We start from the raw sequence: 54,688 nt of genomic DNA, 5'->3' as shown, positions 1-54,688 counted from the left end.
TTTGTTTGCTTTGAGGAAACTAACTAGGTTTTGGCCAGCTATGCCCCAAATCTTTGAAAAATACAGTGTGAAGTTAATGAGAGGAAAAAGAGGAGGAAAAAAAAAAGCTGTGCAAAATTTGTCATCTTGATCTGCTCACCATTTTTTTATTCTTTCAGCACTGATTTCAGAGGATGAATGAATCTAGCTAATCATAGCTAGATTATTTAAGACTTCTCTTTATGAACACAATTCATGTGGTACTAATTACAGAACAACTTTGCTGTTAAATTCTTCCTGAAATAAGAGAGATACTGGAAAAAAGCCCGAAGGAAGTAATGACAACATTGCCTGAATGACAGCATATTTATATTGTAATTTCTCTGTCACTTGAGCAATTCAAATGATCCGTCTCTATCTCTGCAATCAGAAAGCTCAGCATCTCTGAGTGAATATATGCATGCGTTACTTGCATAACCACGAATGTAATACTAGTTTCTAATAATTAGCGAAAGGGCTGGGTTTGTTCTCTTAACTGTGTACTTTAAGTGTAGGCTTCAGAGCAGCAGCACTGCTACTGTCAATCAAAGAAGCTTGTATTGCTGTTAAGCAGCAATGCACTTAATTCACTTGTTTAAAGGCCAGTTTTTCTGGCTAATTAATTTCAGCTAATTATCGAGCTGCCCTTTGATTATCATTTTTATTTATAAATGCTGTGAAATATAAAATAGTTTTTCATCACTATGATAAAAGGCTGATAAAATTCCAATTCTGAAACAAGTAAACATACCAGTGCGATGCAGATCTCGTTGTCGGCACTGGACAAAGATGGGCATTTTGCAGAATTGTAGTATTTTGCTTAAGTACTGGAGTGCCTTCTTTCTATACAGCATAATGGGGGCGGGGTGGGTGTTAATTAAAGTCTTGTCTGCAGATAGAATTTCTCACATCACCTAACTGTCCTGTCTGCCTTGCCTTAAAGAAAACCTTTTTGTTCGGTTTGGGGTTTTTTTCACTAGTGCTAAGGGTGTAGCCGCCGTAGGCAGTGAGATTCATGTGGCTAAATACCTTTTTGGTTTGTTTTTTTATCTTGGGGTTGGTTTTTCTGGTGTGTGTGCTGCTTTTTATTTTTTTTCCTGCACTGCCCGAATCCTTTGCAGTTCTAATGTAGGAAAAATAGTCCTCAAACTACGGCCCGCGGGCTGGATACGGCCCCCCAGGGTCCTCAATCCTGCCCCTGGTTATTTACAGACCCCCCCGCCGGGGGTTGGGGGGGGAACCAAGCAGCCGCCGATGGCTGCCTGCCGCTGCATCCACGCGCCGGCCCCCTGGTTAGAAAGTTTGAGGACCCGTGGTTTATAGAATACAAACAACTGCTCATCCGAGCACATTCACTGGCATTTTCACCTGCTGTTCTCACAACTTTCAGTTTGCACAAGGAGATCAAATGATACAATTTAGTTGACTGCTTCATGATTTGGAAGAACATGGGTAGTGTTTCCTATCCAGCATTAGGATACGGTCATTGATCTGAAAGGAATGCTTCTGTGTCAGGGTTCAAGGCTGTGGAAGATTATAGAGAAGAAATCCAGACCTTTCAGAGCAGCTCAATCACTAGAAAGTTTGTAGCAATGGGTTTTGTTCTAAAAAGCCTTAGTGAATCATAGAATGGTTTGTGCTGGAAAGGACCTTTAAAGGTCATTTAGTCCAACCCCCTGGCAATGAGCAGGGACCTCTTCAATGCCTGATCTGTCCTGCTGCTACAGGCCCTACTGAAAAGTCTGTCCCTGTTTTTCTTATAAGGCCCCTTTAAGTTTTGAAAGGCTGCTTTGAGGTCTCCCTGGAGCCTTCTCTTCTCCGGGCTGAGCAACCCCAACTCTCCCAGTCTTTCCTCACAGGAGAGGTGCTTCAGCCCTCTGATGATTTTCATGGCCCTCCTCTGGACTCGCTCCAATAGGTCCATGTCTTCCCCGTGCTGAGGACCCCAGAGCTGGATGCAGTACTCCAGGGGTGGGGGGGTTGTCTCATCAGAGCAGAATAGAGGGGCAGAGTCATCTCCCTCAACCTGTTGGCCACGCTTCTTTTGATGCAGCCCAGGACACGGTTGGCTTTCTGGGCTGCGAGTGCACATTGTTGGGCCACATTGAGTTTTTTCATCCTACCGTAGGTTTGCAGGCTCAGAATCATACAACTTGGAACCCAAGTGTGTCAGGTAATGTGGTACCTGAGCTGTTGCATTCTGTCATGGTAGTTAACATCTGAAGACACCTCAAGTGGGAAGGAAAACTATCTTGTCTTGATTTCTGGTTCTCATTTCTGAGATGCCTGGGAAGTTACGCTGGGACATAATGCAGAACTGAACCCAAACTCTGAACCTGAAGGTGGTGGTGGTGGTGGTGGTGAGGGAGTTGTGGGGCTTGTGTTTCTCTCGGTGTTCAGCACTGGGGAAGCTGCTGGTGAGAGTGAGGTGCTGTTGCTGCTTCCTAGTGAGATACAGCACAACTGCATCAAGGATGCAGCTGAAGAGTATAAGACAAAGGAACTGAATAAAAGAGTGGGAATCACTGATCTAACTTTTTTAGAAGACGTCACAAGTGGTGCAAACACAACACGAAGTCAATTATGGCAGGTCAACGCATGAATGGCCAACCAAGTTAAAATTATATGATTGCTTCTGGTAAAGAATTCAAACCTTCACTTTTACAGTTAATGCGCTTACAGAGGAAGTATCTTATTAGTAGTTTTGATTTTGCAGATACGTGCCCAGAGAAAATATGGAAATATCAGTAATCCCATTGAATAAGACATTATATGTCATTTTGGGCAGGTCACCACCTGTGTTTAAGCTGTATATTTGCGCTGTTGTGTGCTTTACAACTGAAATCTAATGAGAAAGACCTACAAAGATTGTATCTTTTAGTGCATCCTTCATATCAAAGTAACAAGGTTGCTAGTGATTTTGACCCAAGCTGGGATTGCTGTTGTTTAGCTTTGTTATTAGTAGCCAAGTTCTAGTAATTTTATTACTTGTCCAATATTTTATGATCAAACCATAGTCTAAATTAGCACCTTACCATGAAGAAAGATGTACATACCCTTTTAAACTGTGTTGTCTGATAACTGGTAAATCTTATGGGTGGTGAATTTGGGGTGGGATGGGGGAAGGGGGAGCAAACAAATCTGGGCTCAGTAAAAGGCAAAAAGCATTATTCCAGCTTTACATTACATGCTTTGGAACACATTAGTTTTAATTGAGCCCAGGAAGCAAAACTTTTACATTTATTCCCTTTAACATCTTGAAATCTCTCAGAACTGGAGGTAACCGTGCGTAGTACACAGCTTTGGGGCAAGGACCATGCCTTCTGCTGTCATGATCTGACTGAGCAGCAGAAACTGCAGGCTGAAAATTGGATAGGAAGGGAAGAAGGAACTCATTTTCATGTAATTACCTTAGCTTTTCTTCTGGGTGTTTCCTGCTAAGCTCAGTAAAGGAAGAATGTCTGCAAACTGAGTTGGAGCAGTTGCAGATTGGTTTAATTAAAAACCTGAAATACTTAGCCATCATCAGCAAGATTCAGCCTGAACTGACTACAGTTAGCAAAAATCAGTCTTTGATCAGAACAGTTTTTACATAGAAATGGAATGAAATAATACAGAATACCGTCAAATAATTATTTAAGGTAATATCTGACCTAAATAGATGGTCTATAGTGCCAGCTTCACTACGGTAAGGAGTTACACAGCCTAACATGTAATACCTAGTCTAGGATTATGTCGTTTGTGCGCTGGCAAGCATAAGGCAGCCTGTAGAGTGCTAAGAAAGAGTAAGGTAGGCAAGGGCTGGCTGGGAGAGTCTCTGTGCCGTTTCTCAAGCGCCTGGCGGTGGTTGGTTATCTGCCTTCATGCTGCGCGGTTCTGGAGTTTCCAATGGGACCGTGTGTGTCTCTCTTTGCTCTTCTTAATACAGTCCACAGTGGACCTTCCTCCTCGCTGCTCTCCTCGGAGCTGGAAATCCCGGTGCCTATTTCTGTGCCTGTTGAAGGTCTTTCATAAGGGTCACTGTGACATAAGACTTTCTCTTCTTGGCATTCTTGCCTGTGTGGAAACTTAAGGCTTTCATTGAAGAAGGCAGAAGCCATGCACTCAGCTGCTGTCTTAGCGCAAGCACATAGTAGTTTCTCACACATGCTCCAACCAATACCTTAAAAAGAAGTTTTAGAATTAATGTGTGAAAGCAGTTGCAATTAGTCAACGTATGATTTGCCATGGAGAGATGAGCTTTTGAAAATAAAATTTTCAAATCTGCCTTGAATTTTAGTCTCCAAATTCACCTTTAGTCATCTAAATAGAAGCCTGCCGCCAAGGGGCTGGGCAGCTGACAGTCTGACTGGCTTTAGTTGAATTTGTGAATGTAAAGACACCGACAGCTGACTTCTGTCTCCAAGCATAAAATGTATGAATGTAGTTTTCTCTAGCCTGACCTGGTCACGTGGTATAATAACCTTTATCTCAACTAGGAAAAAAGCTTGGGTTTATAGTAAACATAGCTAACATTTTGTAAGCCAGATTTTTCTTTCTATGGTCTATACTCGGCTCTAGAAGCTCACAGGCTTGGTGGCATTCAGTCTGTAATGCTTTGATACGCTGTCGCCAGGACACGAAAAATTTCCTCTAATACAAACTTACATTTTGGCTTATGATCAAAGCATACAACTTCAGATCTTGAACTGCTTTCTGCATGACATCCAAGCTTCTTAATTTGTTCCATACAACAGTGATGAGAGAAGCAGCAGCTAAAATAAATACCAGATGTAAATGAAAATTACTTACTCTTCCTGCATCACAGAGTACTTGCAATTATTTTATCTCTATTTTCAATGCCCATTAAAACTGAGAAATTTTAGTTTTCCTAAACTTTTTTTTTTTAGTTTTCCTATCATGGAAAAATCTTTTTCATAAAGAAGAAGAAAACCAACCCAAATCATTCCTACTTTCCTCCTATACCTGTTCCTACTTTCACTGCCTCCTTCCTAATTCTTTTGGTCTCCCACCCTTAACAACACTGTAGGTTTTTAGGGTTTGGGTTTGTTGTTTGTTTTTTTTTTCATCTGAAGACATATAATTACAATTGTGACTGTGACCTAATCTGCTGTGAGAAGCGTCTTCAAGTGTTTAAATATTGTTGGCTGAAAATGTGAAAATTGTGTGAGAGCCTGAGCCTTGACTAGCCTTCATCTAGTCTGTCATACTCAAGCAGTCTTACTTGTGTGCAAGTGTAGGAAAATGGTGTGTGCTGTATGTCAGTGCTGTCCTTAGACCTGATGTGGCCCCAACTACTATGAACTTCCACACAGGGAGAGATTTTTCATTGTAAATATGATGCTCTCAGAGGAGATTTCTTTGCTTTGGTTGAATTCTCTGCATTACTCCAGAATTCTTCCTCTTTGTCACCCATGCCATGCTGTGACACTCAGCCATGGCAGGGCTCTTGGCTGCAGCTTGGGCCATGCTTCACTCCAGCCCTACTTTGTTCTAAAGGACAGTGCGGCACGGGTGTATGTTAACTCTTGCTTCATAAATCACTTTCCAAACCACCTCTTAGCCAAGTTTCACGGCAACCCTTATATCCTCATGTCTTTTGACATACTCTTCCTTCCGCTCTACCTACCTCCCATCATTCTCATTTCTTATTTTGAGTTAGTAAGTCCTCTCCATATCATTGATGCAATAACAGAATGTGTCTTGGTGACAATGGAGTATTTCAAGTTTGTAAGTGGAGATTTCCCCCACCCCCACCCCCACCCCCCCCGAATGCAGTCTGCCTACTGGTACGTAGCTACATAAGGCCCAACAAAAAGTATTCTGATCCTTGTTGCTCCACAGGCACCCCAATAATACCCACAGTTAATGACAGATCATAGAAGAGCCCCCACCTGTCCAGTGCATCAGCAGGATAACCTCTTCCTTCTTGGCCACAGTAGCAACCATAAGACTCAAATTCCTCTGGGCATCGCTCAGTCAAACAGAACAGCATTTCTCCTAGCTGGGGCAGCTCCCTCTTCACTCTGCCATTTCCTCTCTCTTGCAGAAAGGTTAATCGCTCACATACTATAAAGCAAAAAATGTTATTTGACACATCATGTTTCCACTGTTTGGGAGCTCTCTTGTGATGATAGAATTATTTTCAGAGCTATCAGAAACTTTTAAAGACAACATTTTACTATTTGTAAATTATTGTTCCAGTCCATGAACTGTGGCTCTTAGAATGCTACTGAGCAAGACAGCAGAAGGGGGAAAATATTTAAAGGGGAGAGAGATCCCTATGAAGATATAAATTACAAGCCAAATTGGATTGCAATGAGAGTACTTTGCAATCCTTTCTAATCCTTCATAGTTACATTTTCCTTCTAAAATATTCAAACCTAGCTCACTATTCAGTAGCTTCTGTCCTGGAGAATTCAGAAAATAGACTCCTAACTTCTTGTGCTTGCATAGTGATAGCTGGGCTATGACTTTGTAGTGCTGGAGGAAACAATAAACTTATTTTTTTAAAAAATTGAAATATAGTTCAATTTGAGCTGTGATGCCCCCAGCCCAAATGCAGGAGTGATCTGTTGTGATGGTTGCTGTGCTTAACGAGGTTTTGACATCTCCTTGTCCCAACCCTAATGCCTCTGTGGCTTCCTTGAGAGCAAACTGTGTTCCATATTAAGAAAAAAAGAAGTCAGGGAGTCATCTTTTGGGACTTTACCAAGGAAAGGACCTGAAGGGGCTAATGATTGGATAGTAGGAGAGAGAAGGAGGGCTGCTGTTCCCTGTGCATCCTCCTTGCCCCCATAAGTAATCCATCTTCTTTTTTGCATCCCTAGACTGACTCTCCCTGTTTCTTCCAAGGACAACCCTGGATTACTTCCCTGAGTAGGAAATTCTGCCCATGTGCCTGCTTGGATCTTTGCCTACTCAGTTCACTAAGAACGAACCCCAGGTTCATGCACTGATAGGCGCTTTCCAAAAGCTGGTATTTTACGATGAGATTTTCCAGTTTGATGAAAGGCTGGGTTGATTCTTCATGTCTGCTCTTTTCCAGTTCTGGGATTGCTTCTCTCCATTGGGAAGCCTAACAAGATGGATAGGACAGTCCATGAGTGTGGATTTACAGCAGTGACAGGTCTGAAATGTCTTGGGATCCCTGTGAACTCTGAGCAGGAGTTGGAACAAAATCAGAAATGGTGAGAAAAAAGCCAACTCCAGCAAGAATTTGGCAAGAGGTCTGTGAGGAGCAGGGGAAGTTCCTGTTACTGCTTCTGCTGCTTGTAAAATAAAGTTAACTCAAATACATGATTAAATTGCTGCCTAAAAACAAAAGCAAGGGGAAACATTCACTGAGCTCATTTTAGACCCTGCACTGAATGAAAAATTTATGTACAAGCTAATCATAAATAGTTTCTGTAAGTGTTAATGATAGCACATTGGTGGAAGGTATTGAACTGTTGGAAGCTTTTGCAGGTGACTGCATCTCCTGCTGTTATTATAAATACCAATACACATGGGCTTGTCTAACTCGTTTAGAATAACTATAATCTCTATATTTAATATACACCTACATTTTAATACATAGGTAGCTGAACATTCCGTGAGATATAACTGTGAAAAAAATACTTCATTTACCTTTTCCTGCAGGTTCATCAGGTCCCCTGTCAGACAGTACCAGTTCTGGAGCTATTCCAGAAGAAGCTGTGCTCTGGCCAGCCATGGCAGGGCTTGTCTCTGGAGAGGACATATGCATAGATTAGACTTGCAAAGGTAGAATAAACTCTCATTTCACTAACGTGCCCAAAAGTGCATGTTCTGAACCATAATCAATTGGCAGTCTTCTAACATTTGTTTAATTCATAGTTGGCAGACTGTTCATTAATGGTTAAGCTTTCCTGGTCAGTGTTTGACAGTGGACTGCCATTTCCAGTGCACTCAGCGTTGTGCACCCTATATTCTATGTAATCTATCCAGATTTAGGGAGAAAATATTGTTATTCTGCATATCTATGAGAAACGCTGAGTTCTCAGATAGCTGTGAACAGGAGCAGGGGATTGCTGTAAATTAGATTCAGTCTTTACTTGCCTTTTTCTTTTGTCCCTGCAGATGTGCCTGCAGGAATCTTCTCGGTGGGGACAATTTTGACTTGCATTGGGTTAATATCTCCTGAGAATGAGGCTGGGGAGGTGGTTATCTCTTCCGCTGGGACCACAGCTTCCATAAATCCATCTTCTTCTGAATAAGCAGGAAGAGGAAAGCAGAAGAAGACATGACAAATAAACAGCAAGATTTTCATTTTAGATAGCTGGTCAGAGCAATATCCTCAGGCAGAACTTGTGTGAATTGATGGTCATAGAGAAAAAACATTCAAGATGAGAACTGGAAAAGCAAAGAGTATTCACATCTCTTGCCTTTCAGATGAAAAGACACTGGTTAAATAGGACCAGTTTAACTGCTGATTATTTTTTTCAATTTTATATGTTGCATACTGAGGTAAAGAGCTGTGCCAGTTGCTGAAAATAATATGGCCACACTGAGAGATGAAGCACAGGTGAGATGTTATGAGATGTCATTTTGTGAGTAAAGGGCTTAAAAAAGGTGTCAGTTCACATGAGAGTACCAAAACTGAGAGCAGCATTGGTGAAGGCAGAAAATGATTTGATGGATGCAGAGCTGGGCAGCTGAAGGATTTACTATCTTGTAACCACAAGGAAATATCAAGGGGAAAATAAGTTGAGGTTGAATAGAAGCATAACTTTAAGGAGACTCTTTATCCCAAAAATTAAGTGGGTATTTGTTTTTAGATTATCTGAAGCTTTATTGTTGAGCAGGAACGTTTTGTTTAATTAGGGCATTACTTAACATCATCCTTCTTTTTTAGCCTTTTTTTATATAAGCTAACTTGTAAAAGAAAACACATCAAATGGAAATCAAATGGTTTCATTTTTTTCCTAAATGTCAATATGAAGAACGTGGCATTTCACAAACAAAAAATTTTGAAAATACTAGGGAGCACGTGTTTCCACATGTTCAAAGCCTTTCCTTTTGAGTTCCTTGTCTGAATCTATTAGATGGATTAAACTCCCAATTCATTAAATTTGTCCCTCTGATGTTCTGGCTTTAGTATGTCTTGAAAATAACCTGCCATAGGATAAGAGAATAGACTAAAAAATGGAAGTACTGCTAAGAATGCAATGAAGCCCATGAAAGGCTGCAGAAAGGGATCAATAGCAACACGCTAGTTTTAATAGCTCAGCAAGGTGCGCATTTTATGCCACTTTGCTTGACAGCGATGTGTTGAAATGAAAGTGATTCCTGCTAGCTGTAGAAAATAAAACTGGAGTTTGGGAAATTCTGCGCTTAGCTGAGAACAGATATTACAAATAATCTTCCTGGAGCCATGCAGATCTGCAGCACAACACACAGATTTTCTGATCCATTCAGCTTAACAGAGGAGAACAAAAAACTTGGTAATTTTGACCAATGCTTGGTACAGCAGTGCCAAACATCTGTGTTAGGGCTGGAGACAGGGATACTGTTCAGACAGTGTGATCAGAGTCAAAAAATGACTGCTTTCTACTCTCCATATTCAGCGTTCCTTGATGTTTTTTCTGGTGTATTTCAGTCTACCTGAACAATTCTTTCTACGTAAAAGAGGCTGCTGAAAACTTCCAGGTCTACCAAGGTGCTCCACTTCTAGCTGTAGCTACTGGTATGGCTGTGCTCAAAGCACTAACAAGTGCAAAAGCTGGAATAGGTTTTAGAGTGGGAAAGAATTCTGTGAAATTCTATACAATAAAGGAGGCAGCAAAATCAAAGTGAAGCCTTCTGGCAGCAAAGGCTATGAATGTAATTTAAAGGACCAACTATTATATCAGAAAACCTTACATGAAGATATTTTCACAAATACCTGGATGCGGAGTGCAAATGAGTGGCTGGAGGCCGTGAACAGCTAATCCTTCTCAGTCTGGTTTTCTTGGTTGTGTATCTGCTCTCTGACCTGATCTAAATTTGATTCTCTGGCAGCCCTGTTGTCACCACGCATGGAATTTTAACTGTGATGCTTTTAGATGAAATATTGCTGTGTCAACACAAAAGGAAAGCTGAGAGTCACTGACCTTTTATCAAGAGGACGGAGGGAGCAGGAGCTGTACCTCTGCGGTCCCTTGTGGTAACTGTACAAAAACCAGAGGCATCATGGTAGTGACCTACCAGCTGTATTTCTGCAAGGCATTTCTGGAGTGACTTTTACTGAAGACATCACAAGGCTTAAATAAATATCATGATTTGACTTGTTTTATAAGGAGGGTAACTGGGAGAAATGGAGCAGTTTGCTGAAGGATGTGCAGGTCAGTCAGAAGAACTAGAATTAATCTCCAGAAATCCTGTGCTGCAAATTTTTGGCTGTGACACCACAGTGCTTCATAAACCAAAATCAGTTTTCATCTGGAGTTGAGAGTGCCTGATTCATCAACAAAAATATGATCAGTCTCTTACCTCTGGCTTTGGAAGCCCCCAGGACCATCTCACTGGGCTCAAAAGAAATCACTGATGAAGACAGAAAATAGAAACTCGGAAATTAAGTTGCCAGCACAGACTCTTATGAAAAGTTAAGCTGCTGAGAAGAACTTTTTCAGCAAAGCAGGAAGACCCAGGCATTTAATGTATATCTTTTTTCTCAGCAGTTCACTGATTGTTGTAGACAAAGTGATCCTGATATTCTCATTGCTGTGTTCAAATAATGCGCTTTACGCTAACAAAGCAGCAGCATAATTGTGACTGAAGTGGCAAACTCAATATTAAATCCATCTGACAGACAAATACACTGAAGAGGATTAGGTCCAGAATCCCACTATTGCCCACGGAAGGGTGCCACATTTCTCCTGAACACCTTGTGCTTGCATTGGAAGTCAAGTATGGATGAGCAGCTACAAGGCCAAATACTTCCCTAACCTCTAACATACTTCTTTGCATGACAAAATGATATTCATTTGTCAGCTACATTTTTGTAAATTATAAACAGCCATCAAATTATGAAAAAAATTGTCTCTGCATCTTTTTGGGTGTTGTTAGGATCTTGTGATGTGAAGAAGAATGTCTTTGCCTTTGAATGAGCTTCTGAGTAGCACTTAGCTTTGGTTTAATGCAGTTTCCACAGCTGTCAATGGCGAAGCTCCTTTGGGCTAAAATGGGGAAACAACTAGTTAAATGGTAAGGGTTTCTCCAAATGTCTCCTTCAAAGTCTGACTAGCTGTGTTATCTGTGGTATGTTGTCAGCTTTCTAAAATTTCTAATACAGATTTTTATCCCTTGGCAATATTTTGAGACTTATGATGAACCATACACAAGTAATCGTTTTTTCAGGAAGCAGAAGATGCTACAGATGTGCAAGTACAGGTGCACTCACTCCTTCAGGCGTTCTCAGTTTAGTGTTACCAAGCCTCCCAGAAGCAGCCAGAAAAACATGAACGAATATTGGAGCTGTTGTTAGGCAAGAACAAGAAACATCTGGTAAAAGACCTCCTTAGTAATACAGGAGAGGTATGAAGAAACAGCCAGCACTTAACTTGGCATAAAGCCTTTTCAGGTAGGTACCCTTGTGCCCATAGCACATTTTTAAATTTTTTTCAAAAAACTGTTAAAGTCTGAATCTTTGTTTCCTAAAAAAAAAAAAAAAAAAAAGAAAGAAAAACATCCATATGATTTTTCATTATTCCAGATTCCCACTTACGGCAATGGCTCAATTTGAGAAACACAGAGGAGGACACTACAGCTTGAAACCAGGTTCTTGATGTCTCAAAAAGTGCAACTTTCTACCTCTCTCCACTCCCACAAAATGACTCCCATGTTTCTCCGAGTTGGGTGGTGGCTTGGTTGCACCCATCCCATCATCCCATGCACATTGCTTGTGTGCTTGGCAGACATGGGGTCTCCGTACGTGACACAATGGCTTTGCTTGTCATGGGGCCACATTACAAGGGTGCATTGGCTGCATTGGACAACGGGTGGTCCAAGACTGGTCCCCTTCTCTATTTCACTACTGTATGACTTGGCCTTCACTTACTATGTGTGCCCTCCCAGAGCCACCCAGGGCCTTGGATGACTTTTGTCCATGGCCTCATGTCTTGTGCCCACCACGCATGTAGGAAGAGAATAGTTTTCTTATCCCACAGCAATGTGATTTTACAAGCATTCTTCCTGAACAAGATAACCATTGATTGTAGCAGGACAAAAATGAAGCTTGTCAGAAGAACCACTTGGTCTCATGGTTTAGGAACTCACTGAAGAGGCACCAGAATGAGAGGGACTTCAACCTGGACCTCTGCTTCGCAAGTGAATAAACCACCACACTGCTGGCTTTTTTTGCAATAAACCGTGCTCAATCTTTCCTTATGCTACTGCTTGATCTTGTATAATTAAACATCTCTTTAAAGACAAGAACTATGCAATTGGCTATGGGCCCAGTGGCTGGCACCCACACAGGACACCTCTGCCAAACAGCTCACCTGCTGCAACCTGTGTTCCCAGGGGAAAAAAGGCCTGGGTTTTGTTGTAGAGTGCTCTTTCTCAGCCCTTGGGAAACTTACTGGTTAAGCACATTACATGCACAAATTGAAAAATTGCACCTTCTCATTCAGTCTTGAATTTCATCACCAAACCATTCTATCTACTTTTGTATCAGCCCTTTTAGAAGGGCAGAAGGAAAGCAAACAGCTTGTTCTTCTATTTTACTCTTTCAGCTTTTGGGAACTGAAACCAGTGCTTCTTGCACTGTAAGTTGCAAACCTTCTTCCACGGATGCAGTTGCAGCTTGTGTTTCGTCAGTCCCATGATGAAGGAACTCTGCAAAAATACAAACATTCCTACTGCAGAGAGTTATGGCTTAGAATGCTCATTAGACTGGATCTTGGTGTAACATGACCAGAGTCATGAGAATGGAACTTACTTCTAAATAGGATTATTATTGTGCTTTTTATGCTGTTATTACATGACATAAATACAGAAAGAGCAAACCTAATTATTGATAATTACGGCAGCAGTATTAAAGCCTTAATATGCAAAAGGTATAAAAGCCTATAAAGCCTTAGTATATTTATTCACTACTGATACTAAATTCTGCTCAGCAACATACAGTACAATAAACCAAAAATCCCTCAGTCTCTATCACAAAGAGTTTCAACCTAAACAAGAGAAATTGGCTAGCAATCAGCATTCTTTAAATCCCCATTTCAGCAGGTACTTAAATGCATGGCCTATAGTGAAAGGATCAATATAAGAATTAAAATTTTAGCAAAAAACTTAGATGTTTAAATCCAGGTACTTGGCTAGGAATCTTGTTGAAGCACGGCCTTAAATGTGCATGCAAATAGAAAAGGATCCATCTGAAAATATTTTTAATTTGCTTTTAGTGTTATTTCTCTTTATAGTATTTCTAAATGAGATTCAATGTTCTCTTCTGAATTCCTTCTCAGACAGAGGAGTTATTTGGCTGAAATTTTCCCGTGCACCCGAGTAACTGCTTGTCACAAAAATGGTGCTTTGATTTATTAGGCTTTTTTTCTCTTCCTTTAATATTTTGACATCTTGCTAAAACATCTTTGCTTCTCAGAAAGGAATTCATAGCTTCTGAAATACTCAGGTTATTTTTCTGTGTATAAACTGGTCTCAATTTAATACACTCCAGTCAAAGAATTACAGAGATAAGGACATACCCTCCATATGAAGTGTCGTCAGCTCTCTCTTGCTGGTTGTTTCTGAAAAAAAGAAAGCTCTCTCATAGACTGAAGGGCAGGAAAGGGGTTTGTCACTCTTTAATCTGAATAGTAAAAATCAGGAGTTCATTGAATTTATTCCTATTAAAGCAAAGATTTAGGGAAATACATCTCAATTTCATTCAATCTTTTCTCTGTAATAAAGAATCTACCAAAATCTTTTTCCTAGAAATTTGTCAGAGTTATTATTTCTTTTTCAAAGTCTCAGCTGGACAGAACAGCTACACAGGAAGATAATAACATGAGTGAACACTAGATAAAAATGTTTCATTCAAAGGATTTTTTTTCCCATTAATACAATCAGGAGCCTAAAATTAGCAGAGGTATTCAGCGAGCTAAAATTGAATCTACCTTTATCAGCAGTGGTAAAACCTGCATGATTTTCCTGTTAGCACCTAACAATTTCCCCTTTCTTTGTGATGCGTTGGAACTGCCATACTTTATATTAGAGCCATCTGATCCCAGTTAGAGATTACTGGCTTACATTAAACAATTTTCTGGCTTTGGTGCAAACTTTCCCTGGCATTTTCTTCTCCCTTGACCTGTTCACAAGGGGATGCATGCATCCGGCACATGGTATAGATGTGTATATCTGTCCTTAGCACTGGGATGTGTGAATACAAGCCAAAGGATTAGAAAAACTAGCATTGCTTTTTCACGTGTCTCAGCTTGGGAGTTCAAAGGTCCTCCCGCTGCCATGCTCTGATTGCAATCCATATGAATTAAGTTTTTAATCCAGCCCTGTTCCCACAGGACAGGTATTCAGCCTTGCAAGGCTGTAATTTCAGCTACAGAGCAGAGATCAGTGTATGACAATGGAGATAAATACCCCCTTCAGCTTCAGAGAGGATTTCTCCTTCCAAGATGGAAACCGAGTAACAGAGCGGAGTAGGTCTATTTTTGCTTTTCCAGTTAGTGTTTGCATGATTGAAGTGAGGATTTGAGCTAGCAATATTTTGGCAGTTTGACATTGCTGCTAGTGACCTCCGTGGGGTCACTAATCCTCCCAAGGATCACCCATTCAGTCAGGTTGGCAGAAGCCTCACAAGGTTGGCAGCAGCTTCCCGCAATTATTATTTTTTTTTTTAATTCATATCTAACAGGAATTTCCCTGTTGCAGCCTGTGCACCTCCAGGAAGAGTCTGGCTCCATCTTCTCTACAAACCCCACTAGGTAGCGAGGACAGGAAAAACATCTCCCCTGAGCCACCTCCTCTTTCATCATGTGCTCCAGCCCCCTCACCAGCTCAGTAACCTCTCCTGGACTTGCTCCAGGACAGCAATTAGTCTACCTTCTTCTTCTCGCTTGGTATTCACTTGAGTAGCTGTAAATGGAAAGGACACATGAAACTGAGAACAGGACAGACTGCCAGATTTATTGCAGGAAAGCACCCAGCTGCTGCTTCATTCTTGTTGGGTCTAATTTGATGCCAGTGGAAAAACTGGCAGGAGGAGGCAGTCAATGTGATCCTTATTATTACCTGTAACCAGAGACGGACAGAAAGAGACGTCCAGCCCATTCAAGGAAGAGTTAATATGCGCATTCACAAAGCATTCAATGGCATCTTTGTCACAGTTGCAGAGAAACTGTTCACAGGGATCCCCAGACTCTGGAAAGAAAACAAAAATCCAAACAAGGTACTACTGAAAAATCTTTTCTGTGTCCTGCTTCTTCATCTCTGCAAGAACTGTGTCTATAATCATCAGTGCAAACCTATTGATACTGTGCTGCTTCATGTTAAACACAGTCAAGTTTCATAGTCCAATCCAGTTTCTGAAACGCCAACCTGGCATGGCTGGTGATAGACTTCTTGCTTGTGTTGTTTTTTCTACAGAGTATCGAGGACTACAGAGCAGTACTTGGCTACCTCTAGTTTTTCCATGGAAAACTTAATCTAGCTGGTACCAGCTTTGACATTTCACAGACTTCATTAAAACATGTCTAAAAAACTCCAAACCTCATGAAATCACAGTCCACTACCCAAGCCTTTCATGCAAGCTGTGATTTCCTTCTTATAAAGGATATGAAACAGTTTCCCAGGAAATACCATCTTACCATTTCAAAAGCTTCTACCTTCCAGAGTTTCAAAAAGCATTGACTTTCCATAGCTGTCATACTCATGTTTTGTATTTTTAATGGGGACTATTCTCCCCCTGCCCCCCCCTTTCTTTGCTTTGAACAAAATGTTATCTGATTATAGAAAGAGCTAAAAAAGTACTATTCACGTTTAATGCTCTTGGATCTTTATACATTGGCCTAAATAGCAAAAATGTTTTTAATTTGAAACAAGAAAGGGAAATTGTTTAAGCAACAATCTGAGTCAAACTGAAAAGGTATTAGTTTTGGGATTCTGCTCCTCTTTGCTAGTATCCCATAATCATGTTCTATCATACAGTCTGAAAGCCAATACTTGCAGAAAAATTCTATTAAAAATGATTAGGCATCAAAAAGCCCCACTCCACACTTGCCAGGACTGTACCAGTATTGCCTGGAGTAGCTCCTGTTACAACAGCATGGCCCCTGCCCTCTTTGGTTGTAGCTGAGGAGTGTACACAACACTGTGAACAAAGAATTTGATCCCTCAAAGTATACAAAAATCAGGCCTTCGAGCTTCAGAAGGGAACTTTTCGCAGTGTGTCCCCAGCATCTGCTGCATTTCTGATGCGTAGAGACACCTCAAGTGATGCTTCATGGTCCTGCAGTCAGTGAAACCTCAGCAAGAGGCTGCCTGTTACAGGAGCCCTGGTGAGTTTCTAATTATTTGAATTCAGTTTTCCTGCCTAGTTGAGTGTTGATGCCTCTGTGTATTCTTGTCACAGCACCCTCCAAACTATCAAGCTGCAACAAGGTCTTTTTACCATCTCATACCAGCACACTCCTCATAGAGTGCCTCCACCACTTTCTCCTTGTCTTACCTCACCCAGGGGGTGTGTGTTCTCTCTCTCTTCCTCGGCTGCTCTCCCTTCATTGGCTCTCAACCCCTTCACTTAACCAGCCACACCTGCACCTTATCTATATCGGCCAACCCACCGCCCCTGAAGCCAGCCCACAGTTGTATATTATCAATGCTAATTAACCCAGCTTCATTCCTCTACATATTCCTATTTCCATTCACCCCTAAGCAGAACACTTAATCCCTTAAAAATCCATAGATGGAGATAGTTTCTGCTTAATTTACATATGGCTTTTGGTAGATAGACCAGAATGAACTTCTTAGTCATGGTGAGGCTCCAATATTAAGCTCTTGTGATAGGTTAGTCTTACCACAGGTCAGGTTTTCAGTAGAGCAACTGACAGCATCTGTAGAAATCTTTGATGGGTCCCATGTGCACTCCATCTCCATTGCTTCCTCATAGCATTTGCGGTGCTGGAAGCAGCATCTTAATGAAATAACACAGAGTTCACCAATTCAGTTTCAGTTCAAGATCAGGCTGCAATGCTTTCAACTTGCTCTTACACAAGAATGCCAAAGATGCCAAAGGAGAAAAAGGGGTCCTCATTGAGGTCCCTTGACACAAAAAAGGCTGAATACTGCTTTTCCCTGAGTCAGTCTAGTGGGATAAGTACAGCTGGATGCAAAACTTGGTGGTGGGAGCAGGTCTGCGTGCTGTGGGAGACTGCACATCCATGTCTGTCCTGCGGTGGTACCTGAGTTCTAACAAGGACTCTACAGGCAGTTTAAATGAGAAATCCACTACCACTGCCCAAATATCCACCCACAGCACTGTCAGCTTGCTGCCAAAAAGTCCCCCTCAGCTCTGCTCTAGAGGCCTCAGATCTAGTCCTGCCACCAGCTTTCTCACTGCAGATTTGGGGAACTACACAGAACCTGGCAGTCATGGAGGGTTAATGTCTCTGCAATGCCTTGTGAATCCCTGTGTCTCACTGAGACCATATAAATACAGGCAGAGTTACCCTCTGTTTCTTGTACTTTCTCTTCTATGCAACAATCAGAATAAAAATGCACCATTTAGCCATGGGAAGGGGGTACAAACTATTTTTCTCTCACTGGGGTAAAGCATTTTTCTCCTACCACCACACAACAAAGTCTGTTAGAAGCCTTGCGTTTTCCTACACCCCAGCTGTCATGCAAACCTCCAATGCCTGCATGACCACTTTAGCTGTGAATAGCAATGGAAAGTCAACTGAAACAATAAGCTCTTCATCAATATTCTCTTCTCTTCAGCTCTTCTTGAACAGACAAGTCATCTGCTTCTGTATTATAGGAGCATCTCTGTGCACTGACATCAGCTATAAATGAAACGCCGGTAAAATACTCAATCATCATTTACCTCATATAAAATTGTTATATAGCTTAAGCAGGCACTTGCTGTTAGATTTAGACTGAAATATCCTCATTTCAAAGAAATGGACTCAGAACATGGGTCTGTTATTGAATTGCCATTGGTCTTGACCTTGCTGAATGCAGAGACAATGTTAACGCTCAAAGCCAGCACCTGCTGCCAGGAAGATGACGATGTAAGGAGTTAACTTTAGTTAAGTGCATGTGGCATTTTGTTAAAGACGTGGTGAATGTGTTATCACACACCACCCATGGCCCTGCATATGCTCGGAACCCACCGGCAGACAGAAGCACTCCTGCGCTGATCAGAGCAGGGAGCAAACACCTGCCCCTTGCAGGCTCCCTTCTAGGCTACACATTCACTTTTCTCACTTCCTATATTTAGGAAGCATTTAATATTTAATCACTTACTATATTAATAAGTAATTATTACACCTTTGAATTTGTCCTCACAACCAGGGAAGCAATCCAAGTCCTAACCATGATCAGACTTTTGACTTTGGTGAAAGGCATCAGCGATGAGGTTTGCTCAGGTTGCCAGCAGCGGATCAGAGCTCATGAATAGCGTCATCCCAGCCAATGAAGTTTCAGAGTCCAATTTCCTGCACGCCAGTGTCTCTGCTGCTTGTTAGCGGCTTTTCTCCCTGCTGTGACCTGGTCTAGGAGACTGCAGGAGTGCATTGAACACAAGCGAGCGTGCATGGCATTCAGCAGAGAGGCCCTGAAGGTTCCTCCCCACCACAGATGCTACTGCGCCTTGTTTCAGAGGCGAGGCTTAAGTTTGTAATCTGCATCAGGAACAGGGTTTTAAACACACAGCTGATGAAACATGTCAAGACCCATTCCTGTCTCTGCCTGAGGTCTAGTGAGGTGTCAGCACCTGAAAGCTCCTCTAACTGCATAATTGGTCTGATACAAACTCCCTGCAGTTCTTCTTTGTTTAGAGCATCACAATTGCATCAACACTTACTGCAACAGTTAACCTGAAAATTTACTTGCCTTCCCTGCGTGAGCAGGGATTGTAAGGCATAGATTGTTCTCTGGGCATGCTTCTCTTTCCCCATGGACTATGGAGGTAGACTAGGCTCCTAATGTAAATATGACACTTAGCTACTGTGGGAAAAGGTCGGGCTTATGGGCACAAACATTTTCCAGTGCCTTAAAAACCTACAGTGTGATGCTCAGCCCTTTTTTTTAATGGAAGAGACATGGCAGTGACAAAATCCAAGGTTTAAAAAACTAATTTCTAAGAAATAAAGTTCACAAAACAATTGCAATGCTGTGGGAACTGTGTCTGAGAAAGACACGTAGCAGCCACCTGTTTGGGGACTTTCTTGAACCAAGGGCATATCTGTGTCAGTGGCAAAACAATAATCAGTCTCCATTTACTCCAAACTGCAGTGAGGTTGCCATGCTGCTAAGGAAATATCACCGCAGGGCTGCTAACCAATTTGTAAACACAAACTGATTCTGTGGACGTTTCTCAGGAAAAAAACTGCTGATAGACCCTTCTGCTGTTTCTGTATTTATGCTGCTCTGCATTAAAATGAAGCTGAGTGAAGCAAAAGCCCAGGTGCTCAGCTTTTTGGGTATCAATCCATTGAACTGACTTGAGCTCTCGTTTTAGCACGTCACCAGGATTGTTCAGAAAACCTTTCATAAGAAGTCTCATGGCTTTTTTTCCGGTAGCAGGGTTAGATCTTCATTTTCCCAACCCATGCTGCAAAGTGGATGGATTAATTTCCATTTAGCTATAGGCATTAGCCCTTTTTGAGCCATTGCTGTCTTCACTCAGGGAATTGATACATTGCTGGAAAAACTTTTTTTTTTTTTCTGTTTAGACATGATGGATCTTGATTCTCTTTGAATTTCTTTTCACATCTCCTGCTGGCATAAGTGAACAACCATTTGATTGTCCTGGTCTGAGGTTACTTTTTTTCTCACTAGCCTAGTCAGGGTCTGGGGCAGTATCCCTCCAAAGCACAGAATGGAGTTTGGATGGTTTTGCTCCTGGTGCATGGTACTAGGAGAAGCCATTGAGCTACAGTGATCTCTGTGCCTGGATGCTCCAGTGTCTTACAACCTCAACGTGTACACAGGTAATCTACTGAACCTCCTAACTGCCACTTGAAGTCATACTTCGCTGTAACCTGATTATATTGATGCTTAACCTCCCTCATATGCCAACGCTTTCATTATAATCCACTATGAGCTTACATTGCTGGTGTATTACACAGGTTCCAATACCACCACTTTGATAAGACTGTAAACCCACTAAACTGCTCTCCCAGCCACCTTATTAAAAGGTCCTCCAGTTTTAGGAACCGATTTAAGTGCAAGACACAATTCCCCAGTACAACAAAATTACATTTTGTTCACAAAGGTCTGTTCCGAATTTAGAGGCCCCTGGGTAAATGTATGTCAAGGACATGGATATAGTGTTTATTTACTCTGTTGCATTAGTGGCCACTCTTTGCAACCAGTTTAAACCAGCTGCACCACCAGATTTGCACTGGTGGAATTACATGCAGGTGTGGGGTACTCTGCTTTTATCTGTAGGCTGGGAATATTTCTCTGCATCAAAGTGTGGGAAAATAAAGAGACAGTCTGAACTAGGAGAAAAAAAAGAAGCACGTGGATCATTACATGTTGTAGATTATAACCACCTCGACTTCATCTGTTTCCAAGCCATGCTGTAAGGCAACTGGTATGGGGTGTTGGCCCAGCAAAAAGATAGTGCTCACCAGCAGGTAGGAATAACACAGGGCAGGGCTGAAGTTATCTTTTGTAGGTCATATCAGCTATTGAGGTTGCAAGTGAGGGATCACTAGATTCAATAGGGCAGGACGGTGTGGGACTTACCCTCTGAATAAATCTGATTTTTTACAATTGTTGTTAAATCGTTTAGGCAAGTGTTATGCTTCAGGTATCAGAGCACGAGGGCACTGACAGTCAGGGACATCTGGATAAGACTTACTCGTCAACTTCATCCACAGGGAGCCCTTCCATCTCAAACCGGCAAGAGCAACCATAGTCTTCAAAATCCCTGGGACAAAAGCCAGTAACACACTTCATTTTGTTCACAAAGTTGAGCAGGGCAGGGAAGTTAGTGAAGATGGACTGTAACCACGTGAAGTGAGAACCCAGGCAGTCTGGAAAGAGAACAGCCATTAAAAAATTCACGGTAAATAGGGGTGAGCCAGGAGTGGGTCACACATGGGTGACACTGACGTCAACACAGAGCCTGAACAAGGCAGTAACACAGGGATGCTGAGCAATCCTTGACACTCAGCAGTATTTAGTATGATAATATTCTCTGGGGAAATCTACAGCCTCAAAAATCCCTGTTTGTTTTCCGTGTATATAAAAGGAAACTCCATGGGATTTCTGTTTGGTGCTCACGTGCAGCTGGAACACATACTTACCAAAAAACAATGCAACACTTCCCACATTTTGAAAGACTCCATTGAAGAATGTGGCATTGTCTAAATAAAAAAATAAACAAACCACATTTCTTTTAAAAAAAATACACGACAAGAACTGACCCCAGACTGCCCCTGAGATAAGAGTTACTAGCTATTTGCTAACAGCACACTTCCCTGCAATGCTTCTGGAGTACAAGTGATTCCCCACTGCCATGCAATACTGTGGAAAGTAAAGCTTAAACCATTCTTACTCGAAATTCTTTCAGGTGCGTTAAGAAGCTCTGGCAGGAACGCTGGTGGCTCCAATTCTTGCCCACCTACCTCAGCAAACAAATTTGAGGAGAAAAGATGTTTAAACAGATAAATAAATAAAAGCAACGAACCAACAACATATACTTCATTGTGACATGTACTCTGCAGGCATTTTGAATACCACCCTACACGAGCAAGCTGACTTATTAAAGCCATGAAATACTCCATCTGCACACAGAAAAACCCAGAAGCGTACTGGTAAGTCACATTGACTTCAGCTTAAAAATCAGTCCTCTGTTAAACCGAGGTATTGCTAGTGAGGATGTGCTAACCCTTGTACTCCTGTGCTCTTCTGAACAGTAGCACTTACTGGGATGTATCAGTAGAATTCTATAAAATTGTTTTAGTTGCCCGATACTTTCATTGTCCAGAACGTTTCTACTCTGTAACCCTGTGCTCTTATTTGAAGCAGGTTATTTGAAGTCAAGAGGTTTGAGTTTTCTGATTCCTTATTGCCTGTTGCCTTATTGCCTCTCTTCCTATCACTATTTCTTCCTTAACTTAATTATCTACTTTTCCTTGTGAGGATGCTGTTGTATATTTTCTAGACATTTATCTTTTTACTGTTTGCCATTACCTGAATTAGGGTGAAACCTAATACTTATTTTCTCCCTTCCCATTTATATTTCTCCTTGTTCTTATCTTCTGCATGATTTTAAAAGAGATTTTAGAAATTTGGATTTATTTATATTTCATCTTTCTCTTTTTCTTTTTTTTTTAAAGGTCATAAGTCAAGGGCATTTATGAGCTCAAGCATCTAGAAATAACTCAGAATAACTGGCATTAGGAAAGCTGTCCATTTTCTCTGAATCTGAAAAGAATTCAGAATCTGAATCTGAAAGATTGTGGGAAAGAGTTGACAATTATCTTGCTATTCTGTTGCATTTTCCTGCAATAAATGTAGGTGTAAGAGAGTAAAGCAGAGTAGTGGGTTCTTTTGATACAAGGCTTAACTCTCTGTTTAGCAAAGGGTTGGGAAAGAATAGAACTTTTTTAGATTGTAAATAAGTGCCTTCTCAGGATGTCTACAACTTTTCTGTAGTGAACAAGATGATCATGGTAACAGTCATAAGCCTCCAGCAATTAATTTCTCAACTTTAGGGGCAGAATATGGATATGAGATTGAAGGAGGCAAGGAGAGGTGCTTCCTCTGAAGTTATTCTTTCCCTGAAAGTCTTGCTTACAACAAAAATCTTTCAGATGAACAGCAATCAGTCAGAAGTGTCCTTCATCGCAGCAAGGTCTGAAGGGAACTGACTGTTTTCCACAAACCAGAAAAGGTCTCCCAATAAATGCTGGCCTTTTCACAGAACTGAAACAAGTCTGTTGAAAGCTTGATGGCCACGAGGAATTAAGATTCAAGCAAAATCATGGTGTACCTTGCAAAATTAACAGCACTGCATGCTATGCATTCAATCACATCCTTGCTAAAGAAAAACTGCCCCTTATTTTCTGGCTTAACACCTATATCTGCTCTGCAATGACAAACATCTCTCCCCCAAGGCATGTTCTATCATCAAGTGCATCTAGAGCCAGATTTTGACAGGCTGCATAACACCATGGCTCAAACACAGTGTCTGTTGATGAATAGCCCTTGATCATTTAGACTTTTCAGCAAAATTTTGGAAAACATGAAAATCCCATTGAGTTGAAATGACACTGAGGAGCGTACTGATGAAGCCACGTTACAGAACTGCTGGAAGTTGTGATTGCTCCAGCATCCTTCAGTTGCTCTTAGTTCTTCTCAGAAAATTTAATTTGCACACACCCAATTAATACATAAATGTTTGAAGCTCCCATGGAGAAAAATCTCTCCCACAGGGTCAGCAGCTTGGTAAACCTTTGGCTCTTACAATCCTTTCATTACAAAGAACTGTATTTCTAATTGTCACTGAGTCAAGATCAATGAACCACTGTTTGCTAACAAGATCACTTAATTTTGTTTAAATTGGGGGGCAGGAACAAAGAGACAATGCTTTCTGGATGAATTATTCTCTGTTCTTTTGCTACCATGTCTTTTGGGGCTATTGGTCCTACATCATTCCCTGTAGAGCCAGTGAAAATTGCACTACAAAAATCAGTCCTTTAAACCTCAGAAGCCCCTGGGGAGGTCAGCTTCTCTCGCCTTTCTCTGAAACCTGCTAAATGACTTGGCATATGTCCTGAGGAGACTTGTGTGATACATCTGCTCTTGGGCTTTCCAGTAGTATGCCTTATCCGCAGAATGTCTTTCAACATTCAGATACATGTAAAAATGTTTCTGGACTGTGTCTGTGATGCTGCCACTCCGACAACACTTTTCTGAAGTGTTATTTCAAAAAAGCCCATTAAAAAACCATCAGTGCACCTCCAGTTATTTTGGTTTTGTTGTTTGTTTTTTGTGGGGTTTTTTTTTTTTGGCAACTGCGGCTAATTAAAATGCCATAACATAGGGCATGAACACAGTTACAGTCTTCAGGGAGTGGAAACCTTGATTGTGCAGGGAAAATCCAGGGTGCAGCAAACCCTACCTATTTGATTTATTCAAGGTAAATCACATTAGCTCCTCACAGAGATGCTAGTTCATGCACGGATATTTGCTTCAGCCAAAGCAGAGATCAGCAGAATAGATCCCACAAAAATATTAATCAATAATTCTCTCCAAGCCTAAAAATGGTAACATTTTAAATCTTTGTGCTCAGATTGTGCATAGCTGGGGGAAAAGCATATGAAACTGTGGCACAGGCTTTGGAGGTTTGAGAGGAAATATCCTTCAAATTTTATGTCAGAAAAATTTCTGAGTGTGCAGATACTTCTGAGTGCACCAGATATTATCAATATATACAATCCTCTTTACACCTGGGGACTAAATACCCCTTTATTTTTTTTAAATAAACAGTGTAGTTATTTTGGTATTCTCTGTCACTGCAGTGGGAAGTGCTTATGTTCTTGCTAATTTCTATTCGTATAGTAGGAGTCTTCAGGTTCAGCTTCATCAATGTATTTTAGCCCATGTGTTTTGTGTTAGACCTGCTGCTGTACCAACTTCTAATGCACACGCCACCTTAGAAGAGAGGCAACTGGTGAAGTTGAAGTAGGTCAGCGCAGAGTTTTGTCTATGCCAAGATGCTCAGCTTCCTTTTTCCTTGGGAAATAACCCCATGGAGGGACCAGAAACGGTGTTAGACTTTCAGGCGTCTTTACCTGCACACTGCTACTCTTAATGACATTCTTACATGGTGCAAGGACTGAAGAAATTTGGAATGTTTGCCTATGCCTGTCGCTGGAAGCTCATTCGCTCGCTATAATAGTATCTAAGGAGTTATATGAAAATAACTCCAAGACTATTAGTAAAATTTGAAGGAGGAGCATTAGCTGAACATGAGTTATGTTTCAGGATGCACTGAACGGCTTGGAAAATTTAGACAATACACTTCTATTTAACGAGTAGAATCTCTTTCCATGTAACTTGTAACTATTTTAGAGTCCAAAGGACTTAAATAATGACCAAATGCTGGCAGAAGGGAAGTCACAATTTTTTGGTAATATTTTTAAGCCCACTAAATGTTTCTTGTTTCACTACAAGTCCTGATAAAAATATAAGTACTCCACAGATAAACTTATGTAAATCCATTTGGGCATTGAATAACTAGGTTTGAGGGGACAGAAAGCACGCTTCTAAATGATTGTTTCCAAATGCACATACTTAAAGTATTATTTAGGTATAAATGTCAAATAATCATAAAAATATATTGCCACTTACCACTGTGTAACACCATCGACATAGACACCAGCAGGAATAGAATCATTTTTTATTTAATCCAGAGAAAAGAAAAAGTCACACAGCAGACCGGTATGCCTGGTGAATTAAGTGAAATATTAGGCAGAATGTTATCTCTTGAATCTGGGAATGGGGAGACATCAGCTTAGAAAATCACCCTTTTGTAGCCTGGCCATATTTCTCCTTGATGCAATTCAGTTTTTACCCTTATCATACTAAATGCACATATTAAAGCAATGATGAACCTTATTAATCCTTCAGATTTTACCAATGATGTTCTCTATAAACCTGACAAATAATTGTTTTGGTATTGCTTTAGGTGAGTCAACAGGCTCTGCCGAAATACCATAGACAGGGAAAGTCCATTTTGCAATAAAATGGTGTACTTGAAGTTTCTTTTCTTTTGCAAACAATTTTCACATCTTACTTGATTTAACAGGATGTTTAAACAATTCTTCACATTATGTTTAAATGCAGATATTGTGAAACACTCTGTAAATGAAAAGACATTCTGGGATTACTTCTATTGAACCCAGTTAATCTGCAGTCCATTATATAATTTGCTTCACATCACAAAGATATCTCCCATTTTGTAGTTGACCATTTAATCTGTGTTGAGACTGATCTAATGTATCATATATTTACACTATGTTGTTTGATGATCTTCAGGTTCTGGGTGTGCTTGTCCTAACAGAAACGTGTGCACAGAATTCTGAAGCAAAAAGCCTTACACTAGCATGCATTAAATGAGACAATAGACTGGTTTTGAACTACAGTCATTGATTACCCTAAATTAAGAATGATTTTCTAAGTAAGTCAGGCAGGGAATTTTTTACAGCCAAATAAATGAACATTTATTCATCAGTTTTCAAATACGTATCTACTGCATCATCTACTACTGCGATTATCTGCTCCCCTAAGGTCAAATATTGCACTCATTTCTACTAATAGATCTTGTAATATTTCACCAGGAAGTGAGGTTATAAATCTAACAGCTCTAAATATTTATAGTCTATCACAAATCTCTTACCTAAACTTCAGTCTACAACTCCCCAGTCCCAAATAGCTGATTCTGCATTGTCTTCTTCCTGATGCCCGTTTTACAGAGTACATCTAGAAAGGCTTACCTTGAGGAATATTACTCGAAAGCAGTTGGATGGAGGACAAATGGACTTCAACAAAGTCAGTACTAAGCGATTTATACCCACCTGGATATAGACCTCACCCATGTGATCACTTCCTTTATCAATCCCACTTCAACATTTATTAATTAATTCTTCCATGAGATTCCCGAGAGTTATTATGCCCACAGTGTATCTTAGTAATATAGCTCCAGCCATGTAAAGGATCTATACTGAGAAGTCTGTTCTGCAGGTGCATTCACCATATAGTAACTTCCCCTAATACTCTTGGCTGTAATTAAACAACAACCATCTCATTGTTATTAATCACTCACAAAATCTCTGGGGCATGTGAATATGGCTTTAATAGCTTAGCAAGAGGTAGTGTTCAGTGATGAATGATGAGTGAAAATGTATACAGCTTTGAACACTGGCATTCCTCAGGGTTGAGTATCCTGCTCTCATCTATCCACGGCGGCTCTGATCCAAGCTGACTGAAATCCAGGGCAAGGCTGAGTCACTGAGCTTTGGGAAGGCTTCTCCCCATCACTTCTGCCAGGGGCAGACACAGCTACCCTTCAGAGATGCCATCAACAAAAGGCAAACTGTCCACTGAGTTTTAACACGGAGAAGTGAGAAATCTGACAAGTTGGGAATTGTAAAAGTATGTGAACAAAAGGCTTGCCTCCTCCAAGGCCCTGGGAGCTGCACGGTCTTCAGAAAGGCCCTTGATGCTGTCTCCCATAAGATCCTCATAAAGAAGCTGTTGGTAAATGGGCTGGATGAGCCCAGTGAGGAGGGTTGAAAAGTGGCTGAGTGACAGGGCCCAGAGGGTGGTGGTCATGGTACAAAGCCTAGTTGGAGGCCAGTGACTAGCGGTGTACACCAGCGGTCAGTACTGGGTCCAGTCTTGCCTAACATCTTCCTTAATGAGCTGGATGCTGGGGCACAGTGTACCCTTGGCAAGTTTGCAGATGACACTGAACTGGGAGGAGCTGCTGATACACCAGAGGGTCATGCTGCAGCCAGTGGGACCTTGACAAGCTGGAGAAATGGGCCAACAGGAACTTCATGAAATTCAACCAGAAGTGCAATGGCCTGCACCTGGGGAGGTAAAAGCCCATACACCGATCTAGGCGGGGGGGCAGCCAGCTGGAAAGCAGCTAGGCAGGAAAGGTCCTAGTGGACACCAAGTTGAACCTGAGTAAGCAGTGTGCCCTTGCAGCAACGAAGGCTAAAGGTATCCTCGGCTGCATTAGGCAAAGGATTGCCAGCAGATTGAGGGAGTGGATCCTTCCCCTACCCAGCACTGGTGAGGCCACATCTGGTGTACTGTGTCCAGTTCTGGGCTCCTCGGTATGAGACAGACACGGACAAACTTGAGGAAATCCAAAGGGCTACAAAATTATTAAGGCACTAGAGCACCTCTCATATGAGGAGGGGTTGAGAGAGCTGGGACTCTCCAGCCTAGTGAAGGCTCAGGGGGATCTCATCGGTGCCTATAAATACCTGAAGGGAGGGTACAAAGAGGATGGAACCAGGCTTTTTTCAGTGGTGCCCAGTGAAATGGCAAGAGGCGATGGGCACAAACTGACACACAGGAGGTTCCCCCTGAACATCAGGAAACACTTTTTTACTGTGAGGGTGGCTGAGCACTGGCACATGTTGCTTAGAGAGGTTGTGGAGTCTCTCCCCTGCTTTCCTCTGGAGATATTCCACAACCATCCAGACATATTCCACCGCCATCTAGACATGTTCCTGGGCAACTGGCTCTAGGTGGCCCTGCCTGTGCAGGGGGTGGACCAGATTCTGTGATTCTCTATCGATTCAGTACCGACATGCTGCCAGGAAAAGGACAGGGTCCAGTCATACCATTTCTGTAACCAGCCCTGTCAAAAAAATTTAAAAGAAGAGTGAAACATGGCAGAAATTATGCCTTAATGATACCAAAATCCACTTTCATGTGAGTTTTGGTGCTTCCAGTTGGATTCTCCAGGGATTGCCTGAACTGCATTTTTACAGCCTTGAAGAACATTTTCAGCCTGACAAATCCGAGTGGGCTTGACTAGGCATAACAATAAATGTGCATCCTCTGAGACACTCATTTGCCCATATGCCACCATCATTTCTGTACTTCTGCAAAACATGCACAGAGGCTTTGCAGGACTGAAAACCTGGAATATGGAAAAATCTTTTGGTTTTGAGGGCAGCCAATGTGTTCACTTTTTTTCATTGAGCCTTGCTTTTTCATTCCTCCTCTTATTTCATAGTTTTTCTCACTAATTTCATTATTATCCTGGGAAAGCCAAACAGTAAGTCAGCCGTGATTGTTGTCGTTCAGGACAGGTGCCATTAATCCCTTCTCAGCCTTTTTTACAAGACACCCATAACTATGTGATACTTTCTCTCCCCATGGACACGCTGGGGCAGTAGCTCTCAGCCCTTTCCAAGACCTTAGAGTGGAGATGGCTGTGACCTACCCACAGTGCCAGACACAGCTCAAGCACACCCTATCGCAGTATAGAGAGGTTAGCACTCTGTTCAAGGACTTGCATTCCTGCAGGAAAAACACAGAATGATTTTTTTATAAACACAAAAGTGTCCTCCCAGCATGGAGATTGCCGCTACGATGCAGAGCTGATGATATTCGTTAAAACAATAATAACACAATCTTTTAAAAGGGAAGCTTTTAAAAAAGTATTTTTTATATTGTCTATTTATTCAAACATAAAAAAAAACCCGTCAAACTGACTTTAATTATTGTTTTCTCCCACTAAGTTCTTGTTCTCATGTCCTTCTTCCTGAGTTCTCAGAAGACTTAATGATAAAAATATAAGAAACAATACAGATTATTCTTTTTAAATCATGTCTTCACATTTTAAGGAGGTTTTGTGAGATTTAAAAGCAAGAGTTGCACAAAAGTGTTATTCATCCAGCTCTTCACAGCAGAACTAATCCTGCTTTGGATGAGGAGAGGTGCTGCAGAGTGAGACCCCTTCACAGCATTGCAGTACCACGGCCATGTTAGTATTTCTGATCTATAAATTAACTATATCAGCATTTCTATTTCTTCCACAATATCAACTGTAATTGGTAATACACCAATCTATCCTGCTCTTTGATATGACAAAAATGCTTCCGTCATGCTACTGGGTACCACAGTGAAATGTGTTTTGGAAGAGGGCTGCTGCATCCCACCTTTCCCTAGGGATTTATGATGCCACCTTTCTGTTTGGCTTTGTATTACTTTGGACACATATTTCTTCAGTGGAACATCAATGTACACCAGCTGTAGTGCAAATAATCTTCTTTTTTTGAAATATTAACAGTTTAACGATGTACTTTGGGTTCATAGTAGCATCATGTGGTGTAGTGTGCTGTGGCAAAATACAGGACTGTGCCATTTATTCAGTTATTCTTTCCTTTTAATTCATAAGAGGTGCATGTAAGGAAGAAAATGAATCTTAGTGAATTCATGAATTCACACAAATATATCACAGAGTGAAAATACGAGAGGTGTGAACATTTCCATGGTTGAGCTCTGCACTAGATGAGTTGCTGAAGTAATGGGAGACTCTTGATTTGGAATAATGGACAATCTGCATATGTTTAACAGTAGGAAAAATCCTTGTTGTCTTCAGTATTTCAGGGTTTTTTTTCCAATTATTTTGTATCTGTTACTTTTGATTAATTTATTTTAGTTGTAAATAAAAGTAGAATAAACTATTTGCATCCACCAGCTAACCATATAAATATCCTTTATGAAACACAATTTTTAAAAGCCTTTCAATGCTTTTATTGCGGTTACATCACTTGTATAAAATACATCTGTTTTTACACATTATTTTTACAATGCCTTGGAGGAAGACACATTTCTAGCTTAACATGCGGTTAATAGCATGTCTTGTTACAAATATTTGCAAATAACAGGTTGCATCCTGATTTTTACACTGGGAAATGAAAGAGACAACTAAAACCACCACCAGTCTTCCAATTTGCAGTAAAATACCTCAGCGTTCTAGACCAACATACAGATGTTTTTTAGGCATTTTTGTTTTAATGCTGGAAGAACACAAAAGAACTGTCATCAGAAGAGTTTTTATGAGGAAAATATTAAAAACATACATGAAGGTTAAACAATCTTTTTTTTTTTTTTTTAATCCCTTAAATATTAAATAGCTATCTGATGAAAGACAGCAAATACTCTGTGGATATATAAAACTTTGTTATACCCTCATAATCAGGTATGTAGAGATATAAAGATAAAATATACTTACTGTGGGAGTAAGCAACTCTTTTGACTCTTTCACAGACATAACTTGCATTTTTCAAGAACCAGGAATAGTATTCCACACAGTACCTAAAGATGTAGTTAAAAGTTAGGAGAGTAGTAGCTTGTTTTCTTTTATAAGCTGTATGAATCATACTGCTAATATTGAATATGGCAATAAAAAACTAGATTCTGACCTCAGTGATGTCATTAGATATTTGGAAAAATTCAGCTGAGCTTTACTCAGTTTGAATACTGGAAGCCAGATCAAGTATTGATTGGTGCACTGGGGACCCATTTGGGTCTCACCCAGTCACAATGGATTCTCAAAAATAAGCACTGGGGATTGAAAACTGTCATTTTAAAAAAGCCTGATGGAGTTTTAAGCAGAGAGAGAGAGAGAGAGAGAGAGAAACTAGTGCCAAGTTTTACCTCATGGCTTCCTTTCTGGAATATCTTCTCTGACCAACACAGAGACACAGCTGAAAAAACCTACAGAGCTCCATCACACAGGGATTGATCTTTTGCACTACAAGAGTGACAGGAGGCGAGGTCACACGGGACTCTTTGAGGGTTGCCTGTGGACACCCTAGGAAAAAAATACAACTCTGAACTAGTTCAAATACTTGTCCCATTAAATTTTTTGCAATGCCTTATCTGGGCTATAAGAAACATGCAGACTAATAAGCTCATGTAGGTATCTTAAAATCAAATCTGAGTGAGGCAGATAATTGATAAGAAAACAACACATAGCCTGGCAGTTGCTTGAGTGAAAGCACAAATATTCTGTTCAATTTATTATTTGTCATTACTGGTTAGTTACATAAAACCACGTTCCTTTTATTTATCACAAATATAAGGAACTCTTAAGAGGTAATTTATTTATTGTTACCCATTTAAGTGAAGGTTCAGTTCCCACTGAAGCATCAGTTTGCCACAGTGCAAAAGAGCAAGATAAAGAACAGCACTATACACTTACATATTTGATATTTTCTATATGGATATGCTACTTTAATAAAAGATTCACTTCCGGTTCCACATGCTTCCCTACATCCACCCTCTAAATCTGAATTCTAGATTAAATATGACAAAGCTAATAAACAGACTCTCACTGCTCTCTCCATCACTTTTTAAAGATGCATCAACAAAATCAACATGATTTATGCAGAAGTTATGGCTTTCTATCTGGCCATTTCTCATTTACCAGTTTCCCCCTTCTTGCTTCTAGTGATTTGAATAATCAGCTAATTTCAGCCCAGTTTTTAGGACTGGGTAAAGATCCTCTCAATGAATACATTCCTACTGGTTTCATGAAAACTGACAGTTAAAAAGAGGAGAAAGGTCAATTTTTGCCTGCACTGAGAGGAAGATAGGAATAATTTATCCATTTTATTAATTGTTTGCCAGAAGCCAGCTGGTTAATCAATGTTTTTTCCTTCAAGCGACAACCATTTTATTATTTTAACTTCATAAAAATGCAGGGCAATGGTGTACTTGGGGACGGGCCCCCTCTTCCCCTCTCTTGAGCCAGCTAAAAGGAAAACATCTAGTTTACTCTGTTCATTGAATCTTCTGCAGTCAGCAGCAAGAGATAAACATTTGCACACCAACCATTTCATCCCACCAGCAAATGCAGCTGTGCCAGACTGCAGAAAAAGCAATACTACAGAATAGGTGATCTCAGCTTGTAACAAAATCCTGAATCTCTATGTGGTTTTTCAGTGTCAAATACAATCTCTCTTCAGACTCCCTTTCTTTTATAGGAAAGAGAAAAGAAGGCAAGATGAAAATGGGGGAAACTGAGAAAAAGTAAGGAAAACTGAAGCTGCTTTCATTTTTCAGGCCTTTTCTTCATCATATTAAGAGAAAAACCTAATATTTGCCATAGTCTTGTCTTCTCCAAGCCATTACCTGTCACACATGATCTTGCACCTTTAGGTTTATGATGGGTCAGAATCAAAAGGACTTTCTAGAAAAAAAAAAATAGGCAATATGCTAAAAGACTACTGGGGCATGGCTAAAATGGGTGTGTAATGACCTCTCCTTTGCATATTTAATAACCATGCTCTGAAGAAGAGGTGAAGGTACACTTTAGGTTGCTGCAGTGAAGCTACTTGCCCTGCAAGGCATCACATCTGACCCTGGGGGGCTGCATACGCATACATTGTGTTGTCCCCTGCATACAGCAGTCCTTAAAAAAGGATCTCTCCCCTACACCAGCACTCCAAAAAATAAGCGACATCCTGCAAATGCCATGCTGGGGCTCTGAGAAGACAACCAAGGACCAGGCTGTGAGAGCGGCACATCTTGCATGAGGTGGGTGTCCCCCTCACATGCACCCTCTGGGGTGAAAGAACCCGAATGTGCAGAGTGAATGTGGCTGCAGTGTGATTGTCAGCTGGTTTTTCCATTTGTGTAACTAGCAGGAGGCTTTGGCCGTGTGTAGATAAACTGCTTTACCTGCAGAGTATAATCCCCTTAGACAGTGTAATTGCATTTCCAGGTTCACATGTCTCACATGCTTTATAGCTTTGGGCCATCTTATGTTATATGATAGGAGAGGTTACAGAGGTTAAATTTGGACTAATGAAGTTCTGTTGAAATAAGCTTGAGTCATCTAGTGCCTACAAAAAGTTTAATATAAAATGGCATTCACGGGCAGGAGAAAAATAAAGGTTCTGCCAACCTGAAAGAGATCGCTACAAAACTATTTCTCTTCTGCCAGTGCTTGTCGAAGGTAATAGGAGCCATGGAGGAGTAACAGGCAGGCACTTGCAGCTCCCAAACTCAGGGGCCCCTCTGAAAACTGGCTGTGTGTCAAAGGTGCTACACAAGTATCATGATCAGTCAGAGATGGGCAAAAGGGAGCAGCATTTCTCTTAATCTTAGGAGCTTTTCATAAATGTCATCAGGCTTTGTCCACTTACTAGCATTTGACACACCTTGATCTTTTTCCACTCTATGGCAATGAAAAATTAATGACTTCTTGCTTTAATAAACACTCTTCTTGTTAATAACCGAACATCAGAGCATGCGGCAATATGGTTTTCATATAAGTTGCTCATGAAAGGTCATGTTAGAGTTTCTGTGAATAATAAAAACTCACTAAAGGCCACCCTCCAATGAATCTAAGTCTCCACTGAAGTGGGTACTCGCTACCCTGCCTAACAGGTGTTAAATGCTTTACTCAAGCTATACGTTTTAACAGCAGAAATTCAGCTTTACCTAAATGTAAGCTGAATGACTGCAATTTCAATTTGGATTCATCTATGTGGGAAAGAAAAGTTAAATTAAAAAGCTGAAAGTTAAACAAATTGCTTTGGTTTTCATTTTTGACAATCACTTAATTTTAAATTAATGTCACATTAACATAATACTATATTTATTTAATGCTGAAGTTCTCTTTCAATGAATGTTATATTTAATTTTATTTGCATTGGATAGTATACCTACATCATATGGTTGAAATTAAAATTCTCAGCACTTCATAGCAATGTTTTATATTTCTTCTGTAATAAATTTCTACTGTGAAATGTATTTTTGGTATTCAATTTGTAAATTCCTAAAGATTTGGATTGAATTTTTTTTTAAAAAAAATTAAAGTAGGAATTTATTTCAGAACTTCTTTTTCTAAGAATTTTCTTTCCTAAGAAACTGAGTCAGTCAAAGGAGCACAGAAACACAGGAACCACAGCTCCCTGTGCAGAGCTTTGCTCTATTTAAAATTACCGTGTAACTGTCACAGCCAGATAGGTGACCAATTCTTGCGGTAGTAATTGGACTTTCCCAATATTATACTGAATATCCCATCTCTCTGACACTGAAATTAAATTTTGCTGCCAGTGAAAAGCAATGTTACGGCTACTGTGAGTGATTTAGACTGCCAATATCCCTCCCTGCACGCTCTAATATGCACACTTGTATATTTTATTGTTGGCATCCACTTTTGTGATTTAAGAAATGAGTTCTTGGACTAATGTCTCAGCCTTCAGAGCATCATGGATGCCCTTCATTGCTTTGTGAACCCACTGTTTGATTTATTTCCTCAAATGCACAATTCCTATATGTAGACAGCCTCTGTCGTCATAGTTTGTGATAGACATTGTGATAAACTCTCCATTCCCTGATCACATTGAAATCCACGTTTCCAGCCTTTTCAAAATGGGCTGGTTCCCAGTCCTAGGTTCCCCAGGGTCTATAGTGTAGTCACCAGACAGCAATTGGCACATGAACTGTGCCCACCACAAGTCCAGTCATACACTCCAGCAACTTCTAGTTGGCTGGCCATTATTTAATCCTTAAGTTGAACTCACCCAAAGCAAATAACACATGCAGAGAACCTTAGTTTTTGTGCAGAATTTTTGATAGATAAGAATTGCCATAACATATTCCTTGGCTCCCAATCAAGATAAGACCTAGTTCATCTTAAATTCTTCTCTTCACACCATCCAGAGTGTCAAGAAGTCAAACTATATTCACGTGGTAAGACATTGGCTCATTTTCTTCATGCAACCAATGTATGTCATGGGGTGTAAGATGAGGACTCTGGTATTTTGAGCTCTTTAAACAGAAGTAAAATGAAAGAAAGATCAAAAAAGGATATTTGGCTTCCTATCTCTATGGTTTGAAAAGCCTCTTACATCAAGACCTGCTCTGTGGCTCAGCACTAGTGAGTCTTCTCCTTCAAAACATGTCTCAGTAGGTAGGTTATTGCTGCAGTGTTCTTAGGCCTCCTAGGCAACAGTTTCCTCCCACTCTTCCCTGACACTGCCTTTCTGCAGGACTTGTGTTTGCATGATCACTTGATGGTGTTGTCAAAATTTGGCTTTCACGGTCAGTATTTTTAACTCTGATAACATTATTTATTTCTGAAAATGGATGCCCCACTGAGTCATATGCTCTCAAATGCTTTTTTCCTAATAGTATAAGTTAAAAAAAAAAAAGAAGAAAGAAAAAAAGAAAAAAAGAAAAAAAAAAGAAAAAAGAGAAAGAAAGGGAAAGAAAGACAAGAAACCCAACACATGCTCATAAAACTCAGCCAACCAGAACAGGACTAGGAACTATGAAAAACACAATCAGAAACAGCAAAAGCTACAAAAAGTGACAGCACAGGATCCTGGTCCTGGATTCTGCAATAGGCAACAAGAGCAAAACCACGGGAAAAAGCAAATGACACCAAAATTGTAAGATACCACTGCCCACCTACTATGTGATTATTCCCAGTGACAGAAAAATTGAAGATTTGTGAAAGAACCTTTCTCTCTGACTCAAATATGTTTTCCATCCAAAAAAACCAACCAAACCCTTTACAGACAAGTTGTGTTAGAATTCAGCAATGAGCCAAGAGAAGTCAGTATGAAAATATTAGAAAAGGTGAGATTACCAGGGAATCCAGACCAGAATTTGGATTTTAAGCCTCCAGGTAATCCCAAAATGAAAACACCAGGGTTACCTGTATGGAGCCAGGGAGATGACTGTATCCCCAGTGCCCTGGGTCAGCTCCATAAGCAGAACCACAAGGCTGCAGAGTTTCCCTTTGTGCAAAAACCTGCTGGTGATGCTCAGTTTTTTTCTTTACCTCTCCTGTTTTCACAGGCTGTAAACAGCGGTTTTCTTTTTGTCAGATTTATTAGGAATCCATATCAAAACCCCATGATTTCCTTTGACAATACCAGAACGGTGCAGTTTATTTTTTCATGTTTCCTACTAATCCATCACAAACCATACAATCAGCATTTCTCTTTGCTTTCCTTCAGAATTTTCAGGCCTTTATTTGCTCATGTTTTCAATAATTATTTTTTTTTGTTGTATTTGCTAGATTTCCAAACATATTATTTGACTGGCATTTTAGTTCTTTAGACTACTCTGGTTTTCCCTACAATATCAAGTCCAAATGATACAGAAGACCCCTGCAGTTTAGTTCAATACATTATCTTTGCACTACCCGGTGTCTATGCTTCTCTTAGACAGCTGCCACACAGAAACACAAGCAGTTGAGGGACAGATTTCCAAAATTCCTTCCAGTAGTCCTCACCACCCAGCAAGACTCATGTTCCCACTCATCTGTGGTAACAGCAGAGTCATCGTCAACAGGGGGACCATGAACAGCCTCTTCCCAGAGTGCCCCATGAGCTCCTAGCTCCATCACAGCTTTAAGCAGCCAAACTGGAAAATTTGGAACTGAGCTACCTGCTTATTCTGGAAAAGTGAGGAACATTTTTTACCTTTCTAGTCTTGAGCTGAGCACAGGCATTGCCCCAGCTTCATGTACTACAGGAGTTTACACACCAACCTCAGTGGTAGCTACCAAATTTCTGTTCCTAAAAAGATTATGCTGCACCAAACAGCAGACAATCACAGTCCCAGTCTGGAATACAGGTATGTCAATTTTATCTGGAACCCAGGACAGGCAGTCTGGATTTTCCCTCCAATAGAACATCATAATTCTATCGTTCTTTCCACGTCAGTATCAATGCTGGAGTATACACGCCAATGTATCCCTTAAAATTACTTCCTTAACTACCAGGTTAACAGGGAGTATATAATAAGGAACTGTGATATACATGCAGCTTCCGCTGTACTTTGTCTGCTGCTCAGCTGGCCAAGTGGCTTGGTTTCCCGTGACACCACTGGAAGCAAAGACACCAGACTGGGAGTAGAAGGACCCCAAGGGTACTAAAGATATCTACAGGATGGAGTGCGTTTTACCTAATTGTAGGTGCCCATGATGCTTGTACCTAGAGCTGAACTAGTCACCTTCAGACCCCAAGACTGGGATTTGTGGCTGAGATTTATTCCTTTTGTACTCCAGAGGCAGCCTGGTCTCAGACACATACACAGTCGCAGCTGGGCTCTCCCAGAGTTCAAAATCCCTTCCTGGCACTGAATCAGGTCCACATTTTCAAAACATGTAATATCTTATTAAATAATATAAATATAAATGCTTATATTATATATATTATATATAAATAGAAACGCTAAAAATAAATATAAATAAATACTATACTTTGTAATATTGTAATATATCCGTAAATATAATTTTATTGCAAACGTGAGTTTATGATACTTCTAAGTGGAGTGACACATAATCTTATACTAACTCTTAATTTCTAGCTCTTTATTTTGGTGCTTAAAAGGAAGAATTGAACTTTCCTGAAAATCTAGTTGATAATGATCCTTCTTTAGCTGAAAAGGAAGTTTGCAGTATTGTAAATTTAAGGCAATTCTGGAGATTTCATGCAGCACGGATTGACTTAATCATTTTATTTGTACCAATAGGGAGATTTAAAATATGACACTTTATTTTAGAAAGAATGCATGAATTTTAAGATTCTTCAGTAACCAATCGATGTTAAAGTTGACAAACGGACTTCTATCACCACAGTATAATCTATATTTTGAACATGTGACACTGTATGATTCACAAACAAATATGGAAGCGGTACCTTAGACATTGTGGGTGTTTTACATACATAAGGTATCAGGTAAATTAAATATTTATGTTGTTTCTGTGTGGGAAATTTTGCATATTGATATACTTTCAAACGTACAACTTTTTTTGCTGCATGAGATGCAGTTACTTACTGGTAGCTGAGTAAAGTTTCAGTGTCACCCCAGGTCTGTAGGGTGGTGTAGACAGTACTGAGGAAGGCAAATCTGAAGGAGGGAAAAGAACATAACTTGCCTTGACATTTAAAAAAAAGAAGAAGAAAAAAAAAAAGGATTGAGTGAAAGAATAAGGCGGGGGGGGGGGGGGGGGGGGCAGAAAGCTGAAGTCACAGACCACTAATAAACATACAGACACTGATGTATAAATATTTTACAGTCACCTATTTCTATATATATATTATTTTCTATTTCATAAATGTGCCAACACTTTGTTACTATTGCAGATCAATCTTACCTGGCTCTGTTTGCATCAGTTTACTGGTTTCTTGAGGAGACACTGTCTGCATCCAAAATGCGTACATGTCAGCTATGGGAACAGAAAGACACATGCTTCGTGTCATTCGGGATATTTGTTATTTATCTGTCTACTGAGAAGAATTGCTATATATGAGACAGCTCAACAGCCAAAGTCCCTCACCCAGTTCTTCCAGCGGCATATAAAAATGTCAAGATGAAAAAGGAAGGGCAAAAGCTGTACTCTGTTTGATCTTGAAAAATCCATGGGCTAGAGCAGGGGTCCTCAAGCTATGGCCCATGGGCCAGATACAGCCCCCCAGGTTCCTCAATCTGGCCCCCGGTATTTACAGAACCCCCCTCCCCCCCCCCCCTCCCCCCCCGGGGTTGGGGGGGAAACCAAACAGCCGCAGATGACTGCCTGCCACTGCATCCCCACGCTGGCCCCCTGGTTAAAAAGTTTGAGGACCCCTGGGCTAGAGGAAGGTAGGATTTAAAGAAGGTACGTTTAGTGAAGACCAAGAGAAGCAGCTCTGCGTTGCTTTCCTACAGGTCTGCTCACCAAACTTGGAGCAAACTGTGAGGGAAAACGTGGGTAGCAGAAGTGAGCAGCAAGACTTAGTTTTTCCCCAAAGCATAAGAAACTGCTGGATGGACCCTGTAACTGATTGTAGCACTTCTACAATATAGAAATCGACTCACTAATGATGCAAAGCGGGTCTCCCTGAGGGGTGTCCCAACCTCCACCTCAGAGATGCAGTTTCAGCTTTTGGCCAAACCCCACCACTAGCAGGATAAAGCAGGTGTCAGTCCTCCTTGCCATACTCACTGGGGCTGAGCTGCAGGGCTGGCAATGGGGCCAAGCTCCCTGCAGCAGTCGGAGGGGGCCTGGCTGTGCCTCGTGGTCTGGAAGCATCCACATGTGGTGATGGAAACCCTGATCCTTTAGCTCCAACCGTCTTTGGCCATGGTGGGAACCTTGTGGTGGGGATTTCATCCCCTTTCTGGGCAAGAGGGATCGCGGTAGCTGGAGAAGCAGAGGAGACAGAAGGGTGCCAACAACATGTAGATGCCAATGCCTCATAGCGGTAGCAAGCATAACACACTGGGGAGCAATAATATCTAAAATACACCCAGAAAATCCCATCTACTCCTTAAGTACTTCCCCTGGCAGGTGATTAGGCTACCTCTCGATTTCATTTTAAATATGGAAACATAATGAGTGCCAATAATGTTTGAAATTCTAACTAAGAACATTTTAATGTGCAAGCTTTCATAAACAAAAGAAGAAACTGAAGTGTTCCTGAAAAATGGTGGGTTTTTTCTTCACATAAATTATTTTGTATTTCCTGAACTGCTTTACTACAGAGGGAAGAGATGAAAGCTCTTGTCTATGTGAAGGGGAGCAGGCAGATACTGGAGGGCAGATACTGGAATTTGAGAACTGACGACATTTTGTGGCAGGAATGACATTTGGGGCTGGAAAAGAATAAAGGTTGTTATGTGGTTAAACAAATCAAAAGACCTTATAAAAAGAGAGCAGACTGACCAGGGAACATGTAGAAACTTTGTACAGATATGCAGCTGCAGTGGTGAGGAGGTATGAAGTCAAGGTCTGAATTTCTCTTGGCTCCTACTATGCATGAGCAAGTGTGAAGCCTTGCTTTTTGGCTTTCAAAATGAGGCAGACTAGCATTTTTCTATTTTTTAGCTCTGTGGTGAACCTAAATGCACTGAAATTATGAAATGCTCAGGTACTCACAACTGAACATCACGTACAGTCAAAGATAGAGAAAAATACAGAAAAAATTACAATAAAAAAGGAGATCAAATAGTTCAAATAATCTTTTCTTTGTTGTTTAAAACCAACAACCATTTTTTCTTTACTTCTCTGCCTCTTGAGAAAACTTTTTCTAATAAAATGGCTTCTTAAAATAGTTTTTCTATCCTCCTGCTATTCAGTGCACTACTGACCTCGTATTTTGCTGTTTCAGACAAACTTTTATCTTACTCTGTAATTATAGTTCAACATCACAGTGCTGTGCAGCAAACACATGACCACTTGTCAAGATGTTAAGAATATAAATTTAGATCTCACAATATCCGCTTACTTTTAAATGTCCATGCATGTTCTGTTGATGGATCCACTGTTTTGTTTGGGTCTTCCTGTAATTTCATGAAACTTGAAAAAATGGAATCTAGGTCTTTGAGGTATGAGAAGACAAGAGTTAGAACACTCACCATCCACTGCATATTGTGTGATAAAAAGGAAAAAAAAAAAAAAAAAGGCTGGTATAATCACAACAGCTGTTGTCTTTTCTAATTAAAGTAATTTTTGGCAAAGTGTCCTTGATTTATTTTTTTTTTTAACAGAAGAGAAGCATCCTACAGCTTTCGGCACAGGTAAACTTGCCACTGATTTCAGTATCTATTTGCCTGTTTTAATAATTGAAAACTGAAAATGAGAAATTTCAATTTTAATCATTGAAAAAGCATTGAAAATGAGAAATAGTCATGAGCAGCAATGAGAGGTGAGCAGCAATGAGAGGTGAGCATCTGAAGTGCAGCTCAACCTGGCAAAGCAGTCTGGGGTGGAGGAGCCACGCAGCACACTGGCTGAATATATTCAACTCCATTCTGAAAGTAACTCATGTAAAGGTAGGAGGTAATTTGTGCTGAGTGCTAAGGAAGGTACATATTTAGATTAAGAGCACCAGAAACCCTCCCCAGTCAGTGCTGAATTCTGTAGAAGCTCTCATCCTAGGAAGTTTTGTTTGGTCCTCCACTAGAAGACCTTGTAGCTAATAAATTAAAAGTTTGTAAATTTTACTTATATTTCTAATATAAATATTACAGTACATTGATAACAATAGAAAATATTCTATTTTAATGATAATAAAATATATGTACATATATAAGTAATATAAAAATATAAAATAATATATTTAAAGAATGTTTAAATTATGAAGATGGAGTATTCTTTGCAAGTGCTACCTGGATGTGATTTTCACTGTTGCTGCTGTTTCCTTTTATTCCCCAGGATGTACTTACCCAGGTCAGAAGATGTGTTACTGGAAAACGTGTAATTAATAACAGGAGACTTCTCCAGCATTTTCCAAAAGTCAGACAAATTTCTCCCTGTAAATGGAAATGCTTATAAATATCAAGAATGACTTGTTTCTAGAGAATAAATATGGCAATGTTTTGGGGTGGAATGGTTTTAACTTCTACCTGTCTGCCCTGTCATCACACAGATGTAGATACAATCTGAATCATTGCTCTGAGGTACTGAAAGGCAAAAAAATGTAAACCAGATCATTGTTACCAGTTTTCATTATATGATACTATCTTAAACGGTTGAAAAAAAACCCAGGAAACGGTATGTGGCTACTGCAGCTGGCCAAATATTTTCCTTCTGATCTGACTTCTGACAAAAACCTTGAACCGTCATCAAATCCAAATGCTAATATTTCTAGGGGAAATATTCCTACCTAGTTAAATTCCAAATTACAAGTATATTTACATGGAAAAAATTAAGATAATATAGCCAATAATTATTCTTTGGGAATTTTAATTCCCAAAAATTCCAGTATTTAGTAATAATTCACCAAACTTTCAAACAAAACATAGCTATTCATAGAAACATGTATGTTTCTATATCATATATATACATATTACATATATATTTAGTTCCTCTAAGGAGACTTAATTTACAACTGCAATCCATGCTTTGCAAGAAAAATCCTGCTGAGTAAGAGGAACAGGCTTTTATACACATTTTTATGTTTGTTTCCATACCAGGAGTAAGTCAGACAAATAAGACAATGATACATGTTAAAAGGAAATGCAAACCTGAGAGAATAGAAGTGGATTTGAAAATTTCTGTGAGATAACTGGTGGAGTTTCCAACAATATCAACAAGTAAAGCTGTAAAATCTGACAACAAAACAGAAAGTTTATGATTGAAAACACATATTCTATCATCTATGCTAAGTCACAAAATCACTTTTATATGTGATCATATTTTGGATATATACTTGTACATGACAATGTCTAAAATATTTTAATGTTCAAAATGTTTCTGCTGGACAGGAGTTGACTTCAGAAGCCACTGGAATATTCTGCAGAAGTATATTTCAAAGATGATATCCACAATAGCACCAATGTGCCTAGAAGTAAACTTAAATGGAATCTATCTGTTCAAGAGAACAATTTAAAGTAACTCTACTTAGAGTGCTGTACCTGTAGGCTTTGCCTGCACTAACTGCCTGTCTGCCATGTAGGACCTTCCAGGAGGCATCTGATTCTCTCCTCTGAGGTCTACTTCAGACATACCGATGATGTTGCTGTCAGCTCAAAAAATGGCTACTGGTGGTGTGGTGTTACGGCTTTTTTGTAACAGGTCCTAGCAGTAACAGCTCAATGTTTTCACTTAAGGAATGACAGGCATGAGCCCTGTGCTGGGCCATGAATTTTTGCTACTTGGGAGGATGCTCTAATCACCAAGATGTTCTGGATTTGAGACAGAAAGATTAAAGTTTCTCCATTATCCTCCAAGGCAAACTGGGTCATTATGCAATAAGGCTTGTGAGATGTGTGGGTCCAGAAAAAGCCATGAAAGCCATTGTGGCTCATGTGTGTGGTCATCACTTGAAGCTTAGAGAGAATGGGTTCTGGTCCCTAGCTACTGAGCTACTCTTGATATCTTACATTAACCAGCCATGGAATTCAAGTGCTCAGATCCATCCTGAAATGTTAAATACTGTGAGACCAGGGGTGTGAGTGAGTATTATAGGTGAAGGATTTGCCCAGTAGTATTTTACACTCCATTAAACAGCTCTATGAAGATATAAAGCCTTGTTTTTCACTCCTGTTGGACTCATTGAAGTTACTGAAATTACTGTTGGTGCAGAGAAGCCCTTGTTCATCTCCTGTGGGTTATTTCAGAAAAGTGAAAGTGAAGAAGGTAATGTACATACATTGCTGGGTTGTCTCTCCTGCACTGCTCTTTGTAGTCTGAGGAGGAAGGGGAGATCTTTCTGCTGGGTAAACCGTGTTGGTCACTTGACAGATGGCTCGACCCCAGACTGGCTGGCTGGGTACAGCCATCTGAGACTAAGTTCATGGAGTCACCCCGAAGTTTCAGAGCAGCCACTCATCATGAGTTATGGCTGTTGAACTCAGTATGGTGATGCTACTTATAAGGATGAAGTCTGCAGAATTTAGGCTACAGCTTTCAGCTCCAAAGGAAGTAATTCAGCTTAAGAACATGCAATTTCCAACTTCTCTTGTGTACCCACCTGTCAAGTCATTTGTCATGTTGTTCAAACAGTAGCAGTAATGCATAGGGAACTTGCCAGGGTCAACATTTTTCACGTTAGAAACTGTAGGGAAAGACAGAAAAAAATCAGTGTCTTGATGCACAAGCTGTGTGAGACAAAATGCTCCTGCACGGAGCAAAGCAACAAAGCACTCACTGTTATAAATGGTGACTGACACTTTGTGGAAGGCAAATGAGCTATAAGATGTGACACTCAGCAAAGAGAAGGGTTTTTTGGTACCTGCAGAAACAAATGTCCATGCTATTAGCAATTGGAACAAATTATGACAACACCATGTTTTGACTCTGCTCATTCAATTTCTAAAAAGACTCCTGAGGTGCTGACACTATACAGCTACCTGAGACTCAATTCTTTCTCATTTCCACTGAGGGAAGGACCATTTGTATTACTTCTTTTTTAATTTGAACCTACACTGATAAAGTGCTTTCTAAAGGCATCCCATTATGCTGTCTCTATACACAAACACATACTGATTTCTATATTCTTTGGGGCAGACAGCTACCTGCATTATAAATGCACAAGGGTAATGTGCTCCTAGAATCAGTTCTGGAGGCAGATGGCATGCATTTACGGCTTCCCCTGCTAGCATTGTTAGTTCTTTATTGCATTCACTGCTGGACTGACAGCCTGCCTGACCTGCCCAGCCCTGTCACATTACCTCTGAGCGCTGTGTTCAGCATACTGTTCACCAGCTCTGTCAGGTTAATAGCAGCCAGATCCACAGACTTTGCAGGCAGCTCTGAAAAAGAAGGGGTCCCTGAGCAGCTGGCTGCATGAAGGCACAAGGAAATGGTTTTGAATTCCCTACTTATATGCAGACCTTGCAGAATGGGAAAAACAAAATGAGCGGATTATGTATTGAAGTGCACTGGAAAACATGTGGTGAGAAATAAAGATGCCAGGAGTGCAGAAAGGAATCTGGAAAACAGCAAGATAAAGCTGGCAGTGCGATAGTACCCAAAATTTATGTGAGGCTCCCTATCACCTACTCCCCTGAGCAGGCCACCAGCAGAGCCCAAGCAGGGCCCAGGCAGGCCTCAGAAGGCCCCAGCAGAGGCTGAGCAGGGCTGGGCAGGCCTCAGGCAAGGCTCGGGCAGGCCTCAGCAGGCCCCAGCAGAGGCCAAGCAGGGCCCGGGCAGGCCCCAGGCAGGCCTCAGCAGGGCCCCAGCAGAGGCAGAGCAAGGCCAAGCAGGGCTCAGGCAGGCCACAGCACAGGCCAAACAGGGCCAGGCAGGGCCCGGGTAGGCCCCAGCATGCCCAGCAGAGGCTGAGCAGGGCTGGGCAGGCCCCAGGCAGGGCTCGGGCAGAGCCAGGCAGGCCCCGGGCAGGGCTCTGGCAGGGCCAGGCAGGCCCCAGGCAGGGCTCGGGCGGGGACAGGCAGGCCTCAGGCAGGGCTTGGACAGGCCCCACCAGGCCTCAGCAGGCCCCAGCAGAGGCTGAGCAAGGCCGAGCAGGGCTCAGGCAGGCCACAGCAGGGGCCAAACAGGGCCAGGCAGGGCCCGGGTAGGCCCCAGCAGGCCTCTGCAGGCCCATCAGAGGCTGAGCAGGGCCGGGCAGGCCCCAGGCAGGGCTCAGGCAGGCCCCAGGCAGGGCTCGGGCAGGGCCAGGCAGGGCTCGGGCAGGGCTCGGGCAGGCCCCACCAGGCCTCAGCAGGCCACAGCAGAGGCCGAGCAGGGCCAGGCAGTGCCCGGGTAGGCCTCAACAGACCCCAGCAGAGGCTGAGCAGGGCTCAGGCAGGCCCCAGGCAGGCCTCAGCAGGGCCCCAGGCCCAGCAGGGCCAGGCAGGGCTCAGGCAGGCCACAGCAGGGGCCAAACAGGGCCAGGCAGGGCCCGGGTAGGCCCCAGCAGGCCTCTGCAGGCCCATCAGAGGCTGAGCAGGGCCGGGCAGGCCCCAGGCAGGGCTCAGGCAGGCCCCAGGCAGGGCTCGGGCAGGGCCAGGCAGGGCTCGGGCAGGGCTCGGGCAGGCCCCACCAGGCCTCAGCAGGCCACAGCAGAGGCCGAGCAGGGCCAGGCAGTGCCCGGGTAGGCCTCAACAGACCCCAGCAGAGGCTGAGCAGGGCTCAGGCAGGCCCCAGGCAGGCCTCAGCAGGGCCCCAGGCCCAGCAGGGCCAGGCAGGGCTCAGGCAGGCCCCAGGCAGGCCTCAGCAGGGCCCCAGGCCCAGCAGGGCCAGGCAGGGCTCAGGCAGGCCCTGGGCAGCTCCCAGCAGAGGCCGAGCAGGGCCAGGCAGGGCTCAGGCAGGCCCCGGGCAGCTCCCAGCAGAGGCCGAGCAGGGCCAGGCAGGGCCCGGGTAGGCCCCACCAGGCCTCAGCAGGCCCCAGCAGAGGCTGAGCATGGCCGGGCAGAGCTCAGGCAGGCCCCGGGCAGCCCCCAGCAGAGGCCGAGCAGGCCGCCGGGCGCGACCTGGCGTTTTGGCGCCCCCTCGCGCCGGGCAGTGGGTACTTACTGCCAGAAGCGCGGCGGCTCGCTCTGCAGATCACGAACGGAGGGGGCAGGCCCTAGGAAATGTTCCCCTTCCCCGATGCAACATGGAATTGGGATGGCAATACGGATTTCATTACTTTTTTTTCCCACTTACCTTGATGGCTGTAGTGCTACGACAGAATAAATGGGCTGTAGCTGTATTTTTTATTTTAACATGCTTTCTTTCTGTTGGCATTGCTTATTTGTTTTTCCTGAGTCAAACTTTGCAAGGATGTTCCTTTGCCTCCCTCTCACAGAGTCGTGCAGAAGCAGAGCAGTGTGGTATCTGTGTGTGTGCGAGGAGGAAGGCCTGCGTGCATGACAGAGAGAGAAAAAACAGAGCAGGACAGAAAAGGAAGCACAGAAAGCCAAGACGAAAACAAAATCTCATTTGGGGAGAAATGCAATTTTCCAATGACATCAGTATTATTTTCAACCAGCTTGAAACCAAGCTGCACCCCAGGGCTTGTCCACAGTGTAGAAGAGAGGAAAGGGAAAACAAAAGGGAATGAAGAGCTTTTAGGATTTTGGAAGGACAGAGGTTAAACGGCCAAGGACCTGAGTGAGCCCTGGGTCAGATGAGGAGCCCTTGCAGCAGGGGTGGTTGGGGCTCACAGGCTCTGCAGAAAGGTCCATCTGCTGCCACCTCCATGCCCAGCATGCCACCTCCCACTCCCATTAACAGTCCCACACGGTGTCTCCTGACACGCTGCTTGTTACCTGCAGTAGCCAGCACTGCCACTTGCTTCTCTTTCTTATTTTCTTTCCTTATGCATGAAGCTGTGAAGTGAAGAGAGACAGTTTTCCCTGTTGAGATACCAAGCAACTCTCTGTTGAGCTGTCTTCCTGGATTGCTTTGCTGCTCTCCTTTATTATAGCTCAGAAGTTGATGAACATCAGCACTGCAAAGCAGGCCACTGAGTATCCACAACATCAGCTCATCAAGTGCCTAAAAATAAGGATGTCCTAAAGGACTTGACGGGTCATTTAGATGCTAACTAAAGAAAGAAAGCAGATTAAATATCTGAGCTCGTCCCCTTAACTCAAGAATCAAAAGGAAAAAATAGCAACAACCTGTTGGAGAGATCTGCACTAGACTTGCACACAATACTGACTGCGAGGCCCATGGCGTAATCAGGCCAAATCTGCACAAATCTGCACAGGCTGTGAGATTGTTATTCAGAACAGTCATTCAATTGAGTACTGTTCTCAAGAGCTGTGTTATAGGAGAAATGAACTGAAGCTGGGCTCAGGAGTTTGGATTCACATCCTGGGATTCCCTTGGAGGCCAACAAGGGCAAGGTACAGAGCAGTGATTTAGGCATTGCAGGACAAGTTGAAGCACAGGAGTTTGGTGCTAGGTACCCTATCATATCAGTGGAGAGCTGAGTGCCTCCAAAGAGTAATCCAGAAGGATCCCCAAATGAGCCAGTGCTAGCAAATATTAAATTCACATGGCCCATCTGAAGCTTCAGCTTCTCAGTCCATCCAAGCTCCCCAGAGAGACATCCTTTCCTGGGAGCTGGTGGTGAGGCGGGCTCACCTCAATGGTGGTGATGCCCTGCTCTGCATTAGAACCTAATAAGCAGAGCTCTCACCAGGGAGTAGGAAATCTGGGTTCAGCTTCCTCTTCAGTAAGATGAAATCTGTAGGACTGGAAGCAGGGGAAGAAAGAGGAGATGGGGCTGCATAATTCTTTATACCTAAACTGGTGAAACCTGGGTGCTTGTCCTTGTTTGTACAAAAGTCTATGCCTTGTATAGAAGACAATCCCTGGATACATTTCTCTTTCTCTTTTTATATATATGTCCTAGTTTTGGCTGGGATGGGGTTAATTTTCTTACTAGTAGCTGGTACAGTGCTGTGTTTTGGATTTATATGAGAGTAATGTTGATAAGACACTGATGTTTTAGCTGTTGCTCGGTATTGCTTGCTCTAAGTCAAGGACTTTTCAGTTTCCCATGCTCTGCCAGTAGGCAGGTGCACAAGAAGCCGGGAGGGAGCAGAGCTAGGACAGCTGACCTGAACTAGCCCAAGGGATATACCATACCATAGAACTTCATGTTCAGTGTATAAACTGGGGGTGAGTTGGCCAGGAGGGGCTGATCACTGCTCAGGGACTGTCTGGGCATTGGTCAGTGGGTGGTAGGCAATTGTATTGTTTTCTTTCCTTGGGTTTTATTCTTATCTCTCTTTCTTTTTCATCATCATCATCATCATCATCATCATCATCATCATGTTGATTATAAACTGTTCTTATCTCAACCCACAAGGTTTACCTTTTTTTTCCTGATTCTTCTCCCCATCCCACTGAGGTGGGGGAGTGAGAGAGAAGCTGTGTGGTACTTAGTTCCCAGCTTGGGTTAAACCATGACACCATGACAACATATATAAAGGAAAAATGGTACATGCCTGTAAATTGTGGCTCCTCATACACTGCTAGTCAGCTATATTAACAACTCTCACTCAGTAGCAGCTACATTTGGACTGACAATCTAGGTTATAGAGCTCTCCTAGCCCTTTTCTCTCTTTCCATCTAAACCTTTCTGACTCCAGGTTCATGGTGTGGGATCCAAGAATGGACCTTTGCCATCATCTGGTCTGTCCTACTGCATGGCATCAGCCCTGGAGGTCCAGCACATCAGCCGTGCCTACACAGGGTGAAAGAACCAAATCTGCCATGGATGTGAGAAAGGGGCTATGGGGGCAACTGGGAAAGAGACACCTGGGTTATTCCCTGGGGAACACCAAGCCATCATCCTTACCTGTGTTGAAAACCAGAAAGAGACACAGAAAGCCCAAGCTCATCTTCGCTACCACGTGCCAGCAGAACCACTGCATTATGGACTCTGACTTCCAGTAGGTTTGGCTGCTCTAGGAGAAAGAAATACTATTTTGGTGGTGTTAAAGTTTGGGATATGGTGCAATTTTATCCAACCCTTGTCCCAAATGTGACCATGAGAGAAATACTAGATCTCTGGGATGCAGAGAAAAGATTGGTGGTGTAAATGGAAAAGAATCAGTAATCACATAAACAGTATTTGCTGTGTATATGCAGCTGTCATGAATTTGGTATGTAACTTGATTTTTGAGTCCTACATTAACTGTGGCTTTGGTGGGACTTGGTAAGATCATCTACACCACCCTCTTTTTTGGCAGGATGATCTGTGCCCAAAAGGACACTGACACATCAGGTGTCTAAACCTTTTCTGTTGAAACCAGATTAAATTACCTATGTTCAATTTCAGACCAAATAACAACTGAGCTCCTTTTCTGCAGAAACGTTGCTTGCCTGGTCATCCCTAGTCTCGGATTTCGGTAGTTAATTATTGTCACCAAGTTGTGTCTTGTACTGCCTTGCCTAGTTGCTTGGGATAGATTAATATGCTATGCCTTTCAGACAATAAGCTGCTTTCCAGGTTTCAAAGATTTAATTAGTGGTTAGAAAAAAAAAGGGAAGTTCCTGCTTCTTTACATGTTCCCTCATTTTTTTTGTAAACTACACAAGGCTCTGTAGTTGTCAGAAAATAAGGAAACTTGTAAAAATTCGCAAAAAAAATCCAAAAGACTTTTTTCATATCTTCTTGGAGTAGCTAATCTTGCAAGCACGCAGCAAATCATTATCTTGAAGATAATACGGTTTGATTAACAAACTATTATCATCATGTTTAAAATCTTTCTCATATTGAGTTCACTAGAGAATTAACACATTCTGAAAACAGCTGATTTGTTCCTAATGGTCCTAAAGAGACTCTTCCTTGGGACGATGAAATGATACCAAGCATTTCTGTGTTTGAAACGTCTGTGTTTGCTCATCTGATGAGTCAAAAGTGTTTAAGTGACAGCTCTGCTATTCAAACAAAGGTCTGAGAAGCTTCTTAGCCAGTTCATCGCATCTATTCAGTCCATCTGCCTAATCCTTTTTACTCGACCCCAAGCCTATACACATCCACGGTTTCTGCACAGCATGTTCAGAAGAACAGAGCTGAGGCAGAGAGGAAGCCTTGGCCAAATCTCATTCCCCTGACTTGGTACCCCATCAGTTTTCTGTGAGCTGGACTAATTATCCATGGACAGAGTCCAGTGTCCCATGGACCAGTCTAGCATCAAAAATCCTAAGCTTGACTCTTGCAACAATATTTGGGATCTGACCAACAACCAGACTACAGACCATGAATGTATTGCTGCCGTGACAATCACAGGGCCTGACATCCAGGCAAGGCTATCCCTGCTTCCACTGCTGGGTATTATGAAGCTTGCTGGGTCTTGTAACAGCTTTTTCTATGGATCTGTGGACTCTGTAATTAGGGGAGACTAGTAGGTTAGCTAAAACCTGCTAACATGCTGACGTGATGGAAGCAGTGGTGACGTAGCCCATGCTGAGGTAGATATAAAACTAATCCAAGCCTCTGGATTCTGTTCAGTTTTTATATTTTTTTCCCTCTTTGGTTTGGCTGTATGAAATGGAGAAGAGTTCATGGAGATACTCCTTGGTGATGCTGAATATGAAGAACTAGTGCTTTGCAAAGGTGCAGGGAGGTGGCTGTTGGGGAGGGCCGGCTCTGGGTCAGTGGGGGTTGCGGGATGGCAATCATGTCAAGGGGAGGTTTGTAACTATGTATGTTTTGGAGTAAGAGGGCTATAGTGGCTGGTGCATCTAGTCAATTAAGTGTCCTGTTAGGGGGAGACTGTTGTGTTATGTCTTTGACTGAGGTCAGCAGTGGGAATTTGCTGTTTTCTTAGTAGAACTTCATGAATTTTTATTCCTGTATTATGAGAAATGACTGTCTCCTTAGTTCTGCAAGATCTGCATTACCATGAGTCATGCTTCGTGATGACGGCTGTTTATGTGCTACAGACCTCCTTCTGAGCATGTTGCTCGTGATCCGTTCCCTGCATGTACTGTCCCTGCGGCACAAGACTGGTTGGCTGGAGGGTCTCCGCAGCCCAGACTGGCAAAGAAGCCCAAACCTCTGCCCTTCATGAGGGTTTTGGCTGCATGGCAAGTGAGAGAACCAGACCTAGGAGGTAGGAGAAGCAGGTGTTTTCAGTCTGCCCCTTCAGATTGGTGGTCAGCACTCATGGCAGAGTGGGGAGACTTGACTTCTAGGACCTGCTTTGAGGAACACGGGCTCTCCTAGGTCACCAGTGAATCACACATGGACTAACACCAAAATCCTTGGTAAGAGCATTTCACAGACTGATGTGCAAACACAACTGTTCTACAAAAGCTCATAAAAAAAAGGGTTGATAGGTAGTAGGTAATTTCCTATCAGGGATCTAACTTAATTCCTGATGTATTTAAACTGGCCCAGAGTTGTTCATGGTGGTGGGACAGGGGAAAATCATCTGACAGAAGATTTGGTGCAGCAGGCTATAGCAGGGGCTAGAGAGAGCGCATTAATAAGAGACAGAGAAAAAGGCAAGAAGATTGGCATATGAAGGAACTGTCTTACCAAAGCATCTTAAGGGAGAGAGAAAAAAGAAGAAAAACAGAGCTGTAAAATTAGAAACAAAATGGAGTGAGATACAAAGTTGTTCTTGGAAGCACATTGGAAGAGGCTTTCCAGCTCACTTGAATTTGCAGCTCCCTGCTGCCCTCCCCACTGAGCTGCTCCTCCATGCTAACCAACACACACGTTTTTCTCCACATACGATGCTGATTTGCAGCAGGAATTTAAAGCAGGCATTTGTGTGGCCGTAAGACCCACATTTAATTGAAGTGTGATTATAAACTACAGACTCAATCAAGCAAAACATCTAATGACCAGGACAACATGCAAACATAACCCGGAAGCATGTATCATAATAAGCCAAATCCTGTCCTATTTCTAGCAAAGAAATACTAAATAACGTTGGTATAAAATAATGGAAAATCCTCCATTCGTGAGAGGCCTTATTTTGCCTGACTGCCAGATGTAGCACTGTGCTGTCCCCTGGCCAGTACAAGATGCTTAAAAACAAATGGCAGAGAAATCTGAGTACAAAGAACATTACTCTAGGAAATACTGCCCTTACTCCTTAATTGGTAGAAACTGATTTAAATTTGAAGCATTAAGTTTTAAATGCTTTCCAAAATCTTCTCCCAGCATTAAGCCTCTGAACATTTATGCTGTCCAATTAAATTTCAAAGCCATCTGTGACAAATATTCCTAGAACTGCTGCTTGAAATACTTTAACTCTCAGCAGTGTGGATATTAGTAATATTAACTCTTACGATACATGTTGTGTTTGCATTACTTTGGTTATCTGATATCTAATTTTTATCTATCAGGTGCAAGACTTTATTATTTTGTAACTGTATATCTTTTGTCCGCAACATAAGTGACACTACTGTGATGACCAAAATACACGTCCAGATTGCAGATACAAAACCCTCATTGTACTTCAGCTCAAAATCACTAACAATTTCCATTTCAAAACGTACTGAGATTCACAGGCAGTAAAGGCACAGGTGCCACACGTCCATGAGCTGACAGACAAATCCCATAAACTCACTCAGTGAATATTTTCCTTCCAAACATTTATCTGATACAGGCAGAAGGTCAAGCCTTTAGTTACAAATTCTCCTTCACCTCTACTGGGCATGATAATCCTCCTTTGTTTGTTTTAAGCTGAATGGTATCAGTAGAATCCATTTTACTTAGAACTGTTGATCCAGAATTCCCTGAACTGCTGAACTGGAGATTTTAATCCAGTTCAGATTCTCTTTATACACTCATGAAGACCCCTATGAAATCCCTCTTTGTTACTCTGGATTAGCAGCAATCTAAAACCAATGTGTTTATTAACTATGCTTCATTAGAACTCATTTTAATGTGGCAGGTAACCATGCAGTTTGAATTGTCTTCATTTTTCCTGTACAAACAGAGGGCAATCAAATATCAAGTAGTTTTCGCGTGTCTTCATGCTAAACAGAGCAGAACAGAAGAGAACAAAGAAATAAAAAAGGAAAGTCCTTGAGTATTCATTTCCTTACTTTCATTCAGTTCCAAAGGTCTAAAGGTCATCTCTCATTTTAAGCAGACCATGATACACCAGGTCTAAAGAAATAGTCCATGCTAATGTGAAAATACGCCTGCGTTACAATTACACGTTTCATTACATTGCTACAACTACTTTTTAAGTTCAGATTTATTTGTATGAGGATTTAATAAAATGCAAGATATATATATTTAAGAAAACTACTCATTTGCTACATTTCCACCAAGTATTAATAGCACAGTTGAAATGGTTTCCTCCAAGTACATGTTGAAACCACTGAGATTTGGAATAGTTAATATCAACTTACCTGATTTCTTTTGGCAAAGATTATTATCTTCAGAGCCTATATAAAACTGGAGGTTATTGCCAGGTCTTAATAAGCACTTTATGAAAGACTTCGAGTAGACAGGCTTGATAATCTTGCTTTAAAATCTTGTGAAAATTGTTATCCTAATCCCAGAAAGACTAACTTGAGGTAACACAATCATAAAGCACACAAAGTGCCTGCATGGAAAGGCTCTGTGGCAGGTCAGGTGAGGATTGGAAGCTCCTTTTGGCAGTAATGACTTGAACTGTGGAGTAGAAAGGATTTTTTTCCCTTTTAAAGGGACAGCTCATCTTACTGCCTTTAGGCCAATGCCATCTTTGATGGTAAGAGGTAGGCCAGGGTAAGCCCCTTTTGGTAAAACTTTAGCCATTCTTCAAGGTGTGATTTAAACAGGGGACATTTGTCAAGAGGCCAGCGGAGAAATCTGAAGTGTATCTTAGCTATAGAAAATCAAAAGGAACAAAATTACAGTTAAACCAGAAAATTGTGTTAGTTAAGTGGCAAGGAGGAGAGATACGGTCACAATGACATAAGCAATTTTGGTGATGCTGAGTGATGTTTAGTAGTATCCAAGAGGTGATCACTGTTGGAAACAGTGGGTGAAATTCTGCTCCCTTTTACTCCAGTGGACTTTAAGTGATTCCTCTGAAACCGGTGAGTTTTAGGTGCAACACTGTTAAAAGCAGATAATCATCC

General features: G+C 41.7%; 2 protein-coding genes across 9 annotated transcripts; both read right to left on the bottom strand.

The window, feature by feature from the left end:
* Window positions 1–2,440: 2,440 nt before the first annotated feature.
* On the bottom strand, window positions 2,441–27,012 carry OC90 (otoconin 90). 8 transcript variants are annotated; one of them, XM_055706221.1, is made up of 16 exons: window positions 26,793–27,012; window positions 25,567–25,662; window positions 21,764–21,829; window positions 21,513–21,572; window positions 21,065–21,239; window positions 17,049–17,164; window positions 15,265–15,393; window positions 13,725–13,766; window positions 12,799–12,855; window positions 10,510–10,560; window positions 10,131–10,235; window positions 8,098–8,247; window positions 7,648–7,746; window positions 5,913–6,087; window positions 4,666–4,772; window positions 2,442–4,180 (listed from the first exon to the last, which is right to left on the bottom strand). In XM_055706221.1, exons 2-16 carry the CDS (start codon window positions 25,610–25,612, stop codon window positions 3,870–3,872), a joined length of 1,689 nt encoding a protein of 562 aa, XP_055562196.1. In that variant the 5' UTR covers window positions 25,613–25,662; window positions 26,793–27,012; the 3' UTR covers window positions 2,442–3,869. The 8 variants fall into 8 exon arrangements, with proteins under 8 accessions (XP_055562197.1, XP_055562198.1, XP_055562196.1 ...); XM_055706220.1 differs by lacking the exon at window positions 26,793–27,012 and adding an exon at window positions 26,712–26,784 and having other exon boundaries at window positions 2,443–4,180; XM_027805924.2 differs by lacking the exon at window positions 26,793–27,012 and adding an exon at window positions 26,712–26,784 and having other exon boundaries at window positions 2,453–4,180; window positions 10,131–10,187.
* A 3,246-nt stretch (window positions 27,013–30,258) lies between these two features.
* HHLA1 (HERV-H LTR-associating 1) lies at window positions 30,259–54,177 on the bottom strand. The gene is made up of 16 exons (XM_055706225.1): window positions 53,972–54,177; window positions 49,446–49,554; window positions 47,401–47,460; window positions 44,878–44,958; window positions 44,355–44,438; window positions 44,178–44,261; window positions 42,730–42,813; window positions 42,109–42,165; window positions 41,929–42,015; window positions 40,989–41,081; window positions 39,707–39,904; window positions 38,879–38,950; window positions 38,560–38,631; window positions 31,408–31,564; window positions 30,983–31,065; window positions 30,259–30,767 (listed from the first exon to the last, which is right to left on the bottom strand). Exons 2-16 carry the CDS (start codon window positions 49,519–49,521, stop codon window positions 30,724–30,726), a joined length of 1,332 nt encoding a protein of 443 aa, XP_055562200.1. The 5' UTR covers window positions 49,522–49,554; window positions 53,972–54,177; the 3' UTR covers window positions 30,259–30,723.
* Between the last annotated feature and the right edge of the window lie 511 nt (window positions 54,178–54,688).

This window comes from Falco cherrug, chromosome 3 (genome assembly GCF_023634085.1).
Source record: "Falco cherrug isolate bFalChe1 chromosome 3, bFalChe1.pri, whole genome shotgun sequence".
In the NCBI taxonomy this organism is placed as follows: domain Eukaryota; kingdom Metazoa; phylum Chordata; class Aves; order Falconiformes; family Falconidae; genus Falco; species Falco cherrug.
This window is presented reverse-complemented; position numbering and strand designations above follow the sequence as displayed.

What these genes read in the sequence shown, in the direction of transcription:
- OC90 (XM_055706221.1), bottom strand. Translation starts at nt 25,612, where the DNA reads ATGATTCTATTCCTGCTGGTGTCTATGTCGATGGTGTTACACAGTG. An exon ending in AAGTGTTGCATTGTTTTTTG is followed by an intron (nt 21,240 to 21,512) that starts GTAAGTATGTGT and finishes TTCTCTTTCCAG; the next exon opens with ACTGCCTGGGTTCTCACTTC. An exon ending in TGCAGGGACAAAAGAAAAAG is followed by an intron (nt 7,747 to 8,097) that starts GCAAGTAAAGAC and finishes TGTCCTCTCCAG; the next exon opens with AGACAAGCCCTGCCATGGCT.
- HHLA1 (XM_055706225.1), bottom strand. Translation starts at nt 49,521, where the DNA reads ATGCAGTGGTTCTGCTGGCACGTGGTAGCGAAGATGAGCTTGGGCTTT. An exon ending in CTTTCTGGTTTTCAACACAG is followed by an intron (nt 47,461 to 49,445) that starts GTAAGGATGATG and finishes TTCACTTCACAG; the next exon opens with CTTCATGCATAAGGAAAGAA. An exon ending in GGCAGTGCTGGCTACTGCAG is followed by an intron (nt 44,959 to 47,400) that starts GTAACAAGCAGC and finishes CTTCTTTTTCAG; the next exon opens with AGCTGCCTGCAAAGTCTGTG.